Source organism: Dreissena polymorpha, chromosome 13 (assembly GCF_020536995.1).
Source record: "Dreissena polymorpha isolate Duluth1 chromosome 13, UMN_Dpol_1.0, whole genome shotgun sequence".
NCBI lineage: Eukaryota > Metazoa > Mollusca > Bivalvia > Myida > Dreissenidae > Dreissena > Dreissena polymorpha.
Genome location: NC_068367.1, coordinates 70,382,994 through 70,455,082, shown reverse-complemented (window position 1 = coordinate 70,455,082; position 72,089 = coordinate 70,382,994). Strand labels below are relative to the sequence as shown.

Genomic DNA, 72,089 nt, shown 5'->3' with positions numbered 1-72,089 from the left:
TACCACATACTAATCCACCGGTGCATATTTCCAAGAGCTGATTAAAATACTTTATTAATGCAATCTGATAAACATCACATACTATTAAATGTTGATGGAAATGGTCATATGATTCAGCGTAAGCCATCGAAAACTGTAGCATTGTAAATTGTAAATTCTTAGAAAATTATTCTAAGAAAAGTCAAATGTATACCATTTTACATTTATCATAGCGTTCTTTATCTCGATTAAGATTGATAGTTTCCTAATAGTTCTAACTAGCTATAAAATGCTCGTTCACAAAAACGTTTCCAGAAGTTCGTGATTATTGTTTGAGGAAGGTTGGCCAAAACATTCTAGTATGAACAGACAACAAGTTGGCTTTTGTTATTTAGTCTTAATGCTAAATATTTTTTTGAAAGGAAGCTGGATGTTCGATAAACGTGTGCACATAATGTTTACCACGACTTATCCGACTTTTTCATTAAAGACTATTTATACAATAAATATGTGATGAAACGTTCTGTAAAAATCATTATTTTATTGCAGTGAAAGAAACAACTTTTTATATTTAAAGTTGAATACATAAACCTCGATATAATATATACACAAAGATACTTATACTCAACACTACATACAAGCATTCTGGATTACTTTTTCTGCAAGTGAGCCTAATTAAGTTTCTAAGACGTTTTTTTATGGATAATTACAATAACATTTGCATAACGGAGAGTGTGGAATACATGGCTCGAATGAAACTGGTGGGGTTGAATTAAATATTGTGTTATTAATTTATATTGTATTCGCATAAAGGGATGGTTTCAGTGATTGTTACCTCAGTTTCTGATAGTTTTGTGCAGTCTTCATATGAATGAAAATTGGAGAAATTTGTTTCGTAAATCGTGGATCAAAAACTGTCCCTCTACAAAAATTACCCGATTTTCAAAAGCGTTTTTAAATGGAAAACAAAAGTGATGTTAATAAAATGTATCAATGGTGTCGTTTGTGGATTTATAACTCACCATGAAAGCTATAATCATTCAGTATAGAAAGTTAATTAATGACAATTTACATACAGTTTGTTTTGCAGCAACTACTATGGTAAGTAGAGTGACAGCTGTAATGTCTGTTATGTATATTTCTAAGTAATAAGCCAGTAAGCAAAAGGGTGTCAAACTACTTTTGCTTTTGTAAACAAATAATCGTGTACTTTAACCGTTGCGACAGTAATTATTGTTTGGATGAAACAACTGATGTTTGAACAAAACTCTTTTGTTCTCTTCTCCATTTTTAATTTTTCAATGTAAAACTTTGCAAAACGTGATATTTTGTCCTGTGTTACTGCTTTTGCATGGGATTGTTCCGAATTATTTCGGTTAGCGGTAAGAGGTAAAGATCACAAATAGATTCGATTTTACTGCGCGAGGTTAAACTCAATTAATTTAACTCTGTTATTTGTATTATTAAACGGTTTATTTTATTTATTTTTTAAACTGAAGTAAAAATATTCAGAGTCTGCCATTCTTCAACTTGTGGAAAGAAAGTACACGAAGACACTTATTTTATATCATGTTATCTTCAAATAGCTTCACAAACTTATGAACAATTTAATCTTTCTCAAACGTTCATTTTTGATTTCTATATAACAGCTAAAAGAATGAATTTGACATAACTGATGGATAGCTCATACGCGCGTAACATCTAAGTGTTTGGACAAAGTAATGTAACGTTCACTTGAATTTGTTCCGCTCCCATAGATTGATTTGACAGTCCATCTAACAATGTTCAATGACCAAAAGACAAACGATCCACAATAACGTGTTGTCCTTTAGAGATTCGTGACTCATGTTGTCAACGCAGCCGGTGTAATATATGGTTATTTATGTGTGTGTTGAAATTCACCAAAGTATTTACCAGACATCACCATATATTTTTATTTGATTTGAACTGTTCACAGTGCTAACTTATAAATTATTTATAATAATAAATTTATAGCTAGGCGACAAATTGATCAATCACATTGCTAGCGTTGAATAATAATTTTTTTCTACAACTTTTTCTAATTGGATGTAAATATATATTAATTAAAATTACTTATGTCCATTTGACCTTGATTGTTTGCCTTTAAAATACGATGCAACTAGTAACCTGTTAATGGATGTTGTCAAATTTCACCCAGAAAAGAACAAGTGTTGTTATCGGCAAAAGCTAGATAACGTTAACTGCAGAGTTTTGAATTTTGCTGGGTTAATAAGCGATTATTTTTGTTATGTTGTGTGTATGAAAGTATCAGGGATTATCATTTTATACACTTTAAACTGCAAAGAAAAACTAAACGTGCAGTTATGCAATGCGCATAACATTTAGAACGAATGCAATTCGTTTTTTCGTTTTTGTTATAATTAATGCATTCAACTGAAAACATACTTCATACATGGTCATCTTAACTTAAGGAAAAAATAAAAGATAATTCATTCAAGATTAATTTGTTGACGCGACATATTTAGACGTATAAAAATGAGCATGTACAAATATGTTTATGTTGCACCAATCTTTAAATGCTGACACACACATAATTAAAATTTCCACGTAAGCAAACAAAAAGGAAACATAGTTTATGAAAATGAATGTCAAAATGGTCGCATCATTTGAGGGAAGATTAACTTTTCCTTTGGAAGATGAAATTGTTTCTTGTCAAGAAGAATTATTTCTTTAAAAAAGAGTTCTCGACTTCAGAACCTTACGGCGTGGTATTATCACGAAATAAGTCAATTATGTAATGGCGGTATGGATCAGTTGAACGTTTTTATCTCAAAAGTTTCACGATAGCAGCAAAACGTGAAGAAATAAATGTTTGTTAATTGCTAACGTGCATGTCAGCCGGTGTGGCGTGACCTGAATGAGATATCGCCTTGCGTGCCCATCTTAAAGAAGAGCTCCTTATTGTAACAACAGCGTTATCAGCGCTACGATATATCTATAGTATGTAAAAGAGCTAAAACCTTAGATAGATGCCAACACCTAGTTTATTTTCAAATATTATTATTCGAAACACGTATGCGGGTATACTATCAACCAATGAATCATTTGACACAATTGTAGAGGGTCTATAACCTACCCTGGAATTATTCGGCACGTCTGGCCGGGTATTTTACCAATCCAGGAAACATGCAAAACATGCAAAACATGCAGGCGGGTCTATTGCAGTAAATTTTACAAGTCAATAAGAGGTCTTAACTGCATGCTTAAAATGTTTAAATTGCACAATTCAATAACAATTATATCGAAAAGCAAGACTATGACTCGCAGGTTGATTGTTTTACATGCATTCATTCTGTGCATTTACATACTGGTTTATAACATACTAATTTGATACTTTTTCATATATATACTCACAATTACAGGTTTCATTTTTTGCTAAAATAAATGTATGAAAGGTTTATGTATCAGCCAACGCTATGCTATTAATAAAATATTTTCTGATCGATGAGTTTTTATGTTAATTATCGTTTTACAAAATGTTAAAACATAGGGCGTATGTTTAGAGATACATTCCACTACATATTACGCCAACAACAGATGGTATTTGTAAATATGATTGTATATAATGACAATTTCTGCTAATTGAGTGGGACGAAAGATATTGTTCGGCAATTAAAGTGTGCACTAAGTGACACATTATGACATTTCCTTTGTTCATTCGAATGTGTGAAACATCTTGTCGTCAGGGCGTATGTCATCGACAAAGCCGGTAAGATTAATCATTGATTATACTACCATGCACCTTCCATTTAAACAGGTTAAACAAATTTAAACACTTAAAAATAGATAACGTTTTATAATACGTATCCACAAGAACGCAAACGTCTCATTGTTGATACCGCTTGCATACTTTTACTGTTCCTGTAAAATAACACTTTCATCGTAGTACTTCCTTATTTTCAACCCTCTCCAAAAATTGCTCCTGCGTTGCGCCGCATAGAAGTAATCATTGCATGATAACATTCCAATTCAATCGAATTTATGTTTTCGTTTTTGTTTATTGTTTGTTTTAATTTAAATTGTGATTCATTCAGGTTAATATGTATTCAAATGTGTATGTTTTGTATTCAATTTACGGCTAAGTATGAGGTTTGGTATTTCCTTTTACCTGTTAACCTGCCCCCATGTTTTTGCATAATCAGTTTCAAGGCTCAACCTCCAGAGCCATTGTAATATTAAATATTTATTTCAATGTATTGTTGAGTAGTGTAAAGGCAAAATGTCACATGCCTTAAATAAAGTCACGCCGGTTTCTAACAAGAATTTCCCTACTCCTGGTATTTTTTTTCATCGGTCTACATGTCGACCGGAACCTTAAACTGCTACCGATGTACTTAACAAGAACATTAGTTCATATTTCAGGAAACATACGTCATAAAAACTTCAATATTGGAAAAAAATTGTCGCAAACAAAATTTGTTTGCTTTAGGTTACGTATTTAGAGATGTTTCTAAGTAATTTGTCTTTATGTGTATTAGTATTTTTAGTACTTTTGCAAATAATTAAAACATTAAAAATTTCTGCCTCATGCACAATCTCTTTTTATCCATTAACATACGTTCCGGATATTGTATTATTCGTTACTCGTCAGTGGCAAAACATCAAATTCGAGAAACATTACCAGAAAAAAACTTTCTGAAATCCACTTGATGTAAGGTAATCGGACAATGGAATATTCTATAGATTGGAATGCATTCAACGTTACACAGATCAATACAATAATTAGGACTGGGGTCACCGCCTTAGAACGGTCAATGTAAAACCTAAGTATTTCATCCAGATTAACTTCATACCAAACACAACTTACGACGTGTTCCGCGTGTTATGTAAATACAACTCCAGTAAACCCTGCAAACTCTACTATTTGGCTCATACTGAAAAATGAATTTAGTAAGACTTTAATTTAAGACTTTGAGCTTATGAGTTTTATTAATACGTATAGGTTATTATATGGAGGAAGTGTGCCTTAAGTTTTTATGGGCACACTTTGTGAGTTATTTGCACGCGGGCTTAGCCCAAGGGCAATTAAACACCAAGCGTGACAACAATCACTAAAGGCACACTTGCTCCATATAATGACCTGTTTATTGCATAAGTTCAGCATGTGTTTACATATGTCGTGTATATCGAAATTAATAATTAATATAGTGTATATCGAAATTAAAAATTAATATTTTAATAAAACATTATTTAATTTAAACGACACGCTTCCCTCAAGGGCGACTTTAAATCAATATTCATAACAATGAAATTGAAACGAGTTGCACATACATTTTTTATTAGTCCATCTCTTTATCGAAACTTATTTTAAAGCACACTGTTTTATTGTATTCATGTCGAAGTTTACAATTATGCACGATAAACTAAAACACGCAATCCGAAATACGTTTTGCATTTGTTCAATGCGTTAAACAAATAGTTTGCTGTTGAAAAACAACACCTCCAACAAGTCCTTAAAATCAAGATAGTTTAACTCAAACTAGTTTGTTTCTTCAAAGAAATTACGTCATACAACAAACGTCATAAATTGCGCTATCAGTTGCATACAAAATAAAAGTACGAAAAGCCGGTTTTGAGAAAAAAAGCGATTCCAAAACCCGTTCAGATGCCATTATATTTAAACTCTCCGGTCGCCAATTACGTAACGTCCACGCGTGCCGACGATCCGCCGTTACTGGACAACAGGTGCGAGATAACCGGAAGTTTGCAAATAAACGATTTGGACACAGTGTGCCAATAACCAATTATTTGCGCACTTAGTCAGTACCGAAATTTTCACGAGATATTCGCGAAAAAACGGCCAATTTTGTTATATAGTAACATATGCAATAAGTTGTGTTTTGTAATTATGTGCGTGCTTAGTGTGACGTTTATGGTATCTTTCAACCTCTTTTATCCCCGAATGCTTAGAATCGACAGATCGACGGCGGTGACCCCTATTTTAATCATTTTGTATGTTTTATGTCGCTTTTTATGAATTTAGTTCCCGTATTCCAGTATTGGATATGCAAAATGCTACTTGCCCTAAAAGGGGCTATTTCACAGACATGTATCGAAGTTTGTCATTAATCGCTTTATATTGATAAATGTAAATATTGGATTTAAAAAGCCCCAGTCAAAAACAAGAATAAAATTATAGAAAGAAAAAAGTAACCCTCAACTGGGCTCGAACCACTGACGCCTGGAGTAAAAGTCTATCGCTAAAACCACTCGACCATCCGTGCTCATACAATGAGAGAAGACTTTTATACTATATATGAGCTGTTTTCGCAGTATGACAAAATATAACGACAGCAAAAAAACTCTCCAAATTATTCAATCGTTTCGCGTTGGTACGCTTTATCCACTACGCCACGGCGATCTTTTGTATCTTGCATCAAGTATAATTAAGTATGGACCAGTTCTATACCTGATTCTTTATTGACTTAAGTAACATTTAATTATTAATATTTTACAAGCAAATCACATTGGTGTTCTTGGCAATGTATACCATCACATGCTATGATTTTATTATTTGTACCATGAAGTAAAGGAAATCTAAACTGTAACATTCATACTTTACAAAGAATAAATGTAACTTACATAACATTTAAAATTGATTTGTTAAGTTTCACGTCTGAGTGGCCCCGTTGATGCTCGTTTGATATCAAACTGATATGGATGGGTTCGACTAAATTTGTAATAAGTATCAATTGTTTATTGACTTGTTTTATCAATTTTGCACAGCTTAGCTATTACATTAGCATAATGAACGTGATTGTGCTTTTAACTTGCGATTTGCGGTCTCAATTAAACCAATCATCTTTAATTTAATTGGTAAAAAATGTATATCCGCTGTGATGAATATATCAAAGTAACCATATATCGTGGTATCTACAGTGCTGTATGAACTTTAATGGCGCATATGTACGAGATATATTACTGTCGAACTTTGATGAATGGGGATATACGGACCTAGACTGGCTTGACTTCTAGAAGTACATTAAATAATCAAATGCTGAATCTATGTTGTGGAGTGTTTATTATATACAAGCATATAGCAAGCAAAAAAAGATGTTTTGAACAAAAATTAGTGTGCGAGATACATATGTAAAACCACAAGGAAAATGCTTTTCACTATATAAACATATCCTCGAAGGACCAAATTCCGTGGGGGTAAGAATCGATCTTTAAAAAAAAGTTAAAGTAAACAAACACAACACAAAATTGTGTACTTACCTTGATGGAAAAATCCTCTTTTTACATTTACCAAACCGGCAAATATGTGCTTAAATAAATAAAATTTGGCTTCGTAAAGTAGCCCTGGTCGCCATTTTTTAGAGAGTACCTAATTCCGGTGACGTCATTCAAAGGGAAATTACTCAAACCTAATGGTGTATTTAGGCCAAGCAACTGCTATTTGTTAGTTTTTCTGTATATTTTTTTTAACTTGGAAATATTCTTTAAAAAAATGTATTACAGTCAAAATATATAAACTTATTTACAATTAGTTTATGCATTTGTATTTTCATTCGTTTTTTCTTCCTTATCACAACACAAACAGAGTAAAGTGTCTTCTTAGAGCTCCAACTTATAAATATTCTTTTAAAATAACTCTTTAACAGTCAAACACATAAATAGGTTAACTTATTTACAATTCATATGTGCCAGCAGTTTATTCTTCATGATCACAACACGGACAGAGAAAACTGTAACCCCTTCTCAGAACTCTTACTGGTGAGCAGAATGCTAAATGGGTCCACTGGTTGCAAACCTTGTCTTCTATGATTTTATCACATTGGCCCCATTTGACAAATATCAAAGACGTGCTCCTTGATACCTCTTCGGGGGTAAACGTTCCACGATAACAGCATAGTTCAGAATCATCGCAGTCACTGTCACTCAGACTTTCAGAGTCAGATCTCAGGTTAACATGGGATGGACCAGGCTTGGGAGATGCACTTTGTGCTGATTTTACTTTTTTTGCTTGTGTTTTCATCATCTTTCCTTTGACCGAAACTTGTTTTGTAGAGCAGGGTTTCTGCTTTTGATTTGTATTATGTTCATTCATTTTAGCAATGATTTCACCTGTAATTTCTTTTCCAGCCACAATTATACTTTAAGTCTTTCTTGTTTTTGAAGTGTTTTCACTTTTAATTTTGATTATGTTTTTTCCCCTTTTTTCAAACATGTTCAGTACCGGTACTAAATCCTCAACAGCCTGAATACTAGGAATTTTATCTTCAACAGCCGGCTGATTATCAGGAGATGTGTCACAACAAAAAACTTCAGCTGGAATTGTTTTTTCACTTGGCACTGCTTTGTAATTCAAGGGATAGATACCTGACCTGCGAAAAGCAGATTGTAGGTTATCTGCAGACAATGCCCTCATATAAACATAACAAGCTATCTGGCAGACATTGTATCTTGTTATGGCTCCTGAAATTTGGCTCATTAGCTTGTGGCATTCAGCATTATACAACCTCTGAAAAGGCCCATAACAGCCTACATCCATAGGTTGTAGAATATGACTGCAATGTGGCGGGAGAATGAAAATTATCATCCCAATGCTGGAATGCCCACTCGTACAACCCAACAGAGACATGGGATTTGTGTCCATCCAAAATCAAAAGAATCTTCTGACAGGTTTGACCAGGCACATATTTTAGAAAATGATTCTCTAGGTACTCCCTGAAAATGAGACCATTTGACCAGCCTGTTTCACAGTTCCATTTGCACCAGCTGTTGCCCCTTCCGTCAGGTCCTGCCTCATACGCTTGCCTGGAAAAACAAAATAAGGTGGAATACTTGACCAGCTGCGCTGCCACATCCTAGTATTGTTAAAGTTTTGCCTTTCCCTGACTGCAGAGGTACTGTCTTGCTGCAGCAACAACAAACGGTGCCTTATGCTCTACCGTTATTCCCTTCTCCTCCACATTGAAGATAAGGTGGGGCTTATCAAGTAAATCGTGATTTGAAAGTGTAACTTTCAAACTCTCAAAGAATTTATCAACAACAGCTGCAGAAGCCATCTTAGCCCTGGCATGTTCTAAATTCTGTGATTTAATAACCTTGAGTTCAGGCCAGCGCTTGATAAACCCACGGAACCATTTGATCATCAACGGCTTGTCTTTCGATCGTTTCCATATCTGGACGGCGTAGTCACTGGCAATGTCTACACACTCTTGCCTTGTGTATCCATAGCCGAAGTCTGCCATCTTCTTGAAGTGGTTAACTAATAAAACTTCCTCATCAATCACAAAAAGTGGTGTCATACCAGCAGCTACGGTATCAATGTTAACATGTCCTAATGTTCTGTCTCTAAGAGTTGATTCTGGAACATTACAGCAGGCAGCTGCTTTTCTAACAGAAAATCCCGCATCATTAACAAGCATGTAGGCATTTATCAGGGCAGTAGGTGAGTAGAGCCTGTTTTTCTGGACCCTCCTCTCCAAATGTTTTGGGTTTGCCTGAATTAGAAATTGTAAAAGCAGAGGAAGTGATAGGGACCATTCAGCAATTAATTGCATATAATTGAAAAATATGAAAAAGTAGTCTAAGGTATATGACCAGCAACCTTATAGAAAAAATAGGTTGGCCTAATTGAAAAAAAACGAAAACTTCCGGTCTACTTCTACGAGTCAACTCCAGCCGACAATGAAAACGGACTGTCACAAGTTTAAAAGCGACTTTGGGACCAAATAAAGGGGTTTAAAGGGTGCCATGAATTAGGAATAGTAGAAAACGTACAAATTAAGGTGTGAGAAACACTATACACGAGTGTTACCTGTTTTGGTCTCATTTCGAGCGTCTTTTCGTAGGTGACAGTTGCGTTGGCATCTGTCAATATTTACCGAACTGCGCGTGCGTGACGTCATCTTAACTCTCGCGATAAGAGACAAAAACAAATGTCACTGGAATTCGGACCCCCACGGAATTCGGGCCTTCGATGATATAATATGAAACAAGAGATAGGAGTTTAACTCAGAAAAGCACATGTAATAGAAAAGAATGTTTAATTACCTGTTATAAATCAATCATAATTCATCATAGTTACGAGATACTGTCAATTAAAAAGCACCGCCCTTTGTAATTGTCAAATTAAGAATATGTTATCATATGGATTTTTATTAAAATTCTCGTGGACGAACATGTACTGTATTAGCATTTATTTTAAAGTATACTAGGTTATAAAATGGTCCATCGTTTATCTTTCAAACGGTAATGAAAGTTTTTGACACAACTAAACGGCAACAAATAAAAGGACATTAACTTTACATAGTTAACCCTTTTCCACTTGGAAGCGAAGTGAAAACGGCTATGTGCAAAACAGCATAAAACCCGAACAGCCTGCGAGTCTATGCATTGCTTTCCGGAAATGTATTAGACTTTTAGACGTCAGCTGATAGTCAATGAGATTCTTGAACAACTTTAAATGGCTCTACAAAAAACACTAAACTGTAACTATTCACTACAGTTTATGACCATATTCCTTTGTATTTTTTTTTCGGAAACGATAACATATTCACTTAATATTAGTATTTTGTGCGGTTAAATATATACCCGATGAAAGAAGTATGTTCAGACTTGAAGTATAACTGGAGAAACATACAGTCACTTATAGAGATACAAAGATACGACAGTTTTAATTAAATCGAATGTTATCACTGAAAAGCTTGGTATATGATGGACATGAATTAACCACACGTTCGTATATAAAATGGAAACGCATAAGAATCACGGAGTGCTGTTAATTAACAAAAAACAATCACCACACAAAAAGTAGGTTGTAAAGTAGTGTGACAAATGTTTTGTAAATATATTTGAAAATGAAAAATATAATTATATAAGTTTATGATGTGAGCTCTTTTGATTTGTGTTGTGTAATTTTACCATTGTTTTGTTTTGTTGTGTGTTTAAACATATCAGGGATTATCATTGAATACACTTAACAATGGAAAAAAAAACTAAATATACAATGATGAAATTTGTATATGACATTAAAAACCAATGCAATTTAAAAAATCCACAAGTTATCAGTAATGCATTCAACTTTGAACATACTTTATCCTTGTTCATCTCAACTTAAGGAAAAATGAAATAATACATACTTAAAGATTAATTGGTTGACACAATTTTTCGACATATACAAATGAGTATGTAAAAAATTATGTTTTATGTTGTACATACGAACCAATCGTTTTATGCTGACACTAACCCAATAACAATGACTCCCGTAAGCGAACACAAAGGGATATAGTTTGTGAAAATGAATGTCAAAATGTTCACATAATTTGAGAAAAGATTTATTTTTCCTTTGTGAAAAATAATTATTTCCTTAATAAGATTTCGTGAATTCATAACCTCATGGCGAGGTAGTTTCGCGAAATAAGTGAACTATGTAATGATGTTATGGATCAGTTGAACGTTTTTATATCAACAGATTCACGATGTCAGCAAAACGTTAACAATACATGTTTGCTAATTGCTTACGTGAAAGGCAGCCGGTGTGGCGTAACCTGAATGAGATATCGACTTTCACGTATTCGCAGATGCCGTATTGCGCGCTCACCTTATAATATAACTCCTTATTGTCATGAAAAGACCCCATCGATATCAGCGTCCTGGAAACGTACAATCCATAAGATTTAATTCGGGACTGCACGATTTGTATATGTGTTAAATTGTAATACACTGATAAAAATATGTTACAATAACACAAAATAGGCAAGACAAATTATACATTGAAGACGAATTATATAAAATGCAGCAAAGACAAATTAGCGCCCGAGCCGATTGTGACGAAGATATTTCGTACATATTTTCCTACAATAACTGACGCATTCGTCTTTTTATTAGGATCGGTGTTAGTGTTCGTGTGTCGTATGAATAGATATCGTTGCAGGAAATTAAAATGATCCGTAAAACTTAATTTAGATTCAGATCGTACACGCATAATATACATGCTGGCGAATTCGACTGTCCAGACATTTTCTATTTCAGAAGTTAATGGCTTATCTGGCTTATTTCGCATTTTTCGATACATGTTTTCTTAACTTTTATTTTCATTTATATTGAAATATATGTATAACAAGTTGTTTTTTTCAAAATTTATATAAATTTATAAATATTTGACAAAATCCTGCAATCCCGCTTTAAAAGAGCATTTGATAGATGCCATGCACCTACTTCATTTTCAAATTTATTTTTGTATTGCTTTATGATTTAATGTGTGAAGTCCTGGTGTAATATATGTACAGTCACACAAAAATAATTTCGGTTTTGAACCATGTGTAGTTTTTTTAAGAATTGTTTCCAAATCATTGTAAAGTACACTTTCGCTTCATATATGACGTAAAATCAGAAAGATTTGTTACGCTTTCTGCACAGATGGATTGTGTGTCGGACCTGTTTAAGTAGGCCCGGTTAGAGCTACCCTCCGTCTCGTTGTGCCATGAACGCAACACTTGACATATTTACAGAAATTTAGAGTGAGTGTGCTTTGGTTGACTTAAGGGGATATTATATGATACTGAATACGTCTGATATTGACTTTTTGTGTAACACAATCGTGCGAAGCAGGCGTGGGTGCGTTCTATATATATAACACTGGATCATAAAGCATTCGACACATGTCTATTACCTACCCAGGACGTATAGGACACATGTGGGTGGTTCTTTAACCTACCTAGGAAGCGCCCACCACACACGAGCGGGTCTATTGTCCTGAAAGCAATTGACACACTTGAACGGTTCTATCACCTAGTAAGAAAACGTTCAATACGTATGGACTGAGCTATGACATATCCAGCTAGCTTTTGACACTCATGTGGATCGCTCATCTGCCGGTAAATTATTTAGAAAACGTGCTCGGATTTATAACCTTCCCTTTCAGCATTCGACTCACGTCACGTGGGCGGGATTCTATTACTTTCCCAGCAAGCATTCGGGTTAACTATCTACAAATGTACCAAGATATCATTGGACACAAGCGGAGAGGGTCTATTACCTACCCTGGAATTATTCGACACGTCTGGCCGGGTATTTTACCAATCCAGGAAACATGCAAAACATACAGGCGGGTCTATTGTAGTAAATTTTACAAGTCAATTATCAGACAATTCAATAACATATATATCGAAAATCAATGGCTATGAAACGCAGTTCATTCTGAACATTCACAAACTGGTTTGTTATATGTTAATTACGTACTTGATCAGTTTTATACTATTATTAACAGAACAGAACAGAACAGAATAGTTTATTTGACTTAAGCATATACAGCTCATCGTCGTTAACATACATATACAATAACAGCATGCGTTACAATTAAATACTAAATATACATCATTCGAAGGAAGATCGATTCAAAAAAGAATGAAATACAACATGTTTAAGTGAGAATGCCACATGGAAGAGGTTAATACTGGGTGACCACCTACTGTAAAAACGTTGTTTAATGCTTGCAACACGTATTATTAACAGTTGAAATTATTTGAAAAAGTAAATGTGTGAAATGTTTACCGGTAATTAATCGCCCACGCGATGTCATTGATAAAATAATTTCTGATCGATGAGTGTCGACGTTAATTACCATTTTAAAAAGGTTAAAACATCGGGCGTGTGTTTAGAGATACATTCCACTAGATAACCCTCCCTCCTCAAACAGATTGTAATATGATTGTATCGTATGACATTTTTTGCTAATTGAGTGGGACGAAAGACATTGTTCGGCAATTAAATCGTACGCTAAGTGACACATTATGACATTTCCTTTGGTCATTCGGATGTGTGTAACATCTTGTCGTCAGGGCGTTTGTCCTTATCAAAGCCGATACGATTAGTCATTAATGATACTCCCGTCCGTACATATTCTATTTAATGTTTTAAACTGATTAAACAAGTTTAAACACTTTATAATAGATTAGTATACGTATCCACAAGTCTAAACAAGTCTCATTGTCGTTACAGTTTGCATGCGTTTTACTGCGACTGCAACATAACACTTTCATCGAAGAACTTACTTATTTCGAATGCTCCAAAAACAATGTTCCAGCTCTGCGCCGCCTATGCAAGTCATTCTTGAAGTAATCATTCAGTGATAAAGATGCAATTAAATCGAATAGAAAATATTTTATTTTATTGCTTGTTTTAATTTTCAATTGCGATTCTTTCAAGTTAATGTTTATGTACATGTACATGTGTATGTTTTGTATTCAATTCATGTCTTAGTATGAGGTTAAGTATATCTTTCGACCTATTAAACCCCAAAGTTTTGCATGATCTGTTTCAAAGCTAACCGCCCTTGATCATTGCTATGTTAAATATTTAGTTCAATGTATTGTATAGTAGTATATAGGCAACATGTCACATGCATTGAAAAAGTCATACAGGCTGCTAACAAGAATCTTCTCCCTCCTGATATTTTTTCATCGGTCTTCATGTCGACCGCAACCTAAAACTGCTTCCGATGTACGTAACAGGTATATTTTATCCTATTAATTAGGAAACATACTTCTTAGACATGTTCAATATTGGAGAAAATGCATCAGGACAATTTTTGAGGTATTAAGAGAGGTTTTTAGTAATTTGCCCATACATATATTAGAATCGTATTAGTATTTTTGCAAATTATCAAAACTTCTGTCCCATGCACAATCTCTTTTTATCCATTTTAATACCTTTCATAAATTGTGTATTTCGTAACTTGCAAGTGGCAAAACATGAAATTCGTGGCTTATACTAAAGAAATTTAACAATGTTACACTGAATAGTACAACTTTCGACGCGTTCCGTGTGTTATATCAATAGATAAAACACTCAATGGCCATGGTATTAAATTACTTGATCTATGCAAGTCCACTACACTACGTATAGATATATATAAACAGACTTGGTTCACAAATATAAATAACTCAAATAAACTGGCTGCATACCGATATTTCAAATATGACTTTGAAACGGAAACATATTTAAAATGCATTAATAACAATAAATTCAGAATATCACTTACACAATTCAGAATCTCTGCACATAATCCAGCGATAGAAAAAGGTCGTCATGAAAACATACCAAAAGAAAATAGGAAGTGTATTTACTGTAATATGAATGCTATAGAATGCGAATTCCACTTTTTATTAGTATGCCCCCTATATAACGGAATTAGACAACAATACCTAAAACCGTACTTTCGTCATTGGCCAACATTGAACAAATTCGAAATTCTAATGTCATCAAAATCAACAAAGGTATTAAATAACCTATCAAAATATGTTTATTTTGCCCTAAAACTAAGGTCAAATGTAACGTAATATAAAATTTATGCCTTCAATTTAGTATGTTTATTAGAACAGATGTAATAATAAGTTAACCGTATTAACTATGATTATTGTTTCCATTTGCCTAATGTATATATATTTGGATAAAGCAATTATCATTGTATTATTATTGATTCTATTCTTCGAATTATTTTGACATGTCTTTTTTTTCTCTTTTGTTTTACCTAACTATTCGTATTCATCGTTTTGTGTTGTACTTCTCAAATACATATACCATGTCTTTGCTTTCTCACAAACACATACCGTGTATAGGCTATAAATTTGCAATATGCTGTTTTATGCCTAATAAATGTTATGTTATGTTATGTTATGTATTATCAATGGTAGAATAGGTGATAGTTGTAAAAATACATTTTTCTCGAATATTCGAAAGTCCTGTCAAATACAAGCACTCACTCCTATTTTGTCTTTGGTTTATTATTTGTTTGATAATGATAATGATGATGATATGGGTTATAAAGCTGATGAGATTTTAATAGTATTTTGAGAATAGAGAATAATAAATTTACTCATAACTATGAGTAAGTTATGTTATGTATTATCAATGGTAGATTAGATGATAGTTGTAAAAATACATTTTTCTCGAATAACGGTTCTTCTGTAATTGATTATCTATTGACAAAAGAAAGCAATTTTCCATTGTTATAAAACTATACTGTATGTGATTTTAACGAATGGAGCGATCACGCACCATTGCAGTTTTCATTGTATTGCAATAATTATTCACCTAGTTACGATACTTTTACTGATGTCAAATATCGATGGGACAATTCATTTAAAGATGAATTTCGTTCAAGAATTATTTCACGACTTCCCGTGTTTAATGATATTGTTGAAAATATTGATTGTTCAAGTAAACTGTCAATTAACGAAACTGTGGAAATATTTACTAATATAATCCGTAACGTTACGGACCCGTTGTTTTCAAAATCTCGTTTTTACAGCAATAAACCCACGTTTTATTCCGACAAATGTATAAAGCACGCTGATTGGTTCGATAACGAGTGCGTAATTGCACGAAAGCAATACCCTGACGCTTTTAGATGTTGTAACTTAATAAGGTCTGATTTAAATAGATTCACTTTGTGTGAAAAGAAACGACATTATAAACAATTAATTAACAAAAAGAAAAAGAATGCATACAAACAAAAAATGATAGAAACTGAAAGTTTAAAAAGTAAAAAGCCTAAAGAATTTTGGAATTATTTTAAGCCTAAAAACAAAATAAATAGCAATAATATTTCAGTAAATGCATTCAAGAATTATTTTGAAAATTTGAGTAACTCCATTTCTAATAATGCTAATGTAGAAGCTGAGGATTTTTGTTCAAACAATGATTTTAACGATGAAAATTGTACTTTTCCAGAACTAGATCGACCGATAATTGTGGATGAAGTTAAGAATGCAATTAAATGCTTAAAACGTAATAAAGCGGCTGGTAATGAATTTATTTTAAATGAATATTTTGTTGCAAGTATGGATATTTTATTCAACCGTTTGTGTGATATTTTTAATAGCATTTTAGTTTCTGGCTTTTTTCCCGACCAGTGGACGGAAGGCATTACCATCCCTTTGCACAAAAAAGGTTCTGTCGACGATGTCAGTAATTATAGAGGGATATCACTTGTTAGTTGTTCTGCTAAGTTGTTTACAACTATTTTTAACAAACGTATTGAATTGTTCTGTGACGATAATGCTAAAATTTTGGATGCACAATTCGGATTTAGACAAGGATGTAAAACTGTTGATGCTATTTATATATTGATGTATGTTGTGCAACATGTTTTATATGAAAACAAACGTTTGTATGTTGTTTACGTCGATTTACTTAAATGTGTTGATAGTATAATTATATCGTAATGCGTTATGGTAAAAATGTACAAATCTGGTATAAAAGGTAAATTATTAAGAATAATTAAGAATATGTATGAAACTGTTAAATCTGGTGTTAAGTCGTGTACATCATACTCTGAATACTTTAGTTTTGCTGTCGGTCTAAGACAAGGAGAGGTACTGTCCCCTATTCTTTTTTCACTGTTTGTAGAAGATTTGGAGCTTTTTTTACAAGAAAGCAAACTGTCTGGCTTAAATATAGACGACATAACCTTAATTTTATTGTTATTTGCAGATGACATGGTCACTTTAGGCAAATCGCCAGAAGAATTACAGAACCATCTAGATAAACTTTACCAGTATTGTAATTCATGGGGGCTCAATGTGAATACTTAAAAAAAAATGGTGTTTCGCAAAAGGGCAAAAATTCGAGATAATGAAAAATGGACATATAATGGACAAAATATAGAAATCGTCGATAATTTCAATTATCTCGGCACTGTTATTAACTACACTGGTAGTTTCACTTTAAATCAAGAACATTTTGTTGGAAAAGCTCTAAAGGCGATGCATATAAAACTCTATAAATGTAAGCAGTATAAACATAAGCCAAAATTATTTTGTCAGTTGTTTGATTCTTTTGTTGGGTCTATTTGTTGCTATGCCTCTGAAATATGGGGTTTTAATATATCAAAAGAAATCAAACGCATTCATTTAAAATTTTGCAAAAGATTGTTGAATGTAAATATAATTACATGTAATGCTGTAGTATATGGTGAGTTAGGCAGATACCCGTTGTATGTGAAAAGATATGTACGAATTGTTAAATATTGGTTAAAAAATTGTTAACAGTAAAAATATTATTATACAAACTGTATATATCCAAGCATTGAATGATTGTATTAAAGGATGCAAAAAATGGGTAGAAAATGTTAAACAATTGTTAAATAAATACAGATTTTCCCATGTGTTTGAAACTGCAAATATAACTAATGGTAGTTCTTTTGTATGTGAATTTAAATGCTGACTTATTGACACCGCTAAGCAGGAATGGTTTGGAAATATGAATAGAAGTTCTGTTCTAAATATGTATAGAATTTTTAAAACCTCTCTTGAATATGAGAACTACTTGGATGTATTGCCTAAAAATCTACGTGTATACTTTGTTCAAATAAGGGCTTCGGCCCACCCGTTGAGAATTTAGACCGGAAGGTACTCACGCAACAATATCTCTCGTGAAGAACGGTATTGTCTTTGTTGTAATCAACGGGACATACAGGATGAATTCTATTTTATTTGTGTTTGTGCACGCTTTTGTTTACTACGCCAAAAATACATTTAACGTATTTATCACATGAACCCATCTGTTGTAAAGTTTCATAATTTATTGACATCAACATGTAAATGTGAAATTATTAATGTATGTAAACATGTTAAAGAAGCCTTAACTATACGAAATGCTATTATAATTACCACTAAATGACTTCAAAGTTTTTTTCTTATTAAGTTCCCATAAATATATGTCACTTTTTTTGCTTTGATATTATGTGAAATATTTATTCTTCTGTTTTTGTACTTTCTGCAAAAATTATACCATATATACCATACCCAAACTACCGGTAGACATAATAGTTTATCCCTACTGCCTTTAAAATAAGTATGTTTCTTTTTTTCAAAATCGTTGTTTTTTCTCTGTTCATATTTTGTTTTGAAATTTCACTTAATTTACACATTGAATTTATAAATATATATATAATATTGTATCATTGATTTTGTCAAAATTATTATACTTTGACACGTGATATTGTTTAATTTATAAATATATGCATTAAAGACGATGTACATATGTATAAGTCTGAATAAACTGTCTGTTCTGTTCTGTTATATTATATAACTTCGATCCTTCTACAGGGGCGTCGGAAACAAATTGACATTGGGGCGGCGGAGGGGGTGGTTATGGTGGGGTCCGGGGGGGCTGACCACGAACAAATTTCAAATTCTAACATCAAATGTCGCATTCTGATGCGTTTTTATGCCTAATCCCTGACCTTATACACGTCTATTGCAGGCATATTCTGAATGACAAAAGTTGTGACAGACGATGGAGAAGTGATGTCTATGTGTCACAGTTTGTTCTTTGTAGCAGGCGACACAACAATAGGGATCACGTAATGAAGCCACGTGTGACTGGAAAACCACTTTGGATTGAAAGAACGTTCTTCGGGATTTTTTTCCCCGAAATTCTGTTTTGGAAATTTGAAATTCGTTGGTTGGTTTGGAGTAAACATATTGAAATGACACAAAAAAACTGGTAAAAACATTAAATAAGTTTTTTTAGAATTATCGATTTACTTTATTACAATTACTTCAGGTATATTGAGGTATCTTTAATTTTGTGGTAATTAAGGACCATTGGATATCGGCACATTTTTTCGTGTCATACTTTCCTTTATATTAATAAAAAGAAGCAAAGGCTTAGATCATACCGACGATTAAAGATTCCCAAGTTTAATTACTTAAGAATAAAGAGATTGTCGCTATAAAAGAGACCGATCAATTAACAACATAACTGACACGTACATTACCGCGGGCGGGTGATGACAATCAACAATACACGTGTCATAACCGTGAAAGCGTGATTACCTTTCTTCGTGGTAAAGATGTATTCAAATATACGGGTATTGAAATGAAAAAAAAATGAAAAAGGTCTTTGCCGAAATTTCATTTTTGCCAAAAATATTTGGGAGGTTGCCGCAACCCTTGCCACCCCAGCTTCGGCGCTTCTGTGCTACCTCTAGTATTGGTCTTCTTCTGAGAAATAGGTTAAGTTATAAGTTAAAAGACCCTCAGTCAATTATGTTTATTACAACTTTGTGTTTTGTGCTTATGTGCGAAGTGTTAAAATTTTTTAGTGCCTTTCAACCAGTTTAAAACCCAAATGCTTTAAATTGACAGATCTACGGCGATATTTTAATCATTTTGATTGTTTTATTTCTTTTTGTATAAATTAAGCTCCCGTATTGGATACGCAAAATGCATCTTGGAATAAATAATACACTAAATAATGTTGACTTAAATAAGTCCACGTTATGAAACAAACATGGCGTTTAAATTTTACGTTCAGTTACGTCCCAGATTAGCATCTGCAGTACGCAAAGGCTAAGTAAGTCCGGACGACTCTTTCCGCTTTTATCGAATTTTACCTTTTTAAGGCAGTCTCTTCTTTCCACTCTTATCCCATTCATTAAGTACAGTTTTGCCGTATTTGATTATTATTTCTTATTGCTATAAATAACATTAACTGATTAAGAATTTAAATGTAAATCACTTTGGTGTGCATGTGTATGGAATAGCATTACGAATACTGTATAGTAAAGGAAATATAACCTTTTTTCTTGCTACATTAGAAAGAATGTGTATTATTTTTATACCGTTTTAAATGGCTTTGTTAAGCTTTTTAAATCTGAATGGACTTGTATGATCGTCTGAAATAAAAGTACACGGGTTGACAAAATTGTTTATTGAATTGTTTTACCAATTTTGCACCTAAGAGCAATTACATTTACATAATGAATGCGATTGTGGTTTACACTTGCGGTTTATGGTTTCAATTAAATGAATTATATTTGATTTAATTTAAAACAAATGTATATCCGCTGTGATGAATTCATCGAAGTAACCATATATCGTGGTTACACGGACCGTCTTGATTCTTTCCATTGTAATTAATTCTGCAGTGTTATATAAACTTCAACGGCGTTAATGTACGAGATATTTTACTGTCGGACTTTGATGAACCTATATGATATATGAACATAGACTGGCTGGACTTCTATAAGTACATTTAATAGTATACATGCCATACGTTGTCCCGGAAATGAAGAACGTGTCCCGCAGTCCCGAAAATCTGTCAAATGTCCCGGTTTAAAAAAAAACATATATAAATGTACCTTATCTTAGGCTTAACTGCACCTCGAATCTGTGTTCCCACTAATCCGCAGCGTCTCATATAATAAACACACCCAAATATATATTCAGCATTTTATTGTAAAATATTTTTTGGCGTTTTTATTATATACAAGCGATTACTCATGCATACAAAAGTGGTTTTCTCTTATTCGACCGATCCTTATTTTGTGTTCCGACTCTAAACGTCCTTTAGGTTTTTGTTTGCTTGAGTCTTCGATCAAATAAGCCAGATGTGGTCATATTCAATAAATGCTTTGCTAAATTTAATACAATTTGCTAAAATTAAATTACAAGTAACAAAAAAAATGATTATGATGACTAAACCAGATTGTTAAATATAAATTGAAATTCTGCATTTCATTGCCTAGTAAATAAGAGGGGAATCGTTAAATCGTATACTTACTATCACAAAAAATCAGAATGGCTAAATTACCTTCTCTGAGTTTTATTTCGATGTTTTTGCAAACAAATAACAATTGTTCACAGACAACATTCGCATTAACATGTTTTTTAATATTAGAAAGAGGCCCCGCGCTTGGAAAACGGAGCTTAATGCTTGCACGTTAAGTGTCGGCCAGATTAGCCCTATCGCACAGTCTGGTAAGGAACTATCATGGAATGTCAAAATCGAAATATAAATGTAATAACTGCAATCGACATGAAAAGTAGCTAACTAGCTCTACTTTAAACTATTTAAAATGAAAGGGAAAAATTCCAATGTACGCTTATGCAATAGTTAATATGCATCTAATAAGAGGTGGTGACGGGTATTTCTTAAATATTGTAATAGTGTTACTGAATTTTTAATATTCAAATTAATAAATACAAACAGCACACGTCAGAATTCAGTTTACCATGTATGTTACAGTATTCTCAATAATTGAAATGAGGAATTCTATACTCTCTAAAAAAACGTCTTTATTAAATAGAAGACATGTTTTCAGTTAATTGACACTCGTTTTTGTGTTGTTTTTTAGACCTGACTGCAGGTAAAGGATTGCTGTTCACGAAGTCCTCACTGTCATATCTTAAAATTGAAGACTACATCGGGAAACTCAAGGCATGTTACAATCAACAAAAAGTAGTCTGAAAAAAAAGTATAACAAGTGCACTTTGATTCGTGTCAAGTTCTTGCTTACATATCGCATGACATACCTTCTTATATATTAAATGCATTCGACTAAGAATACACTTAAACATATGTGTCGTGTTCTGTGAAAACTGGGCATAATGCATGTCCGTAAAGTGTCGTCCCAGATAAGCTTGTGCAGTCCGCACAGGCTTATCAGGGACGACACTTTCCGCCTTTATAGTATTTTTCGTTTAAAGGAAGTCTCTTCTTATCGGAAATCAAGTTTATGTGGAAAGTGTCGTCCCTGATAAGCCTGTGCGGACTGCACAAGCTAATCTGGGATGACACTTTACGCACATGCATTAAGCCCAGTTTTCTCAGAACGCTGCCCATATGTATGGTTATTCAGATCCCTATGCGCAAACTGCTGACTTCATGTTTTACGCAAGTTGAAGTTTTACATTCACTTAAATAAGAAAATGATAAATTGTAGTGTGACCTCTATGCAATCATTTAAATGTGATTATCGTTAAATATACTTTATTTCCATTTTTAATTTTATGAATTAATACACATCTGATTGTAATCGTTTAGCGAGATATACTCATCACATTCATTTGTAACAATTAAAATTAATACTAAACTCTTTAACTTCGCGGATTCCTTTGATTTAAGTATGATTTTTAAATGTACAGTTTCACTTCTTAATACACTGTGAATGAACAAAAACTGTCACGTGACCACAAAAGTCAACGTCAGTAGTCATTTTATGACAACAAACAGCCGCGCAAGGTAGGTTTTTGACGATGCTGGAACAGCAGCGTCCAAGGTTTGATAACCAGACAAAAGATTATTCACAATGGCAACCTATGTAAAAGACCGAGCCAGTCCGATTGAGATAACTCGATTTTTCAGTTACTTCCCTTGGCATTCGCCACTGCGTAGGAGATTGCTCGTTAATTTTCATTGATAACATTCTCCTAGCAGAGTTGTCGTTCGTGTTGATAAAGGTAAATATTAATAGAACAGCATATCCTGGGGAAACAGATTCAATAAGTGTATCAGAACGTTAATTTCAAATTAGTAATTTTACATCCATTTTATTTTTATGGACCAATGAAACAACTATATATTTTCTCTATTTTGTTTGATATTTGTTCTCGATTTAGTAAATAAATTGCGAATAAAAACATGTAAAATTAACTTTTTACGTGATCATAAAACTAAAGAATGCGAACGATTTCGAACCTGCAAATTGTAAACGCTGCACTGCTATGATATATATAGATAAAACAACATTTCTTTGCGTAATTGTCCGTCCGGCTAGCGCAGTGGTAAGGACGTTCGCTTTTTCACCTTTTCGACACCGGTTCGATTCCCGCTCCCGGCGCAATGTTATATTTTGTATGTTTTGTTGTCACCATTCCTGACAGTTGTTTTTTTTCCGGAAAATCTCATCCCCCCCCCCCCCCGCAGCATTTGACCATATAAAAAATTAAAAAGTATTTCAGTACAAAACAAATAGCTGGAAATTGCAGCTATCATTCAAAATTCGTCCCAACTGTCGTCAATCTAATCTTATTAGGTAGGAGTGCTGGACACACTCCGGGTCCCAACATTATGCAGCCTCAGCGCGGACGTAACTCATTACCTTGGAATAACACAAATACACACACTGGGTGCAGCCTAGGCGCGTATAGACTCAAACAAGGCAACAAACTCAAGTGCGGGCACAATCATTTAAAATTTACATATTGAATACGATATTCTAACAGAAATTACACAACCATCTAAGTGTACATACCATGTTTGATATTTCGTTCGATTGTTAGATTTCAGCATATACATGTATAAGGTCATTTCGCTATTAGTTAACTTATCCATATGTTCGTGGGCGAACTCGGATAGTCAAGTGCTCATACGATTGAGCTCACATGGTCCGGCTATGTGCTCATACCTACTTTCGAGAATCATCATGAATGTATTGCCATACTTAATGAACAAGAATGTGACCCGCCTCCCAATTTCGCTCAATGGGTCAAGTTACTCACGGGTACTACTTCCCCGTACCCCTAAACTTTTTTTCGTACCAAAAAAGTTCCGTACGCAAATTTTTTTCGTACCAAATTTTTTTTCGTACCCAAAATTTTCGTACCCAAATTTTTTATCGTACCCAAATGTTCGTATCAACATACACAATTGTGGTGATATAGATAAACTTAAATTGATGTTTTATATCCATCCTCTTCAAAAGCACCGTCACACCAGTACTGCCAGTACTTTGATTTTCCAATATCTTTACTGATCATTCTCTGAATTTCATACGACCCAGTGCAGGCAATATGGCATGCATAATTATAGCTTTCAATCGGTATATCACGCGTTTTGTGTGTTGCTCTGGTTTTCGAGAATTCTTCGGCGCAAATTTCCATTAAAGAAGCAAACGTCAGTAGTAAAATTACAAAGAGTCAAGTGTTCTCGAAAAACAAATCTTTAACCCATTTATGCCTAGCGTCTAGAAAAAAAGGCCTTGGCAAACAGCGTAGACCCAGATGAGACGCCGCATGATGCGGCGTCTCATCAGGGTCTGCGCTGTTTGCTGAAAGGAATTTCTATAATAAAAAATTAAAATATAGAAATAAATATACTAGACATCCCTAATTTTGTAAATAAATTGATCCAATTAAGAAGTATTGGAGAGTCCACTAAGCATAAATGGGTAAATGGCGATGAGTTCAGAGTTCAACATAATCGCTTATTGGTTTGTTGACTAAGATTCATACAATGAACACATGAGAAGTACTCAACACAATCACTAGATATTCGGAATGTCTAAAGGGGAAAACATTTAGGCCAGAATTTTTTAATAAAATGATTTTCGGACCCGCCGACTCCAATTTTTGACGAAACCAAAAAATAAAATAATTTAAAATCTTTTTTTTCGGATGCCAAAAGGTGGCTTTTAAACACGAAACGCTTGCCGGGTTTTAGAAAAAGTTTAAACGAGTTATAAATCATCATAATAAACCCAGTTTTAATTACCCACATTAATACGCGAACCTCCTTCATCGTGTACATGTGCTGGAATTTACCAACAGCTACGCCATCATTGTTTGTGCAAGAAGTTGATGAACGCTACAAGGCTTTCATCAGCAAAGTCTGCAAATTTCCCAATAATTATGCAACCGTCAAATAAAATCCTGAATGGAATCGATTTGTAAGTAAATATTTTATTATTTCTTTACAATTTTATAAAATTGATAGTATTAAAATGACTAAAAAATATTATGAAAGCAATAAGAAAAGAACGGTTTTAATTTAACAGGTGCTCGAAATGCGAAACCCATTTACGCCTATCAACTTTAAACATTCCATATTTTACGCACAAATACGGTCATATTTTAGAGAATAAAATTTTATGTGTTGTTTAATGTAGTTGTAGTGACGAATTTGTGCATATAATATGTGTGTTTTCGTTATTTTCAACGGGTACGAAACTTTGGTTTTGTTCCGAACTGGTTCGTACCAAAAGTTCAAAAATCGCAAAATCAACAGTTTCTAAAATTATTTCAAACCATGAATGTCCAAATAAAATAGTCAAGTTTATGGAGGTTATTATCGGATTAACAGCTCCTTTATGACATTGAACTATCAATTATGTTATCCTGGGATACACTGTCACGAAGATCAATAATTATAACGATTAATAGGGACGCTATTTCTTTAATCAATACCATGACAAAAACACATGTTAACTTGTTTCAACAGGCATTTGTGTTTAACAGTTCCATTATTAAAATGTTCTGGGAACGATATATTTTAATTAAGACACCAACTATTTCTGAAATCAAAAGTAGGTACTTCACTCGATGTACTATAATTCGGACATGTAAAAATTCGGACATATAAAGATAGTGACATTTAATATGTGTTGATTTGTTGTATATAGTTTGTACAAATATGTTTTGTGTAATTTCAGGCAGCAAGAATGGATGGTGGCAATTATCCTGGGTCCTTCTGTCAAGAAAAAGATGTGAAAAAATATTCATTTAATTGAACCTGGAAATCAACCACCACAACTAACAGAAAACCTTTTAACAAAAGGTGTTGTTTTAGAATTTGTGAAATTTGATAATAAACAGAAGTTGATGTATATCATGTCCAAATGACCAAATGTATAAACTGTTTAACAATTTGAATTGAGATGCTTTATTTTCTGATGTTTGATTTATTTTTCCTTTCAGGTGATATATATTTGTGTGATTCTTGGTTTTAATAAATAATTCTGAAACATTTATACAGCATACTGTTACATTATTGTTAACATTATTATATTATGTTGGTTATCTGGTTTATCAAGTGGAAAAAATGTTAGTTACATAAAAATAAAGCTTTTAATATTAAGACTTATGAAGGTACTTATTGTTATTTATGTATTAACATACTTCTCAGAGTAATAAAAATATAGTAAATGCCATCATTCATTAATGTAGTAAGGTTCCTTAAATGATTGTCCTTATTGATTAAGTTTGAATTACGGGCGGTTTTCACACCGCGATAAAGTGGCAACAACTTTTTTGGGGCCAGTGAAACCCCTGAAAAGCGTTTTATTATGCTATTTGTATTTGTCTGCGGTATTGATTTTTACTGGACAATAAACTATATATGTTTCTTTAAAACCTCAATAGCTTATTGGTTGTTTGTGGAGATAAAGTATTTTTAATGCAACATATGGATTCCTTGTGAAAAAAAAACATCAAAAAATCACCAAAAAGTTTATTATATACAAGTGAAAAGATTGCATAACTTTTGATAACTTTTGAACTTATATAGTATAGTTAAGATATTTTTAAAATTTAAACTAATTTAAAAACTGCACATCAAGACCTACAGTCTGATTATGATCATTTTGCACATCAACATGTTTGAAAAAAATCACTACGGTTGCTTAGTAAAAGGAACTTAATACCATAACATTTTTAAAATGAGTGCATATTTGGTCACCCATCTTTTTTTTTCCGTCCTCCTACCCGACACTTTTAGAAAAAAATCCGAAAATCATTTTAATAAAAAATGTTGGCCTTAGATTAATACAAAATTAACTTAGTTTAATGATCAATGTCTTTATGTCCCAATGTCTAAATGTTCCATCCAAATAAATAAAAAATAAAAATTATGTATGCGCAGTTCGCTAAAGGTGTGATTTTCGTCATGATAAATTAACTCCAGTGAATGTTATGTACATATTTTGCTCAGTTATTTGAGTAAGCTATAAAGTGTACTAAGATCCATTCGAAATTGTCATGTATTCGACTTATAAACATGTGTTAATATTACAAGTGTAATAAGGTATAAATTGATACAAGAGTGAGTTTATTTTTCAGACAATACAGTAATTATGTTCACATGGCAATTATTCGAGTTACTTGCTTGATGGCGAAACAATCGTTCATAGAATTCAATCTCAGTATTTCAATATTTTAAGGTTTTAGGTGAAAAATAAATATTATATAACATCACGTTACGGATGGTTGATAATAAAATGCTAATACATGCACAACTATTGTAAACTCTCCTGTTGATGAAGAAGCCAACTATTCCAGTAATCATATGAATTACCCGCGTCGTGAGAAAATGGGTCTTATGTCATATGCGCACGGTAGGCTTGAGGTACGCTGGTCGCATATGGTATTACAAAAATCGCAAATTCTTGTCACGAGCAACGCTATCTGCTGTAAAGGAACGCAAGGTTTCATGTTTACATTAGTCGACAGGGTATTTTCTCGCAAGACTTCGTCGATTCGCAGGCTGGGTTGGAGCTATGTTTAGCGCTAATGGTATACTATATACTGTAGCCTGTTGGCTTAAGACAAAGATTTTCTCGCTGTCTCAACACGTTGATTAAATGATGCAAGATATTAAAATTGTATCATAAATATATAGCTACAGTCGATACAAGAGGTTTTATCCCATAGTTTACCTTAAACATATGGAAAAAACCTTGACCTTTGAACAAGTGACACATCATTTTTGCACGCGACAACTTAACAAAATTAATGAAATCATGCGGTATTCTCATCATTACTTTTCAACCAATGACAAGTGTAAGAAAAATGTATCGTAAAAGATAATAAAACGCGGTATTACAACAACTTGGCATAACCAATTATTAAAATGAATGTATCACAGACATCGTCTAGCGTATACCTCGAAAAGTAATTTGGGATTGATGTTTGTAATTAGTAATTGGCCATTGCAGACGAAATTAGACAGATTGGTTGGGTTTTATGACACACGCACGCTTGATAAAGAAGACGTGGTAAACAACACACGTACACGTATACCAATATTGTTCTGTATTTTAGCCCCGCTATGTGAAAAGGGTGTTCAATGCATATGCGCAAAGTGTCGTCCTAGATTAGCCTGTGCAGTCCGCACAGGCTAATCCGGGAGACACTTTCCGCCTACACTGTATTTTTGCCAAGAAGAGTCTTTCTTTAAATTAAAATATCATAAAAGCGGAAAGTGTCGTCCCTGATTAGCCTGTGCAGACCACACAATCTAATATGGGACGACACTTTTCGCTTCTGTTTTTAACCCCCTTTCACAGAGCACGGTCCATTTATCTTTTAACTAAAACTGGAAGTCACGCATAAACGTGTCATAATCAACAGATAAGTCGAATTCTATGGTATCTTTTTATTTTATTTTGGGTTAATTTTGATATGAAAACATGATGGCTATAACTACTGTAGTGTCCATGGAGGATTTCTCTGGCAGAAATTTCAACAACTTGATAATATTTGTATGAATTTCCATTTATTTCTCTGAAGTACGTAATTACTGTTTATTGTATAACAATCATATTGTTTCTGTCTCGGTTTTGCTAGCATTGGTCATACGCAAACCGCGTTTTTAAGCATTAGTTGCAAACAAATTATTCGGCAACGGTAACACACGGATTTAAAACGAAACATGCTCATGTGTATGTACTTTCTGCTCTTTTCATGCATCAAATGGTCGATTTTAACAACAGCGCGGTTTTTTTTTTTGTTTCTTAAATGGTTACATCATTCACGTGGCAATCCGAGAGAAGTAATTGCAGTTTACATTAATGATCCTTAATGGTCGCCACAACGACAGTAATTTCTTTGCGATTTAAAGTGTTTTAACGTTTGTATTGTTATAATTTCTGACAAATCTGTTTAATAATAATAAAACAATATTACAGCGGCTCCACAAAGTTTTTTCTTATTATTTGACCACAACATTTGAACTGATTTCAATACTCCAAGAAAGAGATGGTCTTTACCCTCAACAGTTCATTTGGCTACGTCACGGATATAAGGATAAGAGCCACGTTGTGGGAAAGCTAAGTTTAACGCATGCGCGAGTGTTGTCGCAGATTACACGTGCCCTGTTCAGTCATCTATGCTAATCAGAGAGGTCACGTTACGCCTTAACTGGTTGTTCGTTTAGAAGTTTCTTTAAAAGAATTATACTATTTAGCGGAAAGCGTCGTCCTTGATAAGCCTGTGTACACCGCTTATAAGCCCGGTTTTCCCAGGACGCGGATCATATGTCCCTGGTAAGATAAGTTAGATCGTGGGGTAGTTATCGCGTAAGAGTTACCAACTTAGGCTCAACACGAGTCACTAAAAGTACAATTAGTATCCATTTGAATTGAACAAAAATGGCTCAGATTCACTTAATGTTAATGCCACTTCCGATTGTGCAATAAAGGTTGCTCAATTATTTAAGTTTTATATTTTAAGGATGCGCCAACACAGTAACTAGCAGTCATTGGATCTTATTTAAGTAGTAATATATGCAAAACTAATCTTATACACCAAATTAATGCAATTGCACTTCAAATGCTTTAACGAAGTCCCAAAACTGGTCCTTGTTTTTCGTGTCACACGTCGCCAATGAAAGTGAAATGGGAGGGTTGCGAGTCAGACACAGCTGCGTGGAGTTGGCAATAAATCTACCATCCTGCAAGAAAGACGATACATCAGTCAAACATAGCTGAGTTGAGTGTGCCAAAAATCTGCCATGTTGCAAAAAGACGATACATCCTTAAAGGGACAGTTTAACAAAATCTGGAAGTGGGAAAATATTTTGTAAAATCGTGTGCTGTCCTTATTGCATGTATTGTTCTTTAGTACTTAAATAACAGTGCGCATGCACATTTTTTTGTTAGAAAAAAATAATTATGCTATGTCGGACCGTATTTGGTACAAAAACGAATATGTACAAGTTTGTACCATATTCGGCCGAATATGGTACAACTGTCTAATTGTACCATATACGTATCTGCAGTTTTGGGGTAAAATGCCTGACCGAATATGGTACAAACTTGTACCATATTCGGATGAAAAATGTACCACATTCGTTCCGAATATGATACACACTCATCATCGTAATCATCATCATCATCATCATCGTTATCTCATCATCATCATCATCATCATCATCATCATCATCATCATCATCATCATCATCATCATCATCATCATCATCATCACATCAATTATCAACACCCCAATGATCATCATCGTTGTTATCTTTACCAACACCACCATCATCATCACCATCAAAACCAACATCATCATATCCATTATCATGATCGTAATGGTGATCACAAAAGTTTTTTTTGTGATGATAATGACAGCGATGTTTTCGGTCGATAATGAGGATGTTGTGATGATGATGACGACGATGAGAATATCATCGGCCAATAAACATCGCCATCATCATCATCACAAATATTTTGTTATCATCATCATCATTATCATCATCGTCGGCCGATAAACATCGCCGTCATCATCATCTAAAAACTTATCATCATCATTATAACCATCATCATCGTCCGATAAACATCGCTGTCATCATCATCCCAAAACGTTTGTTATCATCATCATCATCATCATTATCATCATCATCATCATCATCACCACAATCATCAAACCCCAATCATCATAACCACTGTCATCATCATCACCACCACCATCATCATCACAATTTTTTTACCATCATCATCATCACAAATGTTTTGTCATCATCATCATCACATATTCATTTTACATTTTGTATTTTATAATTTGTTTCATTCAAGAGATTCAACAAACTTGTACTTTTTTCATTTATTGGTATACTGACAGGATTTTTCAAAGTAATATTGAAGAACATAGAACAGCATTTAAATTTTAATCCAACTGTAGCATTTTGACAAGACATAATATACATATATACATTCATTTTAGTAGCAGCCAAAATATCCCAAATGTGCTTCGTAAAAAGTTACCAGTAAATGAGCAAATGACAACAAATTTCCGGTAGAAGAACATAATCATCAATCACAAAAATAACATAACAGGTTTCCAAACACCGATATACATGTATATTTCACCTGTAATGTCTGTACATGACATCTATGATATCATACCAACCGATTCCACTAACACGCAAACGCAGCCATGCGTTTGCCCATTTTGGCCCCTTGATGATTTCTTTTATTGCCGAAATAAGACCGCTGTTTCTGCCCGCTCTTGTTAATAGGAAACGAACGCTAACAGGATTTCTGTTACTAGTATCTAGTTCAATATCCGGCCGAATGTAAATTCTAGGTGTTTGCAAACTCATTGACCTTATTAAATCTCTAAAGGGTTTGCCGACCTTCGCCAACACAAACTGGATTGACGGGTTTGATTGTATGCAGAACTTAAAAATTTCAACTTGAATGTGAAGTGGTAACATCAGAAATGGAAAAGTCGTTCGCTTCTGTGCCCTCCTATTGTTTATCATATCTTGAAGCTCTTTCAGGGCTGAACACACAGAGACGTCACCGTTGTCGCCAGAGTCACCGTTGTCGCCGGAGTCACCGTTGTCGCCAGACGCAGCGTTGTCGCCGGAGTCACCGTTGTCGCCGGAGTCACCGTTGTCGCTGGAGTCACCGTTGTCGCCGGAGTCACCGTTGTCGCAAGAGTCACCGTTGTCGCCAGACGCAGCGTTGTCGCCAGATGCAGTGTTGTCGCCAGACGCAGCGTTGTCGCCGGAGTCACCGTTGTCGCCAGACGCAGCGTTGTCGCCGGAGTCACCGTTGTCGCCGGAGTCACCGTTGTCGCTGGAGTCACCGTTGTCGCCGGAGTCACCGTTGTCGCAAGAGTCACCGTTGTCGCCAGACGCAGCGTTGTCGCCAGATGCAGTGTTGTCGCCAGACGCAGCGGTGTCGCCGGAGTCACCGTTGTCGTCAGAGTCACCGTTGTCGCCAGACGCAGCGTTGTCGCCTGACGCAGCGTTGTCGCCAGACGCAGCGCTGTCGCCAGAGTCACCGTTGTCATACGACTGTTCTAAGCGTGATATTATGTCCTTGTACACGCGTTGATTGATACGGATACTAACGTAATGCATGCCAAATCCTTCTGGGAAATACCCCAATGCAATTGTTCCAACATCACCATCGAACTTTCCATCTGCTGACACAATTGATGAGTGTTCTAGTCCTCGGGTAGAAACTACCAGGCACTGCAAATTATATTCTCTCATAAGTGCAATGAGCGTGAGGTTGTCGCCGTATGTCCCATTCTTAGACATATTCTTAACGTATTCATCAAATGTTTCATCATAGACAAAAGTTTCATAGAAATATCTGTTTTCTACAATGTGATGGACTGCTTCCTTACGTAAAGCATCTACGTCTTTGTATATACCAATTTTACCAAGTTGATGCGATATAGCAGCAAATTGACAATTTCCATCCGGATTTGGGTCCATGGCAATATTCACCCCATCCAACAACTGCAGATTTTCATGGTGTGTTAAAACATGATAGTACTTAGTTCTGTGATTTTGTTTCTCTGAGCGGTTCTGTTTTAATGAATGTTTTTTAATTTTTCGTTGTTTCTCTAACGCAACAGTTAGGCTAGTCATGTTTTCGACCCCAACCGATTTGCTTACGAATCCAAGTTCGGGTTTGTTCGGTACTTGAAATGACACGATATAAACACCATTTCGTTTTACTTTTTCTACCTTGCCTTCGATAACATATCTTTTGGTTGGCACCCTGGATTTTCGAAAGGGATAGCGAATTAATACTGTCTCTCCTACTTTGTACTTGCTTGGGGAAGTTGCGTTTTTCAACAGCGACCTGTAAGCCTTTTTATTTGCTCGCCGTATGGTTTTCTTTATTTCACGAGAACTATGACGTTCTTTGGTAAAAACATGACTTCTTCCGTAGTAGGCTTCAAAGGGCGTGAGACCCCCAAGAACTCGTTTGAAACTTGTGTTTATGGCATAGGCTAAATCTTGAAGCCCTTCGACCCAGTTAAATCCACGTTTACTTTTTGTTGCAAATAGAATCTTGGCCTTTATAACACTGTTTGACCTTTCACACTTGCCCTGTGATTGAGGATGATACGGCCTACTATTGATCATTTTGATGTTGTACTTGTTCAACAAAAGTTTCATACTAGGGCCTTTAAATTCCAGTCCGTTGTCACATTGGATGATGTCAGGGGCAAGGTTAACCATCAACACGTCCTCTAATGCCTTTGCAACTTCACGCGAACTCTTCGTTTTCAGGGGTTTTGGCATAACGTACCTAGAATAAACGTCCACGACTTGTAGAATATAACTGTATGTGGACCCCTTGTAGCTAACACTTTGATTTTTCATGTTAATTATGTCAATCTGCCATCTTTTGCCTGGTTCCTCTTCTGTAATTGTCTTTGGCTTTGGCTTGTTTGTAAATCTCGGATACTTCTCATGGTAATACTTGCTATTGTACAGTATTTCAAGGATAGCTTGTTCCGAGAACCCCGTGTAATTTACTTTCAGTTTGTTGTAAATAACCCTTGCTCCACATCCTTTGTTTTCCATGAACATCTTCTCAACAAATCTAGGAAGATCTTCTTTCACAAGGACTTGCTTTCCGCCACACAATAAAGAACCCCGGTCACCAAGCTCGAAGTCCTTACGTTTTCTAATCATGGCCAAACAATTATTCTCTTCAGGTGTCCGTTTCTTCACAGGGACATCGAACGATCCGTTTAAACATCTGACAATAATGTCGTACTTCGACCTGGGCAAGCACCCTAATTGCTTCCTTTTTCTCCTAATTGCTTCCTTCATCTGAAATAATATAATAAGTTATTATACATTTATACTTCATTAGTTAATAGAGCTTGTATTGAACACCGCGTGTCGAAAACGAATGTCTCACGACATGAGCTGAGCTAAAATCACTCGTCTGATAGCTCCGCTAAAATTTACAATCCGAACTTCCGGGCAATATGCGCAATGAAAGTAGCAAGTACTTCATGTAAAGTTTCATTGAAATCCAACCGAATTCAAATTCAGGGGAAAAATAGCGGGCAAACTTATGGCGGTCAACGGACAAACGGTCTGTAGAAACCAATGCTACGTGGATGGAAGGGATATAAAGAAGGGGCCCTGGGGGCCTAGGTCGCTCACCAGAAGTCACGACTAGGCAGGGTTCGAAGGTCAAAGACCTATAAACTCCATAAAATTTAAAATGTTCAAATCTACAGATTACAGGAGCTCGATCTGATTTTGGTGGAAAATACACTTTAGAAAAAATGACTGTAGCTTAAATATTTTAGCAGTTTAGGAGTTACGCACCCGGAAGGAATGCCACGGACAATTGGATAGACGGACGGACAACTGCAAATGCACTCTGAGGGGGGGGGGGGGGCATAAAACATAAAAATCAATGCATGTTAAAACATCAATGCATATTAAGACAACTGAAAATTAAAATTATGTACAGTACTTACTGTCAAGAATTCTTTTGAAGTTTGAAGAAAGTTTGGATTTCAATTCTTTCTAGTCGAAAATCACAACTTTTCTTGCCGACCGCCAAGTCAAATATGGTTACTGACTTCTGAGTAAGACTCGTGTGCAAAATTCCCGCCTTTTTAAAGCGGCACGTTATCAAAGAAAAAATCGGAAACTTCAAAGCTTTGTCGGCTTCTCAGCAATATGACGTCGGAACGACAAATCAACTTTACAAAGTAATGTTTAGGAATACAGTCACACCTGTCTAAAGCAGCCAGTCAAACATCCTTATTTTTGGAGAGATATATTCATTTAAAAGAGCTCAAAATCTCTTAAATCGGATTTTGGTGAAAATACACTTTCGAAAAAAAAAGTTTTAAAAATTTGAAAATTGCTATTAATGATCTCCACGAAAGTACCTGGCCCGCCCGGGAATCGAACCCAGGCAGCCTGCGTGCCAATCTGACGCGCAACCGACTGAGCTAGCCGGCGAAACAGTTACACAACCAGCAAAATCCATTTAAAGTGTGGTTAGGTTAGCTGTTTCTGTTACTGCTAGTTACGACGACGACGACGACGACGACGACGACGACGACGATGATGATGATGATGATGATGATGATGATGATGATGATGATGATGATGATGATGATGATGATACTTTTGTCACTTCCAATATTAGGTTAATACAATGTATTTGAGTTTGAAAAAAAGTTTACACATCGGCAGACTATTTCATTTATTAAGAAATACATAATTTATGTACCATATACGTAGGCCATTTTCATTTTTATGAGTTTTTTTGGTATGTACCAAATACGTTTTGGCGAGCATAGAAAAACTTATTCCAACCGAATATGGTACAATGTTTGTACCATATTCGGTCGAAAATTGTACCATCTTCGGTCCGAGTATGGTACATTTGTACCATATTCGGCCGAATATGGTACAAATGTACCATATTCGTTTTTGTACCAAATACGGTCCGACAATGCTACATGGTAATAGAGCTAATACGTCATAAATTATTTAACCAAATAGAGGTATATTAATGATGAAAATAATTTTTAAAAAAAACTAGAAATGGCGCGGCAGGGGCCGACGCGTATTCCCACGCCGCATGTTTGACCCATGGGGCACCCCAGGGTTTGTAATGGGAACATGCATAATTGAGATTGACCGTATTGTCAAAAGAGATGTTCAGTATCAATAAGAAGTGAATCGGTGTAGAAATGGAGAAGCTAATGTAAATAACATAAAACAAGAGATGTGTTTGTCATAAACACAATGCCCTCTCATGCGCCGCTTTGATTTATTTACAAAAATTATTTGGCAGGTTCATTACGTACCTCCCTTTAAAACTTATTACTTCCCTTGAATTTGTTTGTTTTACTTTTGACCTTGAAGGATGACATTGAACTTGACCTTTCGCCTTTCAAAATGTGCAGCTCAATGAGATACACATGCATGCCAAATATCAAGTTGCTTTCTTCAATATTGCAAAAGTTACGGCTAATGCACCATATCGGGGGCATAAAATGAGTGAACATCTCTGACCCAGCGCCACCCCAACCCCCATAACTTTTGACCCATGGGTCAGATCAAAATTCCAAATAGTGCAGGGTCGCACATATGCTCATAGCAACCATGTGTGTAAGTTTCAAGGTTCTAGTGTTTATAGTGTAGGAGGAGATAGTGGCCATGACGGACGGACAGACGGCGGAGAAAACCACAATATCCCCACGCTTTTCAAAAAGCGTGGGGATACAAACACTGAAATTAAGATTCTGTAATTTTTATGCCAGTGTTAATGGAAAAACAAAGAGCAAAACACTGCCTAGCTTTGGCTTCAAACATAAGTCAGAACGAGAATATTTCATTGAAACGGGGACTGCATTTTGACAAAATGACCTCCAAGTTTCAAACCCGTTTATCGTTCTTTAGACAACGAATACAAAATATCGCAAAACAACTTATCAACAAATAACGTGGAAAATCAAATAACATAAAAACATGAACAAACTACATTGTATAACAAAGTTTCGTTCATACAATCTGTGAAAAAAGGCGTGGTTATTGTTTTTGCGGGTTGGGCCTACGAAGTCTTTAACGTCCGTGTAACAGAAAACATTCCTTAGCTTTGTGAATGATCGTCTGCATTGAGCTACATGTATGTGTTGGCAAAATATTCTTTCAACAAACGTGCCTATAATTCTAATAGAATCAATGTTGAATAAGTATTGTTCGAAATAGACATAATATTGATGAAGCATAGCTGGTGATGAAATTGTAAGGCTATACACGCGTTAAGTTTGAAGAGAGACAACATAAATGTAACATAAAAATGAGCCTCCTTGAAAAGAAGTTAAATGCATGTGCGTAAAAGTGTTCATACTTTACTCACATACAGTTAACCCCCTTTTCACTGAGCGAGGCTCGAATGTAATTTTCGTCTGTTGTCAATGACTTTAACGTACATCAAATAAGCCCCATAGACTTAAAAACAATAATCGCCATTTACTGGCTGTCAATGACAAAGCATTGACACTTTATAATTGATGGTAATGTGTTTGTTAATTCGATGTGCCGTTTGAATAATTCCGCTATTACCATAGTTTATCTTTATTTATAATCTTCGTTTACGCGAATTGATTAATAATGATGAATACATACATAATCTACAGATGGACGACTAAGATAATCAATAATCATTTACGATTTTTTTCACTATTTCTTATTGGATATAAATACTATATCATTTTTCCGTCGATCATGTGAGCATTGTGTCACGTTTAATTTAACCCATTTATGCCTAGCGTCTACAAAAAAGGCCTTGACAAACAGCGTATACCTAGATGAGACGCCGCATGATGCGATGTCTCATCGGGGTCTGCGCTGTTTGCTTAAAGGAATTTCTGTAAGAAATACTCTAGATATAGAAATAAATATACTAGACATCCCTCATTTTGAAAATAAATTGATCCAATTTGGGTGGTGCGGTGGTCGAGGTAACACTCTGGTCTACCATTCCAGATGTCCCTGGTTCAATTTCCGGCCGAGGCACTGGAAATTTCAGAAATGCTTCAAGTGTTTCCCACCCAACTACAGATGCACTGGTATGAAACCCAGGTAATTCTCGTGTGTATCGGTGCTATACACTGAGCACGTAAAAGAACCAAGGTATATATTCGCAAAGAGCTAGGGTATCGCACCCGAATTCCTTGTATCCCAATACTGTCTCTTCACTTGCTGTCTCTTCAGCAAAACCAAAGGTCCCCATTGGAAATAAGTGCTTGCACTTTCATGGGTTATCTTTGACCGCAAAGTCAAAATAAATACACATTCACATGCAGAAGGATGGGAGAGTCCACTAGGCATATATGGGTTAAAATACACGTACTAAGCAGAAGGTAGTTGAGCACTAAATAGCGCCAACGAAAAAAAAGGATATCTTTACCCTAAAACACTAAAAATAATTGATATCGCAAAATAGCATTACTTTCAATACATTCCTGTTCAAAGGCACTATAATTTTCTCATTTATATACTATCAAACACTTCTTACTTAATAGAATTGTGCAATACTTTTGTGATTTTTTTCTTTCAATGTAAATTGTATACCACTCAATGCTTTCCACTATAGAAATGATATAGATTGTGATTTCTACTACATTTTAAATACAAATAAACGTATTCAATTACATTAAACATGAAATTTAAAAAAGCGAATGTGTCGGTACTCGTCCATACCTCTAGTCTAGTCCACTTCTGCCCTGGTTTGTTCCCCTGACACTCGTTGAAGGTCAACATGCTCGTGTTAGATTGCCAGTAGGTGAGACAGCCCGTCCCTATACTGAGCGTGTCCAGAACCGTGTACCGCCATAGCTGCAATCAAGGAAGGTGCGAGAGGTCATGATGATGATGATGATGATGGGGAGGAGGAGGAGGAGGAGAAGGATACTGATGAGGTTGTTTACCACTATCGACAAAGCGGGGGTTTGGGGGACGGTAGCCCCCAATACTTTGGATAAAAGGGATTATTAGATGTTCGTTAGTTGTTATGTGTTAGGTGTTAAGGGTTAGAGTTAGAGTACGCTGTTTGGTGTTAAGTGCTGCGTACCGGTAAAGTGCAATTGCCCCGCGATCACACATAACAGCGATCACTAGATCTAATGAATAAAATCAAATAAAGTCGGAAAACCAAAAATCGACATATGTCATTGAAAAATGTTACATAATTGTAGGCCATTTAAACCATCAACATGATTGTCGAGATACCAGATACATAGGCAACCATTTTGTATAAAAAGAGAGTCAGAGTTAGGCAGATTCGGCAAGCATATTCATCGGATTCATTTTAATCGTTAATCGCGGGGCAGACCCGTAAGGGTCAGGCTGCCCGCCGTATTTTTAATTATGTAACTTCAATATTTTACGATCTCGAAAGTAACTGAATATGTCTCATTAATTATAATATTTTGCGAACTGCACAAGCTAATTTGGGAAAACACTTTACGCACATGCATTAAACCCCTATTTTCATAGAGTAAGCATTGTTTCAGAACGGGCTTTGAGTGTAGTCTTTTCAATCAACTGACACACATCGCCTACTATGAAGTATACGAAACAAGTTATGCAAGTGATACATTATAAAGGTCATACATCAAACATAAGGTAATACCGGTAATAGAAATCATTAATTGCTAAAAATGCGTCCGTCGTTAATGTACAACAAAGCATAGATTTGAAAAACGGTCCATATACAACACCAAGAACGATTAAATGATGTATCTGCAATAGTTGAAGCAAACTTTGATATGCTGTTTTTGTTATAAGTGCAATTAAACTGTTCTGTTGTGATAAAATTCAAAGGAAATGCTCATGGAATCAAGAATTCAAAAACATTATAACCATTGTGTAACGTACACTAATGTAAAATAGTATTCAAACGTGTTTGAGTATTTTTGAAGACGTCATCGCCGTTTATGTAATTTTTAAAAGAATCAAAACCAACATCTACAGTTTAGAGTGTACAAACTGAAAAAAAAAGTTTTTCTGAAACAAATTTGTAGGGCTTAGCATTTATACATTATTTTTTTATTTTACATGATACCTGTGATGATGGTCCCTGATTATAAATGCGGTTACTTTGGTTACGGATACTCACCTGGTTACCGTTTACATCATGACACTGGTACAGTTTCACCTCGTTACCACTAGCAACAGGACTCATGCTGTCCAGGCAAAGATTGGGGGCCAGTGCTGCTTTAAACTGCAAATACATAGTAAGGTACGTATGTTTAATAAAAAATATGCGGAATAAATATAAACTGTAAAATAAAAGAACAATGAACTATGGACAATGTCAACAAATATAAGTGCTGATGCTGACCATTATTACACTAAAAGAGCTCACACTTAACTGGGGCGTAGTTGGTAGGTGTGCAACGACAGACCGTTATATCGATATACCGCGGTACATAAAGTATCGCGATAAGGTTTTGCTGTTTCGCAATATTAAATCAAACTTCGTAGAAATCACACAGAGATTTCATTTGACCCGGAATTGTTGGTTTTGATGCTCCGAAATTGTTTTTGACTCCGCTATGACGTCCTATAATAAAGATGTAAGTACATGTAGAGCTTATCGCGAAAATTTAACCTAGAAGCAAATTCATGTTAATGACCTGTCGATATTTGCTAGTGGTTTTCTTCAAGAAAGTTGGTAAATTGCTTGCTGTTTTGTTATTGTTGAGAAATGTTTTTAATATGTATATTCATGCGTCAATACTATTTAAGATAATTATCCCTCAAACTTGTAAAATGTAATATCCTTATCTGTACAACAGCAGAGAATAAAATAAGAATTTACATAAAGTATCTTTTTATATAGAATTCCAATTCAACTATAATCTATGTAGATTGTGAGTATAAAAAGTACTTCAAATTATAATTAAAGGGAGAATATACGATTTTGTCAAATATTTATGAATTAATATAAAATGTGAACAAGCACCTTATTATGCATATATTTCAATATAAATTGAAATAAAAGTTAAGAAGAACATGTGTCGAAAAATGCGAAATAAGCCAGATATTTAATTCTGAAATCAAAAATGTCTGTACAGTAGAATTCGCCAGCATGTATAACATGCATGAACAATGTGAATCTAAATTTAGTTTGACAGATCATTTTTATTTGTGAGTGTTAGCTCACAAATAATGCAGATCGAATTTTGCAAATCAGTATGCCTTAGCTACGCTAGAAACCGTAACCCGTGACTGCCTGTGTGGATAACTCCAGTAAAATTTAGCAGACGACAGAATGCTAAAAGCGTCTGCTTTAACCACCGCATCTGCCTGTTCTCACTGGCACAGTGCATAGTGTGTATTTAACAGCTTGTAAGACAACGTTGGCCAGTCTAGTGTTTATCATTGAAATCTGAACATATTGGCTGCTTTCAGGGAAAACGTGGCTTAATGCATGTCAAATAAGATTAGCATGTGCACACTGATCAGCTGTATCAATGATTCGAAAAAAAACAATATAAAAATTCAGTGCCTTCAGCGCTTTGATAAGTGTGAGCGTTAATGTTACAGAACACATTGTGCAAATCAGTATGTGCTTAGAAGCCTTAGCTACGGTATGGAAAGACAACCACAGCCTGTTGCAGCAGACGACACATGCTATGAGCGTCTACTAAAAAAGATAACCACCACATTTGCCTGTAGTTCACCACTGGTACACTGCAGAGGGTTTATTTGACTAATAGTGTTTAACAGCTTGTAAGACGAGATTGGCAAGTCTAGTGTTTTTCATTGAAATCTGTACATATTGGCTGCTTTCAGGGAAAACGGGGCTAAATGCATGTCAAATAAGATCTGCCTGTGCATACTGATTAGCCTGTGCAATTCGCACAAGCTTATCAAGAACGACATTTCTGATTGTATAATTTTTTCGTTTAAAGAGAGTTTCTGGTACTGGGATGACAATTTATGCATATGCATTAAGCCCTGTTTTCCCAAAATGAAGCTTAAATTATATTTTTTATTAATGATTTAAAAACACTGAATTTAATCTGAACATGTGCTTTAAGACACACTCTTTATAAATTTGAATGGGCTGTGTTCATTTAAAACTTTCAATATAAAAAGCTATAACATATTTTTTTAAACTGAGTTGCGTCTAAAGTTATACAACAGTGAACACCTTCAGCGCTTTGATTATTTCCTGCAACGATATATATACATACGACACACGAACTATAACTCCGATCCTAATAAAATTACGAATGCTTCGGTTATTGTAGGAAAATAATACGAAATACCTTCGTCACAATCGGCTCGGGGCGCTAATTTGTCTTTGCTGAATTTTATTAAATTCTTCTTCCATGTATATTTTTTACCTATTTTGTGTTATTGTAACATATTTTTATCAATATATTACACTTTTACACATAGAAAAATTATATAATCTCCCCTTAACTTAGAAGTAGTTAAATCTGAATAGATAGCATAAGTTTTCACAGCCCATTTAAGCTCTGTAAATTGATGTTATAATGCCATATGTTAGAAACAGTTATACCTGAAATGTGGGAGAAATCAGTGAAGTCCATAAAAAATATATATATGAGACGCGCTCTGTGAACAGGCTAATCAGGGACGACACTTTCCGCCTAAACTGTATTTTTGCTAAGAAGAGACTTTCTTAAACAGAAAATATCATTAAAGCAGAAAGTGTCGTGCCTGATTAGCCTGTGTTGACTGCAGGCTAATCTGGGACGACACTTCATGCACATGCATTTAACCCCCTTTTCTCAGAGCGCGGCTCAATTAAAATTACTTTTTTTATTAAGCAACCTAACATTTAGTATTTTAACTCACTTTGAATTGATACACAAGTATCGATGCACTTTTCTCTGCATTTATGATAAAAAATAATCTAACCGCGTTCTATGAGACATGTTTTTTTCTTTAAGCGAAAATCCAGTTTAGGCGGAAAGTGAGGGCGCTGATGGGTAGCCCGTGCGGACTGAACAGGCTTGTATGGGAAAACTTAACGCACATGCATTAAACCATCTTTTAACAAACGTCGGTCAATCAGGGACGAGACTTTCCGCTTTTGTGGTATTTCTCGTTTACAGAAAGTCTCTTCTTAGCAAAAATCCAGTTTAGACGGAAAGTGTCGACCCTGATTAGCCGGTGCGAACTGCACAGGCTAATCTTGGACGACACTTTACGCGCATTTATTAACCCCCTTTTCACAGCGCACGACTCAAATGTTTAATCGGCTGTTTGTTATTGTACTGGCGTTTTATTTCGTGCAGTATTACATTAAAATCATATCCTTAAATCGTCCTGATCTTGATGATCTCGAATAAAAGAGACGACACTTTCCGCCAAAACTGGATTTTTGCTCCGCACAGGTGAATATGGGAAGACACGTTACGCACATTAATTGAGCACAGTTTTCCCAGAACGCGACTAAAATGATCTGGATCAGTTATCATTTACAGTTGCAAAAGGAAAAAGTGCTACTGGCAACTATTTGCAACAGAAGCAGAAGCTGTTAAGGATGAAGGGCTTATGCTCATATATACCTGTCCAACCAGGCGACTCTTCACCGGTAGTTTCACTTCCGGAAATACGTTGTCGATGTACCACTGGAAGGAGTGACATTTGAGGCGCTCACGTAGCATCTTCCGGTCAGTCACGTTACCATAGTTTCCCTGACGTTGTTATATGGTTACATTATTAATCTGTGTTAGTTTAATATATATATACCAATTGTTAATTACGAAATGGAGCTAAATGTGTGTATATGCATTTTGAATCCGGATTTGTGAAAATACGCTTAACATGTTATTGATTTACTGAAAAAGACAGGATATCGGACAGTTGTATACAAAAATAATTACATGTAATGAGACATTTAAGTGTATCGATGTCAAATTACGAACGGATGTTCGACAGTTTTTTATAATATAATTCAGTAATAACGATTATAATAATCACTTTGCCCTATCGCTGTCAACAAAATCAAACGAAATTACAAAATGAGTCGCGTTCTGTGAAATCTGAGCTGTATTTATTTTCGTTCACAAGAAACTTCATTTAAACGCAACATTCCATACATCGGAAAGTTTTGTCAAAGATTAGCCTGTGTGGACTGTATAGGCTGATAAATGACGACAAGTTACGCAAATGTATAAAGCACAGTGTTGCAGGAACGCGCCTCAGATACTTACCAGCTGATATGCAATGGATTCATAATAGAAGTGTTTGTAATCGTCCAACCAGACCTCGGCCAGACGTACGGCGTTGTGACGCAGGATTTCGGAGTAGCTGCGGCCCCAGTCATACGGGCTCTTGGACCTAAACACGTGAGCCACGGTGGAGCAGGGGTGGATCTCCAGCGAGCCTCCGCACATCCAGATCTGTATATAACGCAGTAGTATTATTCATCGCTTACCGGAAATGTATGACACTATTCATTTTCTAAAAGCATGAAATGGCGGTCGCAAAGTTTGAATTTCTCAATATGCGGGCTGCACAGGCCAATCTGGGGCGTAACTTTACGTTCATGCATTACCCCCTCCACCCCCTTTTTTAATTGGCGGCCAGCATGGACGCCATTGTGAATTTCTTATTATATCAGTAAAATAAGGTGGGCATCTTTCGGATACTTCAAGCACAACATAATTTATTGCCTTGCAAAAACATTTAATATTTGCTTAGCACTTTGATACCGGGTCATTTTCCAGATTTTACCGAAACCAGCAAATACGCTTTAAAATCACCGTTGGAGATATACAAAATACAAGGACGAAAAATAGTTTCGTACATGAAACATGGTGGGAAAAACATATAATCAGTACTCTAAACATATAGTTTTCAGACTTGAGACAATATTACAATGGTTGTGATTTTCTGAAGATCATCCACGCCTTAAAGGGGCCTTTTCACGTTTTGGTAAATTGACAAAATTGAAAAAGTTGTTCCAAATTCGCTAATTTTCGTTTTAGATATGATATTTGTGAGGAAATAGTAATACTGAACATTTACCATGCTCTAAAATATCCTTTTTATGCATTTTGTAATCATTTAAAAACCTGAAAATTATAAAGCGTTGCAACGCGAAACGAATGATTAATTTGGAAATTTCTGTTGTTGTCGTTAATTTTTTGGAAAACTACGAGGATTGCTGATATAAGTACAAAAATACATCCCCTTATATCATGAGCAAGGATGGTCGAGTGGTCTAGGCGGGAAACTTTTTACTCCAGGACTCCATGGGTCAGTGTTTAAAGCCCAGTTGAGGAAAACTTTTCTTTTCCTTTTTTTAAAATTGTATTCTTGTTTTTTTTCACTGGAGATTTTTAGGTCCAATGTTTAAATTTATCAAAATAAAGCATTTAAAGACAAGCTTCAATACATACCAAAATCTGTTAAAAGGCCCCTTTAAAGGATATGAAACCAACGGCTATGTGGATTCCTCACGAATAGGCAAATGATCAATCGGGATTTATTCATCCGAGTCTGTTGGCGGGAATTCACTTCAATATTCCGTTACCCATTAACTAAGGTCAAAACCTGGGTAAGGAAGAAACGCTTGGAAAAATTATCTTCAAAAATATGAACTCATTTCGAATGCACCACGGAGATATACTGATTTGCCAGAAAGTAACCTGGTTCATGATCCAAATCAAGAAAGCATCCGCCCTACCCTGAGTGAGATCTCGACATTCTCATATCCCCAGATGTCCATGCCCTCGTCGTAAGTGCCCATCTTGAAGAAGAATTCCTTGTTGATGGAGAACAAACCACCTGCGATGGTCGGCGTTCTGGAATCATACAAGGCATTTTATTTAAAGGAGAAAAATCATTAAATGGTTGCCATTAACCCATGTCATTTTCAAATTTAAACTGGTATTGCTTTCGCGTAGAGATTGTATACAGCACGACCGACAAAGTACTTCATAATTCATTTATGTCTGGCGTCTAGAAAGAAGGCCTTGGTAAACAGCGTAGACCCAGATGAGACGCCGCATGATGCGGCGTCTCATCAGGGTCTGCGCTGTTTGCTTAAAGGAATTTTTGTAAGAAATATTCTAAATATGAAAAAAGATATACTAGACATACATATTTTTGAAAAAAATGATCCAATTTAGAAGAATGGGAGAGTCCACTAGGCTTAAATGGGTTAAATGGGAATACTGGGATTAACGATGTGCGTAAAGTGAGGTCACGGATTAGCCTCTTGAGTTCGCACAGTCTTATCTGGAACATAACTTTCCGCTTTAATGGATTGTGTCGCATATGCATATAGAAGAACTCTTTTTTGATGGAGAGTCTTGCAAACAAACGATCGCATATAGATTTAATACTGCACAACCGACAGAGAGCTTTTTAACTTCGACACGTTGTGGGAAAAGTGGACTTAACGCATGTGCATATGCAGGATATAAAAATGAACTGTTGAGTTATACGCACTACACAATAGTTCAAAGAAGGAGACAATTTAATTGATTGTATATTACCTCCCACCTGATGACCAAAGTCACCGTTAAGCAAAAATGCCCCATACGGTCGCCTTTAAACCCACAAGCCCCATTAGTTGACGACCAAAGTAATCGTAAAGCAGACGTTTCCTAAACAATCGATTTCAAGCCCACAAAACTCCTCACTGTATTAACCCATTTATACCTAGCGTCTAGAAAAAAGGTCTTGGCAAACAGCGTAGACCCAGATAATAATAATAAAAAAAGCTTTATTTACAGAAGGTTACACATAAAGACAATGACGCATTATACATATTATGCAAATGAATCAATACTTTTTTACAATGTGGCCTTCTTAAACTAACATACACAAATAGGTCTATAGGTATAAATATTCAAACAATATTTTCTTACACCCATACATAACACACATAGATACACACATGAAATATTATTGATTATAATAATAATAATAATAATAATAATAATAATAATAATAATAATAATAATAATAATAAAAGCTTTATTAAAAGAAGGTTACACAAAAAGACAATGACGCATTATACATATTATGCAGATGAATCAATCCTTTTTTTACAATGTGGCCTTCTTAAACTAACATACACAAATAGGTCTATAACAAGTAAAACATTTAAACAATATTTTCTTACACCAATACATAACACACATTTTGCCTTTTAGACAAACACACATGAAATATCATTGATTAGAAAAAAACCAACAACAAAAAAACACAACATATGACACATTATTGATTAGAAAATAAATGTGCTTTATATAGCCTTTTAAAAGCATAGATAGAGCATGCCATTCTTATTCCAATCGGTATACTGTTCCAAATATTCATGCTATGGTATGAAAAAGCTCGTTTCTTATAACCTGTTTTTGCTTTGGTATTAACAATATCGCTATGGGTTGCAGATCTTAAGTTATATTTTTGATTTTGAGAAAAAGTTATATTATTATTTAAATAGTCTGGAGTCTGATTGTTGACACTTTTAAATCAAGATTGTCGTGTGGTATTTACATCTATTATTAAACGAGAGCCAATTAAGCTGTAAAAACAATTCTTTGGATGGTGTTCTATTTGGCTTTTGTAGAATGACTTTCGCTGCGCGTTTTTGTAAAATATTCACTTTTTTAAAATTGGTTTTATTAGCCTTGCCCCAGATCGTACAACAGTCATCGAAACATGTTAGAATATATGAATTATGAAATAATTTCTTCAAATCAAAAGTGAGATAATTTGATATCTTTTTAAGTAGAGTTATTTTCTTGCTTATTTTAGAGCATGTTTTATCAATGTGTACTTTCCATTGCAGATGTTTGTCAATATAAAGTCCTAAAATGTTATGGCTAGTGACATTTTTAATAGCAATATTATCTATTTTTAGATCAAGGTTGATATTTTTAATTTTTTGTATTGATCCAATAAGCGTGCATTTTGATTTACTAGGGTTTATCATCATGTTATTGAGGGTGCACCATTTTTGTATGGAATAAATATCATTTTGTAAGTTAGTTTGATTTTCTGAAGGATTGGCCCCTGTAGCATGTAGTGTCGAGTCATCAGCATACAAGTCTATGTCTGATTGGTTTAGTAATAACCCAATATCATTTATATAAATTAGAAACAAGAGAGGGCCCAAAAAAGAACCTTGAGGGACACCACTCTTAATAGTAAGAAGGGTAGAAAAACTAGTTCCTAGTTTAACGCATTGTTGTCTTTGACTAAGATAAAAATGAAAAGGGACAAGGTACCATCCGAAAAGTGATGAAGTTTTAGTTTGTATAACAGAATTTCATGATCTACTTAATCAAAAGCTTTTTTCATGTCAATAAAAACAGAACCAATACAATTACCGTTATCTACATCTTTGAGCCACTCATCAATAAGTCGAATCAGTGCTGTTTGGCAAGAATGATTTTTTCTAAAGCCTGACTGATGTTTTACAACACATTTGTTATTCGAAAGAATTTTTTCAATTCCTTTGAAAGATGTCTTTCGAATATTTTGGATATAGTTGGCAAAATTGAAATCGGACGATAGTTAGTACAGTCCTCTCTGTCTGAGTCTTTATATATTGGTAGAACATACGCTTGTTTTAACAAATCGGGGGAAATTCCTGTACGAATACAATTATTAATTATCGAGTTAATTGGTAAAACAATATGCTCTCCACAGTATTGTATAATGTTTACACTGATCCCGTCGAGTCCCGTAGCCTTGTTAACATTTAAATTGCCAATTATTATACTTACTTCGAGAGGGGTAATGTAATTTATAGAAAATTCATGCTGTTTTAAAGATTTGTCGAGATATAAATTCAAATAAGCAAAGTTTTCTTCGTGAAATTTAAGCTTATCAACAATATTTGATATGTTTGTAAAATGCTCATTTAAGGCAATTAGGATCCTACTTTTGTCCTCAACATACACACCGTTCACTAATTTTTTTTTGGCAATTTTACTCCGCAGTTTTGATCATTGTCATTATTAGATATCATTTTCAATTTTTTCCAAATATTTGTCGTACTAGTACCATTTATAACAGCATTGTTGTATATTCTTTCTTGCTTTTGCGAATTAATGCCGTAGTTTTATTTCGTAACAATTTATAATTGGCCCAGTCTTTAATTTTGTGGAAGTGATCTCTATCGCACATACTTTTAATAACTACTTTGTTTAATCTATTTTGGCATATGTGTGCTTTTAATTCTCGTTTGCTTGTAAGGGGCGTTGTCGGACCGTATTTGGTACAAAAACGAATATGGTACATTTGTACCATATTCGGCCGAATATGGTACAAATGTACCATAATCGGACCGAAGATGGTACAATTTTCGACCGAATATGGTACAAACATTGTACCATATTCGGTTGGAATAAGTTTTTCTATGCTCGCCAAAACGTATTTGGTACATACCAAAAAAACTCATAAAAATGAAAATGGCCTACGTATATGGTACATAAATTATGTATTTCTTAATAAATGAAATAGTCTGCCGATGTGTAAACTTTTTTTCAAACTCAAATACATTGTATTAACCTAATATTGGAAGTGACAAAAGTATCATCATCATCATCATCATCATCATCATCATCATCATCATCATCATCATCATCATCATCATCATCATCGTCGTCGTCGTCGTCGTCGTCGTCGTCGTCGTAACTAGCAGTAACAGAAACAGCTAACCTAACCACACTTTACATGGATTTTGCTGGTTGTGTAACTGTTTCGCCGGCTAGCTCAGTCGGTTGTGCGTCAGATTGGCACGCAGGCGGCCTGGGTTCGATTCCCGGGCGGGCCAGATACTTTCGTGGAGATCATTAATAGCATTTTTCAAATTTTTAAAACTTTTTTTTTCGAAAGTGTATTTTCACCAAAATCCGATTTAAGAGATTTTGAGCTCTTTTAAATGAATATATCTCTCCAAAAATAAGGATGTTTGACTGGCTGCTTTAGACAGGTGTGACTGTATTCCTAAACATTACTTTGTAAAGTTGATTTGTCGTTCCGACGTCATATTGCTGAGAAGCCGACAAAGCTTTGAAGTTTCCGATTTTTTCTTTGATAACGTGCCGCTTTAAAAAGGCGGGAATTTTGCACACGAGTCTTACTCAGAAGTCAGTAACCATATTTGACTTGGCGGTCGGCAAGAAAAGTTGTGATTTTCGACTAGAAAGAATTGAAATCCAAACTTTCTTCAAACTTCAAAAGAATTCTTGACAGTAAGTACTGTACATAATTTTAATTTTCAGTTGTCTTAATATGCATTGATGTTTTAACATGCATTGATTTTTATGTTTTATGCCCCCCCCCCCTCAGAGTGCATTTGCAGTTGTCCGTCCGTCTATCCAATTGTCCGTGGCATTCCTTCCGGGTGCGTAACTCCTAAACTGCTAAAATATTTAAGCTACAGTCATTTTTTCGAAAGTGTATTTTCCACCAAAATCAGATCGAGCTCCTGTAATCTGTAGATTTGAACATTTTAAATTTTATGGAGTTTATAGGTCTTTGACCTTCGAACCCTGCCTAGTCGTGACTTCTGGTGAGCGACCTAGGCCCCCAGGGCCCCTTCTTTATATCCCTTCCATCCACGTAGCATTGGTTTCTACAGACCGTTTGTCCGTTGACCGCCATAAGTTTGCCCGCTATTTTTCCCCTGAATTTGAATTCGGTTGGATTTCAATGAAACTTTACATGAAGTACTTGCTACTTTCATTGCGCATATTGCCCGGAAGTTCGGATTGTAAATTTTAGCGGAGCTATCAGACGAGTGATTTTAGCTCAGCTCATGTCGTGAGACATTCGTTTTCGACACGCGGTGTTCAATACAAGCTCTATTAACTAATGAAGTATAAATGTATAATAACTTATTATATTATTTCAGATGAAGGAAGCAATTAGGAGAAAAAGGAAGCAATTAGGGTGCTTGCCCAGGTCGAAGTACGACATTATTGTCAGATGTTTAAACGGATCGTTCGATGTCCCTGTGAAGAAACGGACACCTGAAGAGAATAATTGTTTGGCCATGATTAGAAAACGTAAGGACTTCGAGCTTGGTGACCGGGGTTCTTTATTGTGTGGCGGAAAGCAAGTCCTTGTGAAAGAAGATCTTCCTAGATTTGTTGAGAAGATGTTCATGGAAAACAAAGGATGTGGAGCAAGGGTTATTTACAACAAACTGAAAGTAAATTACACGGGGTTCTCGGAACAAGCTATCCTTGAAATACTGTACAATAGCAAGTATTACCATGAGAAGTATCCGAGATTTACAAACAAGCCAAAGCCAAAGACAATTACAGAAGAGGAACCAGGCAAAAGATGGCAGATTGACATAATTAACATGAAAAATCAAAGTGTTAGCTACAAGGGGTCCACATACAGTTATATTCTACAAGTCGTGGACGTTTATTCTAGGTACGTTATGCCAAAACCCCTGAAAACGAAGAGTTCGCGTGAAGTTGCAAAGGCATTAGAGGACGTGTTGATGGTTAACCTTGCCCCTGACATCATCCAATGTGACAACGGACTGGAATTTAAAGGCCCTAGTATGAAACTTTTGTTGAACAAGTACAACATCAAAATGATCAATAGTAGGCCGTATCATCCTCAATCACAGGGCAAGTGTGAAAGGTCAAACAGTGTTATAAAGGCCAAGATTCTATTTGCAACAAAAAGTAAACGTGGATTTAACTGGGTCGAAGGGCTTCAAGATTTAGCCTATGCCATAAACACAAGTTTCAAACGAGTTCTTGGGGGTCTCACGCCCTTTGAAGCCTACTACGGAAGAAGTCATGTTTTTACCAAAGAACGTCATAGTTCTCGTGAAATAAAGAAAACCATACGGCGAGCAAATAAAAAGGCTTACAGGTCGCTGTTGAAAAACGCAACTTCCCCAAGCAAGTACAAAGTAGGAGAGACAGTATTAATTCGCTATCCCTTTCGAAAATCCAGGGTGCCAACCAAAAGATATGTTATCGAAGGCAAGGTAGAAAAAGTAAAACGAAATGGTGTTTATATCGTGTCATTTCAAGTACCGAACAAACCCGAACTTGGATTCGTAAGCAAATCGGTTGGGGTCGAAAACATGACTAGCCTAACTGTTGCGTTAGAGAAACAACGAAAAATTAAAAAACATTCATTAAAACAGAACCGCTCAGAGAAACAAAATCACAGAACTAAGTACTATCATGTTTTAACACACCATGAAAATCTGCAGTTGTTGGATGGGGTGAATATTGCCATGGACCCAAATCCGGATGGAAATTGTCAATTTGCTGCTATATCGCATCAACTTGGTAAAATTGGTATATACAAAGACGTAGATGCTTTACGTAAGGAAGCAGTCCATCACATTGTAGAAAACAGATATTTCTATGAAACTTTTGTCTATGATGAAACATTTGATGAATACGTTAAGAATATGTCTAAGAATGGGACATACGGCGACAACCTCACGCTCATTGCACTTATGAGAGAATATAATTTGCAGTGCCTGGTAGTTTCTACCCGAGGACTAGAACACTCATCAATTGTGTCAGCAGATGGAAAGTTCTATGGTGATGTTGGAACAATTGCATTGGGGTATTTCCCAGAAGGATTTGGCATGCATTACGTTAGTATCCGTATCAATCAACGCGTGTACAAGGACATAATATCACGCTTAGAACAGTCGTATGACAACGGTGACTCTGGCGACAGCGCTGCGTCTGGCGACAACGCTGCGTCAGGCGACAACGCTGCGTCTGGCGACAACGGTGACTCTGGCGACAACGGTGACTCCGGCGACACCGCTGCGTCTGGCGACAACACTGCATCTGGCGACAACGCTGCGTCTGGCGACAACGGTGACTCTTGCGACAACGGTGACTCCGGCGACAACGGTGACTCCAGCGACAACGGTGACTCTGGCGACAACGGTGACTCCGGCGACACCGCTGCGTCTGGCGACAACACTGCATCTGGCGACAACGCTGCGTCTGGCGACAACGGTGACTCTTGCGACAACGGTGACTCCGGCGACAACGGTGACTCCAGCGACAACGGTGACTCCGGCGACAACGGTGACTCCGGCGACAACGCTGCGTCTGGCGACAACGGTGACTCCGGCGACAACGCTGCGTCTGGCGACAACACTGCATCTGGCGACAACGCTGCGTCTGGCGACAACGGTGACTCTTGCGACAACGGTGACTCCGGCGACAACGGTGACTCCAGCGACAACGGTGACTCCGGCGACAACGGTGACTCCGGCGACAACGCTGCGTCTGGCGACAACGGTGACTCCGGCGACAACGGTGACTCTGGCGACAACGGTGACGTCTCTGTGTGTTCAGCCCTGAAAGAGCTTCAAGATATGATAAACAATAGGAGGGCACAGAAGCGAACGACTTTTCCATTTCTGATGTTACCACTTCACATTCAAGTTGAAATTTTTAAGTTCTGCATACAATCAAACCCGTCAATCCAGTTTGTGTTGGCGAAGGTCGGCAAACCCTTTAGAGATTTAATAAGGTCAATGAGTTTGCAAACACCTAGAATTTACATTCGGCCGGATATTGGACTAGATACTAGTAACAGAAATCCTGTTAGCGTTCGTTTCCTATTAACAAGAGCGGGCAGAAACAGCGGTCTTATTTCGGCAATAAAAGAAATCATCAAGGGGCCAAAATGGGCAAACGCATGGCTGCGTTTGCGTGTTAGTGGAATCGGTTGGTATGATATCATAGATGTCATGTACAGACATTACAGGTGAAATATACATGTATATCGGTGTTTGGAAACCTGTTATGTTATTTTTGTGATTGATGATTATGTTCTTCTACCGGAAATTTGTTGTCATTTGCTCATTTACTGGTAACTTTTTACGAAGCACATTTGGGATATTTTGGCTGCTACTAAAATGAATGTATATATGTATATTATGTCTTGTCAAAATGCTACAGTTGGATTAAAATTTAAATGCTGTTCTATGTTCTTCAATATTACTTTGAAAAATCCTGTCAGTATACCAATAAATGAAAAAAGTACAAGTTTGTTGAATCTCTTGAATGAAACAAATTATAAAATACAAAATGTAAAATGAATATGTGATGATGATGATGACAAAACATTTGTGATGATGATGATGGTAAAAAAATTGTGATGATGATGGTGGTGGTGATGATGATGACAGTGGTTATGATGATTGGGGTTTGATGATTGTGGTGATGATGATGATGATGATGATAATGATGATGATGATGATGATAACAAACGTTTTGGGATGATGATGACAGCGATGTTTATCGGACGATGATGATGGTTATAATGATGATGATAAGTTTTTAGATGATGATGACGGCGATGTTTATCGGCCGACGATGATGATAATGATGATGATGATAACAAAATATTTGTGATGATGATGATGGCGATGTTTATTGGCCGATGATGATGATGATATTCTCATCGTCGTCATCATCATCACAACATCCTCATTATCGACCGAAAACATCGCTGTCATTATCATCACAAAAAAAACTTTTGTGATCACTATTACGATCATGATAATGGATATGATGATGTTGGTTTTGATGGTGATGATGATGGTGGTGTTGGTAAAGATAACAACGATGATGATCATTGGGGTGTTGATAATTGATGTGATGATGATGATGATGATGATGATGATGATGATGATGATGATGATGATGATGATGATGAGATAACGATGATGATGATGATGATGATGATGATGATGATGATGAGATAACGATGATGATGATGATGATGATTACGATGATGAGTGTGTATCATATTCGGAACGAATGTGGTACATTTTTCATCCGAATATGGTACAAGTTTGTACCATATTCGGTCAGGCATTTTACCCCAAAACTGCAGATACGTATATGGTACAATTAGACAGTTGTACCATATTCGGCCGAATATGGTACAAACTTGTACATATTCGTTTTTGTACCAAATACGGTCCGACAGGGCGTGCTTATCTAAAACGTTATTTAAAATTCTATATAAAGATTGAAGGGACATATTTGGATCGTGAACAGTTTCAATTAAGTTTAGTTGCGAAATTGATGGATCAAGTTGGAAATCAGATATTGAAAACTTTTTAAAGCATCTATATTTAATATTCGAGTGAGTGCCTTGTTTCGAGATTTTATAGTTAATTTTCCTTGTCATGCATACCGGATAGTGGTCGCTTATAGATATTTGTGGGACATAAGTAGTACTTACTCTGTCAGTTCGATAAGTATATATATGATCAATTATTGAAGACGATTTATCTGTGACTCTGGTTGGTGTGTTAATAAGTTGAAAGAGGCCATGCTTTAATACTGTTTTTGACCACATTTTGCATAATGCGGCGTCTCATCAGGGTCTGCGCTGTTTTCTTAAAGGAATTTCTGTAAGAAGTATTCAAAATATAGAAATAAATATACTGGACATCCCTAATTTTGGAAATATATTGATCCAATTTAGAAGCATGGGCTAGTCCATTAGGCATAAATGGGTTAAGTCCGTAAACCTCCTTACCGGATGGGGTCTGCGAGCGAGGCCCGTCGCTTCTTTTCCCGGGCCGGTAAACCCATCCAGTTGAAGGTGAGTTCCGGGAACTGCAGGATGCCCATGGAGCCTCCGGAACCGAACCCAACGGAAAACTGCGTGGCGCTGATCATTGAGATCTCGGGCGCCACCACCACGGTCGGGTCCGCGGAGACGCGGTCCAGAAGCGGCTCGAGCCAGCCTACAACGAATGGTAAATTAATACAAAAACATATATTCAGCAAAACATTATCCCTTAGCTTCAAAATGTCGGTATAACGTTTAAGCCTTTCTTACATGGGTATAGTAAAGGTAGAAAAAAATTACTTTACTATTGATACTTTCTTTACCCAAACTGACCGATTCCGATGTATGCCCCATACCCGGGAATCATTCGACCAATTTAGGCGGGTACATTACCTACCAGGGAATCATACGGCTCGTTAAGGCTAGGCTATTACCAAAGCGGGAATATTCCGACACATTTGAGTGGGTTTATTACCTACCCGGGAATCCTTCAACACGCGTGGGCGGGTTAATCACCTACCGGGGAAGCACTCAATGTGGGAGTCCAGGAACGTGAGTACAGGTGCCCGAGATGCCCCTACGCCGACCAGCCGCGCCCGGATCAGCCCCTCCCGCCGCCTCGTTCTGATGATGCGCACCTTTTTGAGGAGCGACATGTAGTATACTAGGGGCTCTTTTAAATGATCTGCAAACAGATCGTGGGCGTGAGTGTTGGGATCGACAATGTACCGTATGTGCACGGTTCCACTTCCGGTCCATCATAAAGACCATTAGAAATCTTTCTACTGTAAACACTCCTCGAAATCGTAAAATTGAAATTTAATTTCGAATAATATTTTTTTTTAATTTAAAAACTAATTTATATCTTCAGTTCGGATTTTCAAGAGTAATTAAATCCAACATTCGTCATGTCCAGCTTAACATGCGCTTACCCATATTTGAAAAATCATCGATAAGGATTATTTCTTTTATCAACTCGGGCGGTGATCTGTCCAAGACACTGTGCACAGTGCGTAGTAATACAGACCAAGCCTCGTTGTGAAAACATATGATGACACTCGTGGGCTGTAAACCGGAAGTCGGGATCGTTTTGCAGCTGCAATAAAGATGTCGGATACATAAACTAAATTTTTATAATAAACCCGCATTCTATAGAGTGTGTTCACATTTTTATTTGCCATTAGTTGAACGTACATGGATACATCATCAACCTCCGCTCAGAGATTTCATCGGTTCCGTGTTTTATTCTGTCCTATGTACCGTTAACACATATAGAATTCAATCAATGCAGTTTGGGTAAAAAACGCTTACGAACAGTATTTACAAAATGCATTTAAAGTGTATATGACCCACGTCATGCGAAATATATTATCGCATATGCGGTTAACGTAGCTAATGGCTAGCCTGCGCAGCGTCTACGTCTGGTTAATAGCTACCATGTCCGCTAGAAAGTTACTCAAAGGTATCGTGGTCTTGTTAGCAGACAAGGTCCACTGGCCGCATATGTCATAGGACCCTTTTTGCATGACGCGACTCAGTTATACTATTGCTTTGTTCGCAAATTACATAAACACAGTGTGAAGAATGTGCTTGCGGATTCCCGTCGCCTACGGGCTATACAAGCTAGCATATTTTAACAAATTCATGTCACCATTTCGGAAGCATTTATCACGTTTGAAAACGAAATATTTTATGTTATTACTTAAATAAACATATTTCCTTAATGTAATGTGTTTGTGCAACTACGACTGCTATGTGTGCTTTGCTTTGAATGTAAATATACTCAATAACTGTAATGTACGTTTGGGGGATAACTACAGCGAACTTATTTTAAAACTACTCGGGAGTTCATTCCCTTGCGGAACACTGGACCCAACCGGCTTTTTATTGCATCTTATCCGGAGCCTCCGGAGGTGGACGAAGTGTTAACGATTGTTGCGGAACATGACATCGATCAACCTCCGCGCAGAGATTTGACTGGAACCAGCATAGGTGGATCAAATCCCTGCCTTCATTACCAACCACGTGATGAAAGCCTAGCCACGTGGAACAATAATTTTACAGATGTTATTTTTACTTTTTTTTTAATGTAGGTTATTTATATTTTATTATGAACCTAAACTAATGCGCTATTTTCAAAATATAAAAGATAATAATAATAATGTTCATTGTAAAACACTTCAAAAAATCCTACCAAATCTTGTAGGATTTTCTTATGATGGAGGAGAGCATGTATGTGCGAGCAAGGAACGACAGCTCTGTGTAGAAATTGATGTGTTTTAAGGGGTGTTGCGGCAGTTTTGCTGATTTTTTTTTTTCCATCTAATAGATTTTGTCCAAAATTTATATATACGATATATATGAACCAATTCTATATGAAAAACGAAATAAAAACATATGGTCACCGACCTTGTTTTGATTTTATTCACCATTTTATAACATGTATTTTTTCAATAAAACTGAAAAATCTCAAGTTGCGTAAAAATAATTAGTAACCTATTATATTGGCAACATGTAGATATTATATAAGCTAAGATACATCATATACCATTTAATAACCGGTAAACCACACACTTCCAATAAAATGGAGTACACAAGTAAAATTTTAAGAAATTCATTTTTTATAATTTTTATGTCACCCCACAAAACGTATTTTTTTTACTTTTGTCACCACATAAATGGAATTTAAAATTGTTCTGTGAAATAGAATTCTGCGAAACTGCTCACATATGCTCATCTACGTATCGTCATCATAAAGCACAAATAAAAAAGGGGGCCACCGCACTTTTAACAGAGATTTTTTGTTTTAACTATCCCTACCGTCTACGTCAAATTTCATTAAATACAGCAATAAGGCAAAACCCAAGTACCGGTACATAGATTGTAAGAAATATGCATAAACATTAGAAATTGTTTCCAATCTTAATTGGGATCACAACAGCTTACCAAAAGACATTAATAAAAACAATATTTAATCACAAACATAAAACCATACAGTATCAAACTCGACCTTAATCATAAATAACTTACATGTACTTGTTCACAGATTTCGGCATGTTTTGAAGTTTGTGATTAATGCTTTTAATTGATAAATGTAAACAACAGGACTAAAGAGCTCCAGTATAAAACAAGAACGAAATTAAAGAAATAAAAAAAGTAAAAAGAAAAAGTTTACCCCACCTGGGATCGAACCAGTGACATTGAATTATGGACCAACTCGGTCATTTCTGATGATACTGATAACAGAAATATTGAGCTGTGATAATAGCATCATCGGTGTTGCTATAAATATATTCTCGGTTAAATAAACTGCCGCAACACCCCTTAAACGCAAATTACCAACAATCTGTTTTAAATGTTCCCTGCTCTAGACGGGAAGCGGACAACGACAACGAGCGAGGCATGGTATTGTAATGCGCATGGGGGGTAGAGGGTTAGGGTAAGGGGTAGGGTTAGGGTTAGGGTTAGGGTTAGGGGTCGGGTTTGGGTTAGGATTAACCTTAACCCATACCTTAACCCTAACCTTACTCCTAACCCGACCCCTAACCTTAACCATAACCAAGTGTTATCTCCCCTATACCATGCCTCGCTCGTTGTTGTTGTCCCATTCCCTAGACACATAATAAGTTTATATGGCAATACATTAGAGTCTCGTTATGCGAAAAATAGGCTTAATTAATATGCGTAAATTATTGTTCAAGATTAGCCTGTGCAGTCCACACATGCTAATCAACAACAAAACTTTCTGCTTTTATGGAATTTTTTGTTTGAAAGAAGTCTCTTTTAACCGAAACTTTATTCCAGGCGAAAAGTGTCGTCCCACATTAGACCGTACGGACTGCACAGGCTAATCTGAGGCGACACTATACGCACTTGCTTTAAGGCCAATTTTCCAATAACGAGGCTGCATTAGTTCTACAGTATATAGAGTACGTCGATTTAAGGTTTTTGTTATTGTTTGAAAAGAAGAATGATGTTTAATTGTTTATCTGCCGCGTATTTTAAAACAGCGAATTGTTAACGTATAATGTTAACTTTAAATTCTTAATTTAAAATAAAATCAATATTATCATGATGACCGTATTCATTTTAAGATTTTGAACGCGACTTCATTACGTGAATAGTCTCATTTGAGGAAAAGCACACATCAAGTAAATAGTAAACATTTTTGGCAGTGTACAGTCTATACAAACATTCCAAGTTATGTTCTTCTATGATTACCACGCGTATACCTCCTACTGCCAGTCGCATTCTGCACACTAATGAATGTGACAACTCAGATGCTGTAATTTACATTCGTTGTGAACCATTATGGTTTGTGAACGCGTGTGAACGATTATGGTATGTAAACAAAAGGGAAGTAATTTGATATGTGAACATTTGTGAGCCATTATAGTATGTGAACAAGTGTGAGCCAATATGGTATGTGAACAAAAGTTAACCATTATAATATGTGAACAAGCGTGAATCCTTTTGCAATTTGAATAAGTGTGAACCATTATGGTATATGAACAAAAATTAGTCATTGTGGCAAGTGAATAAGTGTGAGCCATAATAGTATGTTGACAAAATTGAACCATTATAATATGTGAACAAGTGTGAACCATAATTGTATGTGAACAAAAGTGTACCATTATCGTATGTGAACAAATGCGAAACATTGTGGTATGTGAACAAGTGTGAACGATTAAGTTATGTGAACACAGTGTGAACCTTTGTGGTATAAGAACGATGTGATCATTCCTTACCCTGAAGCCTTGTGCATGGGAAGGGAACGTCGCACGGAAATGAGGCTGCTTGCATATTCATTGAAGCTGTGCTTGCGCATGCCTTCCTCGTATTTCCGGTTGTCAGACTCATTTTTATAATCCGTCTTTACGCCTTCGCCATTCTCGCCTGCCATTTAAGAATATATACAATGAACATAGAGTATTTGTTTAAAGGGGCCTTTCACGTTATGGTAAATTGACAACAACAACAAAAGTTTCCGATTTTCATGTTCGTTGTATTTATGATATTTGTGAGAAAACAGTAATACTGAACATGTACCATGCTCTAAAATATCCATTATATGCATCAGTTGACAATTTAACAACCTGAAAATTATAAAGCTTTGCAACGCGAAACAATTGAATAATTTGGAGAGTTCTATTGCTTCTGTTATATTGTGTTACTCGACAATGATTGCTTATATAAAGTATAAAATACATCAATAATAGTACGAGCACGGATGGCCGAGTGGTCTAAGCATTTGACTTTTGCTCCAGATGACAGTGGTTCGAGCTCAGATGAGGGTTACTTTTTCTTTCTTTAATGTTATTCTTGTTTATTTACTGGAGAGTTTTAGAAGCCATGTTTACATTTATCAATATAAAGCATTTTATAACAAACTTCAATACATGCCAAAATCTGTGAAAAGCTCCCTTAAATTGAGCCTCGTTCTTGGAAAACTGGGCGTAATGCATGTGCGTAAAGTGGTGTCCTAATAGCATGTACTGTCCGCACAGACTAATAAGGAACAACACTTTCATCATGAAAAGGATTTTCGTTCAAAATAGACATCCTTAAAACGAAAAGGTCAATACCAGCGGAAAATGTGGTTCCTTATTGGCATGTGAGGTCATGCATTAAGCCTATTGTTCGTAGATCGAGGCTTATTGTTTTCAATACATTTAATAGATAAAGGACTCTTTATGTTAAAAATACTTTCATAATCAATGTGTGTGATACAGTTGTAGCATGAATTTATACAAACATATCCCTCCTGATTACAGTTCTAGCCGCCTCATTTAGAAGCACACTGTAGACGTCAAAGACATCTACATTATGAGGTATATTTAACAGAAACATGTAATCATATGTGTATTAGCCTCGCTTTGAGAGCTTACTGAATGTGAGTAAAGTGTCGTCCCATACGAGCTTGTGGAGTCTGTAATCATGGACGACAATGTGAGTAAAGTATCGTCCCATATGAGCTTGTGGAGTCTGTAATCATGGACGACAATGTGAGTAAAGTGTCGTCCAATATGAGCTTGTGAAGTCCGTAATCATGGACGACAATGTGAGTAAAGTGTCGTCCCATATGAGCTTGTGAAGTGTGTAATCATGGACGACAATGTGAGAAAAGTGTCGTCCCATATGAGCTTGTGAAGTTTGCAATCATGGACGAACATGTGAGTAAAGTGTCGTCCCAAATGAGCTTGTGAAGTCCGTAATCATAGACGACAATGTGAGTAAAGTGTCGTCCCATATGAGCTTGTGGAGTCTGTAATCAAGGACGACAATGTGAGTAAAGTGTCGTCCCATACGAGCTTGTGGAGTCTGTAATCATGGACGACAATGTGAGTAAAGTATCGTCCCATATGAGCTTGTGGAGTCTGTAATCATGGACGACAATGTGAGTAAAGTGTCGTCCAATATGAGCTTGTGAAGTCCGTAATCATGGACGACAATGTGAGTAAAGTGTCGTCCCATATGAGCTTGTGAATTGTGTAATCATGGACGACAATGTGAGAAAAGTGTCGTCCCATATGAGCTTGTGAAGTTTGCAATCATGGACGAACATGTGAGTAAAGTGTCGTCCCAAATGAGCTTGTGAAGTCCGTAATCATAGACGACAATGTGAGTAAAGTGTCGTCCCATATGAGCTTGTGAAGTCGGTAGTCATGGGCGACGCTATCCCCTTGTATGGTATTTTTCGTTTAATGGAAGTCTCTTCTAAGCGAAAATACAGTTTAAGCTGAAAGTGTCATCCCTGATAAGCTTGTGCGGACTACACAGGCTAATCTGGGACGAATGTTTACGCAAATGCATTAAGTCCCGTTTTACCATAGCGAAACTAGTATATAGGTGTAGAAGAAATGATATACAACAACCTTGCGCCCCAGGTGGCTGTGGATCGTACACGGCATCCGGAAGTGGTGGCACTACTGCCCGGGCGCTCCAAAACTGTTCGTCACCATCGAAAGCACTGCTGTCAACAATCACAACAGTACATTGTTGTTTTTATTTACATGGATTATGAATTTTTTACACGCGATACGTTACCGCAGACCAAGATCCGTTTTATGCATTGAACGACAATATGAGTATGATTCAACGCGTATCCGGTTTCATGCGCGGCGCATTATTTTGTTTCAATGTATAATTTGATACGCACCTCCCAAAAACCAATGTAAAACGTGACAAACATGCAAAACATTAATTATAATTTTGTCCAACATGGCGTGAGCATTTAGTCGGTTAACATTGTATTCTGAGAAATCACGTTCATTTAAGCTGACAGATTTGGAAAGTGAAAACAAACATGTTCAAGTCTTGATAAAATTGACTGAACTAGAATTGTTAAAGCGAGATTATACGATTTTGACAATTTATTAATTAATATAAAATGGGTAAAAAAAATAATAAGCATATATTTCAATATAAATTAAAATAAAAGTTAAGAAGAACATGTGTCGAAAAATGCGAAATAAGCCAGATATTTAATTCTGAAATCGAAAATGTTTGTACAGTAGAATTCGCCAGCATGTATAACATGCATGAACGAAGTGAATCTAAATTTAGTTTAACGGTTCATTTTAAATTCCTGCAACGATATCTATTCATACGACACACGAACACTAACTAAAAGAGGAATGCTTCGGTTATTGTAGGAAAATGTGTACGAAATATCTTTGTCACAATCGGCTCGGGGCGCTAATTTGTCTTTGCTGCATTTTATGAAATTTGTCTTCAATGTTTAATTTTTCTTGCCTATGTAAGTAAGTATTTCTTTTGACCTTGCGGTCAAGGATAACCCATTAAGTGCAAGCACTTATTTCCAATGGGTCCTTTGGTTTTTGCTGAAGAGACAGCAAGCAGAAGAGACAGCATTTAGATACAAGGAATCCGGGTGCGATACCCTAGCTCTTTGCGAAAAGATCCCTTGGTTCTTTTACGTGCTCAGTGTATAGCACCGATACACGCGAGAATTACCTGGGTTTTATACCAGTACATCTCTAGTTGGGTGGGAAACACTTGGAGCATTTCTGAAATGCCCAGTGCCCCGGCCAGGAATTGAACCGGGGACCTCTGGAATGGTAGACCAGTGTGTTACCACTAGACCACCGCACCACCGAATAAACCTATTTTGGTTTATTGTAACATATTTTATCAATATATTACAATTTAACACGTATACAAAATCGTATAATCTCGCTTTAAGTCATATATGTGTCGCATCACAAAAAACAAGACACCAAACCACTGTTTCATGGTTAATTTACAATAATTTATAAAAAGAATGAAATAAAATGGGCGTGGCAACTTATTTTATGAAATTGCCTTAAGTCTAGTGTGTAGGTATTACTCATATAAAAAAAACAATGTTCATGATTTCAACGTTTACAAAAATGAATGCTGATATTATTGAAACACACGAAAAAGAAAATATTACAATACCTTTGCAGAAGAATTTGTTTTTCTTCAGTGTGTGTCGGTTTATCTGGTTTGGTTGGTCGGGTTGTCTTGCGCTCGGATACTTTTATTTTGTCGTCTGCATTGACCTCTTTCTCGTGCGCTTGTATGTCCCTCTTTTGCTTTATTTCCATTTCAAGTCGACTGCGTTCTATGCGTAAATCATCCAACACTGGGTGCAAATTTGGGTCAACTATTAGTCGACCTTCGTGTATGTCAAATGATGTGTTGCCCATTTCCTTAATTTTGGATTTCAGCTTCTCTAATAGTTGTTCCATCTCTGCAGTAAGGGTTAAGCTTCCGTCAAAATCATTATTTTCACTGATAATATGTTTGTTACTTGCGTATATTTCATTAACAATTTCTTCAATTTCTATATTTGATTTTGACTGTGCCATTCCATATTCTATGATACTAGTAAGTTCTTTTAACGCCTTCAATAATTTTGCTTCGCGCATGCGCACTTTATTCTCATTTAAATGCACGTGTTTTGCACCCTCCTGGTGCATTTCCCTCGTGTCTAATAATGGCATCGAAAATTGTTTATCTAACGCCATAAATATTAAAAACAACGTTGATATATAAAACAGCAAAAATATAACCAATGTCCTAGAGGCTGATAGTCGACATGCTCTATGTTTGATATCCATTTGAGCGCGCGTTACATTCGAAACAAAACATAACAATCATATGAACAACGCCAGAACAGGACAGTCAACGATACGTTGAAAAACACACTATTTCAATTATGTTTAATTAATACTCCTCCATAAATCATGACATTTAATATTTCGCAAGAAGTACCTGTCCGTTATATTTGCACATAAACGTTAAGGCATGTTGGTGTGGATCGATGTTTTGTAAATAGTACGGTAACATCTGCGGCAAGCATCAATGAGCCGCCATTGTTGCACATATAAATTAAATCATTATGTCCGACAGCTGTTTAGACCACGTGGACTTGGTCAAAACGACCTATAGCTAGAAGAATAGTTCATCCGATTATCCATCGCTATCTTTTTATAAAAATCTCATCATAGACTGCAACATTTATGTGTTCATATTAAATCATATCAGACTGGAACCTTCGTGTGACCGATTCTGATCACGTGATGCGAAATAACATCGAAGACTAGCAAAACCGAAAACGAGATAACACGTATCTTCAAATATTGAGGCTTTAACATAACCTTTAACAGTGAGCCTCGGTCTGGGAAAATTGGGCTTATAACATTTTCGTAACTTGTCATTCCAGATTAACCTGTGCAGTCCGTTCAGACTAATCGGGGACCACACTATCCGCTTGTATGGAAATCTTCGTTTAAAGAAAATCTCTTCATAACGAAAATCCAGTTTAGGCTGAATGTGTCGTCCCTGTTTAGCCTATACGTACTGCATAGGCTTATCCAGGACGACACTAAACGCACATGCAGTCAACCCAGTTTTCTCAGAACGCGACATAAAATTATAGTAACGCCCAGGTTGTTCCTTTTCATGAGCACTCCTCACAATAAGTGCTTTGACCAAAACAAAATGTGAGAAAACGTGATAAAAACTAGCAACCCCATCAATCCGTTCAATTCGTATAACGGATTACAGATGCCGCGTGTTTAACATCAGAACTAGCAACCCTGTCAATCCGTTTAACGGGTTATATATGCCACGTGTTTAACAAGTCAATCCGTTTAACGGTTTACAGATGACGCGTGCACAACAACAGAACTAGCAACTCTGTCAATCCTTATAACGGATAACAGATGTTACGTGTTTAACAAGTCATTCCATTGAACTGGTTACAGATGCCGCGTGTTAAACAACAGAAATAGCATTCCTGTCAGTCCGTTTTACGGATTACAGATGCCACGTGTCTAACAACAAGTAAAAATTGCCTCGTTGAATGCAATCCACTAAGTATCTGTTCCCTATGACAATATTTTAAAGATTCCTTATCACATCGTCTAACAAGATTATTTCCATTCATAGAGCATCATTATCTAAAGCGCATGTTGTTTTGTATTTAATTGTTAAATTTCAATCAATGATATTATAAAACATCAAGTATATTTTCCGTGCATAATCCGTGTAAATGTACATGTATTTAACATCTATAAAAATACCGGTCATCACTCATGACCATTTATGAATCACTTTGATTTTCTTTATTCGTGATGGGTATTCCTTTGAAGCATATACGCGTATAAATTGTTATTTATATAAGATCCGCCATAACACACGCTCAATCAAACCACAATACATGTAAAACAAACTAAAATGATATCAATTGATGCGTTTATTAGATTTTAAGGTATACGCCCCCGGCTTAAATAGTGTTTGTAGATATTATCGCGGATTTCAATATTTACATTGTACGACGACTTATTTTTACTATTGTGTGCAGGTGAAAATTACATGAGAAACAATACATGTAACAGAAAAAGTTTGAAGAAGAATTAAGATGTTCCACAAATCAAAGACACTGAAGCGACGCGCGCGCACGCCAAATCATCGAACATGTATAGGCCACACACTCGATGCAAAATGCCAACGTCCAACAAAATAGCTGTAACGAACTGAGTGACAACCGAAATAGTTTGCTATTTACCTGTAACTTATCAAACTCAAACTCCGACCATTATTATTTCCCTATCGCCAAAGTAGTATTACATACATATGATGAATGCATCGCCTTCGCAAACCTTAACTCAGACACAAGGGCTGTAAAGAACCACGGGTTTAAGACAAGTGAGAAGTTCTAAGTACTGCTACAGTGCACAGAGATCAGTTCCGTTAGGAATCTCGGATTTTGTGAAATGTGACCAGTTCGAAGTACTGTTACAGCAATCGGATAGTCTTGATAGCCATTCATCTGTGAATATAATAACAGAACGACTTGACCACATTGGCAAAAGAGTCAAAGACATTGAGGTGATAGTCGATGACATTAGTATGGACGAAATAAAGAATAATAATGAAAAATTCGAAACCATTATCATGACTTCAAAGCAATTGAAGAACAACAGAAAATGGCGAACACAGAATCAAGCGCGATACTACAGATATCAGGAGTAGAAGCATCAGAGACAATTTGTTGGTTTTCGGTATCCCAGAGACCCGATGTCCTGAACATGGAGCAAAGAACGTAGACTGTTTGCCTCTTTTCCGGACGGGGAATATGTCCGAACTAAAGGGGAGAAAGCGGGCAAACCATATGGAGGAGCCAGTAATATCCACCGGAAACGATGGAACTCCGGAAGAACCCTATTCCCAACACGCTTTAGGCGCGGAAACGGCGGGAGGACGCTTTCATCATCGGCGACAAACTGTACACAATCGAGATACCAGAAAACCATTAAAGGGGCCGTTTCACGTTTTTATAAATTGACAAAATTTAAAACAAAATGTTTCAGAATCGCAAATTGTCGTTGTAGTTATGATATTTGTGACGAAATAGTAATACCAAACATTTACCATCCTCTAAAATATCAACATGCATCTTTTGCCGATTTAACAACCTGAAAATTATAAAGCGTTGCAACGCGAAACAATTGAATAATTTGGAGAGTTCTGTTGTTGTCGTTATATTTTGTGAAACAACGAGGATTGCTTATATAAAGTATAAAATAGATCACTGATTGTATAAGCACGGATGGCCGAGTGGTCTAAGCGTTTGACTTTAACACCAGGGGTCAGCGGTTCTAGCCCTGTTGAGGATTACTTTTTTTCTTTCTTTTATGTTATTCTTGTGTGTTTTTTACTGGAGCCTTTTAGATCTAATGTTTACATTTATCAATATAAAGCATTAAATGACAAACTTCAATACTTGCCGAAATCTGTGAGAAGGTCCCTTTAAACCAGGGAAAAGTGGCAGTGGCATTCGATGCGTGGAACATCGAAGTACTAACGCAGCAGAATAGGTTTTATAATGTTACTTACCTTTTTTTTTAAACCAATTCGATGTTATATTATTCAGTAAAGCGTTGACCTGTGAAAATAGTAAAATAGATTTCCAAGACTATACATTATTTAAAATATCAAAATTGACACGTTAAAGTAAGTGTGGGGGAATTTTGCTTAATAATAAGAATGATATTGTAATGTGTGTTAACTAAGTGAAAAATGATAAGGATTACATTATATGGAAAAATAAAAAAAAGATTTATTATCGAAATAAAAATAATATAAATGAATTATTTTTCAGTATAGCGCCTGAAAAACCAACCAATCCATGGCATGCTCAATACTATTTTTTATTGAAAACGATATAGGTTCGATTCAAAACAGAAGTTTTGTATACGCTTGAGAAGGTTGTTACTCGAGGATTGGACATAAGTCATATTTTGCGCGAAATGGTCGCAATATATTCCAGTTTTATGATGAGAGTATTGATTTGCACTCGAGTGCTCTATGGCTGTCGTACGAATGCTTTTGGTGACTGATTAATTCAAAAGCGTACATGTATTCAATAAACTATGAAAACATTATTGCTTATTTCTAAGTAGCACAATTGATGTTTACATTATATAATATTGTGTTATGAAAAAAGCATATGGACACAAATTATACCTCACATTTGTCTTGCACATGTCATCTTAGCGTAATATTTCAAGAAAACATTAAAACACGTGTACTACCAGGTGGTTTCCTATATCACTATACTATTTAATTACACTAACTGATATCAATATGTATTTAAGTGCACTACTACCTAAATCGATGCCAATTTATGAGCCTTAGGTCTTGTTCGTTTACTTGCAGGTAGAAATAAAGCAGTTTTTATTGCTTTTACTGCAAAATTAAGCTACCCAGACAGTTATACAGTCATATAATGTATTAAATATTGTTATCGTTAACGGACACAAAATGACTTTTTTCAAATCACTTCATTTAATAAAAAAATAATTAAACATTCAAAACATATTACAAAATAAAGATGTACTTAAAAAAACAGTGACGATGATGATCATGAGGAGGAGGATGATGATGATGATGGTGATGATCATTATGATGACGACGACGACGATGACGACGACTACGATGATGATGATGATGATGATGATGATGATGATGATGATGATGATGATGATGATGATGATGATGATGATGATGATGATGATGATGATGATGATGATGATGATGATGATGATGATGATGATGATGATGATGATGATGATGATGATGATGATGATAACAACTGGGATGTTTTTTCCCCCCTAAAGGCCTGAACATGGTCCGTTTTGCCCGATCTTCTACTTCAGGGAGCCACATTTCGCTCATTGTTTTAAGAAAATTTGTCAGGATGTTTTCTACGTGTAGGCCAATGCATTTGTTATAAATGTTGATACAAAGTTGTTTCAAATTGGACTTTGAAAAAGTTAATTTTTCCAATTTACTTACCCTATGTAAGTTCATGCCAAAATGCACAGCACTGTCCCATATGGTATTACACGACCCGCAAGGTATCGGGTTTCCTGGGGTGGTAAATTCATTTTCAAAAGTGGGTTACATTGTGGAGTAATACTATTGGAGAAGTTAATTGTGAGGATTATAAGTCAAAATGCTCATCAAATGAACGTTGACAGCGCTCTTTTAATCGAAATTAGAAATGGTTTTCGCTAGTTCAACGCGCGTCGTATGTACTAGTATACCGCTAGTTCAACGCGCGTTCTATGTATACAGCCTCATAACTAGAGACGGATGACGCGGTTGGGTGTATAAAGCCAAGCGTTCCGTTAATAGACACGAGATCTATCTTACGGAGGTTCCGGATATAGTCGATGGATCACGATTGACATTTTTGGAAACTTACCGTGAACGAGTATACGTGTCGTTATCGACTTTATAATAAAAATAACTACGATAATAGTGTAAAAATGTAAATACCGGTTTTACCTACAGTTCGCAAAATTGTATTTAAGACTTCTAATAACGTATTAGTTGTGAAACATTCATTGCAAAATAAAATCAAGATCGGCCTTCTTCGCGTTCATCATCTCATCTCATCTTTGCCTGTGGTCTCATCTGGGACAAACCAGCTTCCTCCAGGCGTCTCGGTTCTGGGCAAATCTCCACTGCCCCCTTGTTTGGCCCATCTGCTTAGCATCTGCATCCAGGTCGCGGCGCCAGGTGTTTCTAAGCCGCCCTCTCTTCCTTTTCCCTTGGGGGTTCCATGTGAGGGATCGCCTTGTCGTACTGGATGCAGGCTTGCGAAGGATGTGGCCTATCCACCCCATAGTTTCTGAAGGATGTCTTCTTCAACTGGCTTCTGGTGTGTTCTCCATAAGTCTTCATTGAAGATCTTGTCTGGCCAGCGAATCTTGAGGATCTTCCTGAGGCTGGTGTTGATGAAGATCTGTATTTTCTTTATGGTGGTGACAGTGGTTCTCTAGGTCTCTGCTCCATAGAGGAGCAGCGGCTTCACGATGGAGAGCTTAATCTTGGTGGTGATGCCAATTGCGCTGGATCCCCAGATGTTCTTTAGCTGATGGAAGGCTGCTAGTGATTTGATGCGGGATCTGACATCTGCATCCGTTCCTCCCTGGTTGTCCAGAATGCTGCCGAGATAGGAGAAGCTGTCCACCTCCTCCAGCGCCTCGCCTTGAACTGTGATGGGTGTGTTGTTGGATGCGTTGGTCCTGAACACCTTGCTCTTCTCTCTGTTGGTGGTGAGGCCCAGTCTGGCTGAGTTGTCCGCTACCATATTTGTCTTTTCTTGCATCTGTTGTTGGTGTGGGAGAGAAGAGCCAAATCATCGGCAAAGTCAAGGTCTTCCAACTGTTTCCAGAGTGTCCACTGAATTCCATTGCAATTCTGCTCCGTCGATGTCTTCATTACACAGTCTATGGCCAGCAGGAACAGGAAAAGTGAGAGTAAGCGGCCTTGCCTCACACCGGTCCTCATTTCAAAGGCATCAATGAGCTGTCTGCCATGAACGATTCTGCAGGTCATTCCCTGATGATGTTGGTGGTCTTTTCTGGCACTCCGTATTGCCTCAGAAGTATCCAGAGAGACTCCCGTTCAACGCGGTCGAACGCCATTTCATAGTCAATGAAGTTGACTTACAACGGCGAATTCCATTCCAGGGATTGTTCCAGAAAGATGCGCATGGTTGCGATCTGATCCGTGCACGATCACTCCTTTCGGAAGCCTGCTTGTTGGTCACGCAGATTCGGGTCTACTGCGTCTTTTATTCGGTTCAACAGGATGCGATTTAACACCTTTCCTGAGATGGACAACAGTGTGATTCCTCGGTAGTTGGAGCAGGAGCTGAGGTCGCCATTCTTGGGAAGCTTGCTGACGTAACCCTCTTTCCACTCTGTTGGAATTTTTTTCTTCTTCCCGTATCTTGCTGGAGAGCGGGTGTAGTAGCTCCACACTGGTCTCCACGTCAGCCTTAAGCGCTTCTTCCGGGTCCTGCAGATTTGCCGTTCTTCAATTGCTTCATGGCGCTGCTGATCTCTTCCTTTGTGTAAGTGCAACATTTGATTGACAGATCAGCTGACAGAACCTCCGATGGGTTCGCAGGAGCTGGCTTGTTGAGTAGCTCATGGAAGTGCTCAATCCACCTCTTCTTCTGCTCTTAGTCATCTGTTATTACTCCTCGAATTTGTCCCTTACTGGCCTCTCTGGCTTGGCAAACTTTCCTGCTAATCTCTTGGTGATGGAGTACAGATCTTAAGTTCTGTTCTGATAGGCTGCCTCTACCGCCTCTATTACAAGCGTCTCTAGGTAGTTCCGCTTGTCTACTCTAATACTTCGCTTGATGCTCCTATTTGCTTCGGTGTACTCTTCTTGTACTTTCACTTTTGTGGCTCGTGTTCTGCTGTTTTTTACACTTACCTTCTTTTCTCGTCTCTCCGCAACTTTCTAAAGGGTCTCTGTTGATATCCACTCCTTGTGATTTCTGTTGTTGTTCTGTATGGCGTTTTTGTAGCAATAAGGTTTCAACAGGGTATGGTAGCTAGGCCTACGCCCAACACTCCTCTTTTTTCGGCGCGGGCTTGGGACCGTCCTTGGCG

At 36.2% G+C, this 72,089-nt stretch overlaps 1 protein-coding gene across 1 annotated transcript; it reads right to left on the bottom strand.

Moving 5' to 3' along the window:
- Window positions 1-27,574: 27,574 nt before the first annotated feature.
- On the bottom strand, window positions 27,575-64,741 carry LOC127856466 (polypeptide N-acetylgalactosaminyltransferase 5-like). The gene is made up of 12 exons (XM_052392680.1): window positions 64,060-64,741; window positions 62,493-62,590; window positions 60,366-60,513; window positions 56,550-56,713; window positions 56,138-56,302; window positions 55,582-55,792; window positions 45,737-45,854; window positions 44,259-44,447; window positions 43,611-43,739; window positions 40,178-40,282; window positions 38,761-38,895; window positions 27,575-30,207 (listed from the first exon to the last, which is right to left on the bottom strand). Exons 1-12 carry the CDS (start codon window positions 64,722-64,724, stop codon window positions 30,067-30,069), a joined length of 2,268 nt encoding a protein of 755 aa, XP_052248640.1. The 5' UTR covers window positions 64,725-64,741; the 3' UTR covers window positions 27,575-30,066.
- Between the last annotated feature and the right edge of the window lie 7,348 nt (window positions 64,742-72,089).

Excerpts from the sequence above, each read along its gene's own strand:
- LOC127856466 (XM_052392680.1), bottom strand. The coding sequence starts at position 64,724 with ATGGATATCAAACATAGAGCATGTCGACTATCAGCCTCTAGGACATTG. Across the intron at positions 55,793-56,137 it reads CCACATTGAGTGCTTCCCCG|GCTGGCTCGAGCCGCTTCTG; the intron begins GTAGGTGATTAA and ends CATTCGTTGTAG. Across the intron at positions 38,896-40,177 it reads ATGATGTAAACGGTAACCAG|CTATGGCGGTACACGGTTCT; the intron begins GTGAGTATCCGT and ends CCTTGATTGCAG.